The sequence below is a fragment of the Heterodontus francisci genome, unplaced genomic scaffold (genome assembly GCF_036365525.1).
Source record: "Heterodontus francisci isolate sHetFra1 unplaced genomic scaffold, sHetFra1.hap1 HAP1_SCAFFOLD_840, whole genome shotgun sequence".
Classification (NCBI taxonomy): domain Eukaryota; kingdom Metazoa; phylum Chordata; class Chondrichthyes; order Heterodontiformes; family Heterodontidae; genus Heterodontus; species Heterodontus francisci.
This window is the reverse complement of record NW_027141701.1, coordinates 119,088-191,025: the sequence shown is the minus strand read 5'-3', so window position 1 is coordinate 191,025 and position 71,938 is coordinate 119,088. Positions and strand designations below refer to the sequence as shown.

Sequence of the window (71,938 nt, the reverse complement as noted above, 5' to 3'; positions counted from 1 at the left end):
GAGAAAAAATGATGCAACTGTGACTAACGAGACTTTAAAGATTGTATTAGATTTATTTAGAGATACAGCACTGAAACAGGCCCTTTGGCCCACCGAGTCTGTGCCGACCATCAACCACCCATTTATACTAATCCGACATTAATCCCATATTCCTATTACATCCCCACCTGTCCCTATATTTCCCTACCACCTACCTATACTAGGGGAAATTTATAATGGCCAATTTACCTATCAACCTGCAAGTCTTTGGCATGTGGGAGGAAACCGGAACACCCGGAGACAACCCACACAGACACAGGGAGAACTTGCAAACTCCGCACAGGCAGTACCCAGAATTGAACCCGGGTCCCTGGAGCTGTGAATCTGCGGTGCTAACCACTGCGCCACTGTGCCGCTCAAAGGAGGGGGCTTATAAAGTTACCAAAAAGTAGAAATCCTGAGGATTTGGAGCATTTTAGAATTCAGCAAAGGAGGATTAAGATACTGATAAAGAAAGGGAGAATTCGTTGAGGAAGTGACAAAGTTGATTGATGAGGGAAGGGCTGTACATGTCATATACATTGACTTCAGTAAGGCTTTTGATAAGGTTCCCCATGGTAGGCTGATGGAGAAAGTGAAGACGCATGGGGTCCAGGGTGTACTAGCTAGATGGATAAAGAACTGGCTGGGCAACAGGAGACAGAGAGTAGTAGTGGAAGGGAGTTTCTCAAAATGGAGATGTGTGACCAGTGGTGTTCCACAGGGATCCGTGCTGGGACCACTGTTGTTTGTGATATACATAAATGATTTGGAGGAAAGTATAGGTGGTCTGTTTAGCAAGTTTGCAGACGACACTAAGATTGGTGGAGTAGCAGATAGTGAAGGGGACTGTCAGAGAATACAGCAGAATATAGATAGATTGGAGAGTTGGGCAGAGAAATGGCAGATGGAGTTCAATCCGGGCAAATGCGAGGTGATGCATTTTGGAAGATCCAATTCAAGAGTGAACTGTACAGTAAATGGAAAAGTCCTGGGGAAAATTGATGTACAGAGAGATTTGGGTGTTCAGGTCCATTGTTCCCTGAAGGTGGCAACGCAGGTCAATAGAGTGGTCAAGAAGGCATACGGCATGCTTTCCTTCATCGGACGGGGTATTGAGTACGAGAGTTGGCAGGTCATGTTACAGTTGTATAAGACTTTGGTTCGGCCACATTTGGAATACTGCATGCAGTTCTGGTCGCCACATTACCAAAAGGATGTAAGATGCTTTGGAGAGGGTGCAGAGGAGGTTCACCAGGATGTTGCCTGGTATGGAGGGAGCTAACTATGAAGAGAGGTTGAGTAGATTAGGATTATTTTCATGAGAAAGACGGAGGTTGAGGGGGACCTGATTGAGGTGTATAAAATCATGAGAGGTGTAGACAGGGTGGATAGCAAGAAGCTTTTTCCCAGAGTGGGGGATTCAATTACAAGGGGACACGAGTTCAAAGTGAGAGGGGAAATGGTTAGGGGGGATATGCGTGGAAAGTTCTTTAAGCAGAGGGTGGTGGGTGCCTGGAACGCGTTGCCAGCGGAGGTGGTAGACGCGGGCACGATAGACGTATTTTAAGATGTATCTAGACAGATACATGAATGGGCAGGAAGCAAAGAGATCCAGACCCTTAGAAAATAGGCCACAGGTTCAGATAGAGGATCTGGATAGGCACAGGCTTGGAGGGCCGAAGGGCCTGTTCCTGTGCTGTAAGTTTCTTTGTTCTTTGTTTGTAAACTGGCAAGAAGCATAAAAACAGACTGTAAAAGCTTCTATAAGTATGTAAAAAGGAAAAGATTAGCAGAGATAAATGCAGGCCCATTACAGGTAGAGACAGGAGAATTTATATTGGGAATAAGGAAATGGTAGAGAAACTAAACAAATACTTTGTAACTGTCTTCACGGAGGAAGGTACAAAAAAAAATCCTCCCAGAAATACTGGAGAACCAAGGGACTCGTGAGAATGGGAAACTGAAAGAAATTAATATTTGTAAAAAAAATAGTGCTGGAGAAAATCATCTTCTTCTTCTTTGGCCTCCTAGTCTCGAGAGACAATGGGTAAGCACCTGGAGGTGGTCAATGGTTTGTGAAGCAGCATCTGGAGTGGCTATAAAGGCCAATTCTAGAGTGACAGACACTTCACATGCCCTGCAGATAAAATTGGTTATCAGGGCTGTTACACAGTTGGCTCTCTCCTTGCGCTTCTGTCTTTTTTCCTGCCAACAGCTAAGTGTCTTCGACTTGCCAGTCTTTAGCCCCGCCTTTATGGCTGTCCACCAGCTCTGGCCATCACTGGCAACTGACTCCCACAACTTGTGGTCAATGTCACAGGATTTCATGTTGCATTTGCAGATGTCTTTAAAGTGGAGACATGGGCGGCCGATGGGTCTGATACCAGTGACGAGATCGCTGTACATTGCGTCCTTGAGGATCCTGCCATCTTCCATGCAGCTCATATGGCCAAGCCATCTTAAGGGCCGCTGGCTCATTAGGGTGTATATGCTGGGGATGTTGGCCGTCTCGAGGACTTCTGCCACCTGATGCCAAGGATTCCCCTCCGGAGGCAGTGAAGATGGAATGAATTGAGACGTCACTCTTGGCTGACATATGTTGTCCAGGCCTCGCTGCCGTAGAGAAAGGTACTGAGGACACAGGCTTGATACACTCGGCCTTTCGTGTTCCGTGTCAGTGAGCCACACCCTCTCGGCCAGTCTGGACATCGCAGCGGATGCCTTTCCCATACGCTTGTTGATTTCTGCATCTAGAGACAGGTTACTGGTGATAGTTGAGCCTAGGTAGGTGAACTCTTGAACCACTTCCAGAGCGTGGTCACCGATATTGATGGATGGAGCATTTCTGACATCCTGTCCCATGATGTTCATTTTCCTGAGGCTGATGGTAAGGCCAAATTCATTGCAGGCAGCCGCAATCCTGTCAATGAGTCTCTGCAGACACTCTTCAGTGTGAGATGTTAATGCAGCAGCGTCAGAAAGAGGAGTTCCCTGATGAGGACGTTCCGTACTTTTGTCTTCGCTCTTAGATGGGCAAGGTTGAACAACCTGCCATCTGATCTTGTGTGGAGGAAAATTCCTTCTTCTGAAGACTCGAATGCATCTGAGAGCAGCAGGGAGAAGAGGATCCCAAACGGTGTAGGTGCGAGAACACAGCCCTGTTTCACGCCATTCAGGATAGGAAAGGGGTCTGATGAGGCACCGCTATGCTGATTTGTGCCTTTCAGATTGTCTTGGAATGAGGTGATGATAGTTAGTAGCGTTGGTGGACATCCGATCTTTTCTAGTAGTCTGAAGAGACCACGTCTGCTGATGAGGTCAAAGGCTTTGGTGAGATCTATGAAAGCAACGTAGAGGGGCATCTGTTGTTCACGGCATTCCTCCTGCAGCTGGCGAAGGGAGAATAGCATGTCAATGGTAGATCTCTCTGCTCGAAAGCTGCACTGTGCCTCAGGGTAGACACGTTCAGCTAGCTTCTGGAGCCTGTTTAAAATGACACGAGCGAAGACTTTCCCCACTATGCTGAGCAGGGAGATTCCACGGTGGTTGTTGCAGTCACCGCGGTCACCCTTGTTCTTATAGAGGGTGATGATATTGGCATTGCGCATGTCCTGTGGTACTGCACCCTCGTCCCAGCACAGGCAAAGCAGTTCATGGAGTGCTGAGAGTATAGCAGGCTTGGCACTCTTGATTATTTCAGTGGTAATGCCGTCCTTCCCGGGTGCTTTTCCACTGGCTAGAGAATCATTGGCATCACTGAGTTCCGATTTTGTTGGCTGTACATCCAGCTCATCCACGACTGGCAGAGACTGGGCTGCACTGAGGGAGGTCTCGGTGACAACATTTTCCCTGGAGTACAGTTCTAGGTAGTGCTCCACCCAGCGGTCCATTTGCTTGCGTTGGTCAGTGATCATGACCCTGATTTAGATTTGAGGGGGGGGGGCGAGCTTCTTGATGGTTGGCCCAAGAGCTCTCTTAATGCCATCATACATTCCTCTGATGTTTCCGGTGTCTGAGGCCAGCTGAATATGACTGCATAGGTGTTGCCAGTAGTCATTTGTACAGCGCCTGGCTGTTCTTTGTGCAGTGCTTCTGGCTGCTTTAAGTGCTACGGATGTTTACTCGCTGGGGGCTTTCTTGTAGTTCAACAGTGCAATGCGCTTAGCGGCTATGACAGGTTCCAGCTCTTCAATGTGAGATTGAAACCAATCTGCATTCTGCTTCTCACGTTTGCCATAGGTGGTCATTGCTGAGTCATGGATGGCGTCTCTGATGTGGGCCCACTTGATCTCTGCATCCCATGTCGGAGTGTTTTTAAGGGCTTTTTCAAGTGAATTTAGAAACTTATGTAACAGCTGTGGATGAGAAATTCTGCTCGTGTTGATGCGCGGGCGGCCCTTCTGCTTGGAGTGATGCAGCTTCTTTGGTTTGAGTCTAACCTTGCTGCACACCAGGGAGTGGTCGGTGTCGCAGTCCGCACTGTGGAAGCTGCGGGTGATTTGAACGCTGTTTATAAAGGCTCGCCTTGTGATGATGAGCTCCAGCTGGTGCCAACGACGTGATCTTGGGTGCCTCCATAAAACCTGATGACAGGGTTTAGTGTGAAAGAATGAGTTGGTGATGCAGAGGTTATGATAGGTACATAACTCAAGCAGTCTCTGTCCATTCTCATTCATCCTTCCAATGCCATAGCGCCCAAGGCAGGAGGGCCATGAGTCATGGTCGGCCCCAATCCTGGTGTTAAAGTCCCCCAGCAGGAACAGATGGTAGTAAAATATAGTACTGGAGAAATTAATGGGACTGAAAGTTGTTCTGGACCTGATGATTTATATCCCAGAGTGTTGAAAGAGGTATTTGTAGAGATAATGGATGCATTGATGGTTATCTTTCAAAATGTAATAGATTCTGGAGCAGTTCCAGCAGATTGGAAGGTAGCAAATGTCACCCCACTATTTAAGAGAGGAAGGAGAGAAAACAGAAAACTACAGACCAGTTAGCCTGACATCAGATGTAGGGAAAAGGCTAGAATCTATTATAAAGGATGTGATAAATGGACACTTCGGGCTGAATTGCACTGCCATGCTGCTGCAATCTACCCTGCGGTGGCCCAACATAATATACCAGTCAGGTCTCCCCTCCCTCTCTCCACCGGTCCCCCAATCACGTGGAGGGGGTGGGCTCTCCAAGGCCCACAACAGCGACAGCTGCCTGTGCGCAGGCTCGGCGCTGTTTTTAAAGGACAGCCAGTCCTGCCAGTACATTGAAATTTTTAAAGGTCTACCCCCCCCAATTACACTGAAAAATAAACTATCGCCCCTCCCCCCACAATAATAATTAAATGTAATAGTTGTCTCTCTTCCGCACCCCCCCCCCACCCAACAACAAAACACTTACCTGTAAGTCTTGACCTTTGCCCCCCAAAGCTGATCAAAGTACAGAGGTCACCCCTTCACCCCACTCCTCTATACTACTAATGCTGATCAGACACCTCCCCCAACCCATCCCCACTGCAGTAAAAATCCGAAGTACTTCCCCACCTCGGTGGCACCAGCTTTCCCTGGACAGGAAAGTGAAGGTGCATGAGTGCTGGCCACCGCTCAGAAGATCCTGTGCAGCAGCTAAGATTGTTGTGAATTCTACTTAAATTTATTCATTTACTTAATTTAAATATGTAAAGCCAGGTCCCATCACCCAGAGGCGGGGGGCCGCCATGGAGCCGGTACAATCTTCCAGCGTCCTCCGCCACAGACTCTGACGTCGGGACCTCAACTAAATCTAACCATTAGAAAATAATGGTAGGATTGGGCAGAGTCAACATGGATTTATGAAAGGGAAATCATGTTTGACAAACTTGTTGGAGTATTTTTGAGGATGTAATTAGCAGGAAAGTTTAGTTTAGTTTAGAGATACAACACTGAAACAGGCCCTTCGGCCCATCGAGTCTGTGCTGACCATCAACCTCCCATTTATACTAATCCTACACTAATTCCATATTCCTACCACATCCCCACCTGTCCATATATTTCCCTACCACCTACCTAAACTAGGGGCAATTTATATAATGGCCAATTTACCTATCATAAGGGGGAAACAGTGGATGTGGTGTATTTGGATTTTCAGAAGGCGTTCAATAAGTTCTCAAACATGAGGTAATATACTCGTAATTTTCTTATTTATTTCATGGGCTGTGGGCATCACCGGCCAGGCCAGCATTTATTGCCCAGCCCTAATTGCCCAAGAGAAGGTGGTGGTGAACCACCTTCTTGAAAAGCCACAGTCCTAGTGTGGTAGGTACACCCACAGTGCTGTTAGGAAGGGAGTTCCAGGATTTTGACCCAGCGGCAGTGAAGGAATGGCAATATAGTTCCAAGTCAGGATGGTGTGTGACTTGGAGGGGAACTTGAAGGTTGTGGTGTTCCCACACATCTGCTGCCCTTATCTTCTAGGTTGTAGGGGTCGTGGGTTTGGAAGGTGCTGCCTGAGTGGCCTTGGTGCATTGCTGCAGTGCATCTTGCAGATGTACACACTGCTGCTACTGTGTGTCAGTAGCGGAGGGAGTGAATGTTTGTAGACGGGGTGCCAATCAAGCTGGCTGCTTTGTCCTGGATGGTGTCGAGCTTCTTGAATGTTGTTGGAGCTGCACCCATCCAGGCAAGTGGAGAGTGTTCCATCACACTTCTGACTTATGCCTTGTACATGGTGGACAGGCTTTGGGGAGTCAGGAGGTGAGCTACTTTTTTAGATTAGATTAGATTAGAGATACAGCACTGAAACAGGCCCTTCGGCCCACCGAGTCTGTGCCGAACATCAACCACCCATTTATACTAATCCTACACTAATCCCATATTCCCAACAAACATCCCCTCCTGTCCTTATATTTCCCTACCACCTACCTATACTGGTGACAATTTATAATGGCCAATTTACCTATCAACCTGCAAGTCTTTTGGCTTGTGGGAGGAAACCGGAGCACCCGGAGGAAACCCACGCAGACACAGGGAGAACTTGCAAACTCCACACAGGCAGTACCCGGAATCGAACCCGGGTCCCTGGAGCTGTGAGGCTGCGGTGCTAACCACTGCGCCACTGTGCCGCCCCTTGCTGCGGGATTCCTAGCCTCTGACCTGCTCTTGTAGCCACGGTATTTATATGGCTACTCCAGTTCAGTTTCTGGTCAAGGGTAACCCCTAGGATGTTGATAATGGGGGATTCAGCAATCGTAATGCCATCGAAAGTCGAGAGGAGATGGTTAGACTCACTCTTGTTGGAGATGGTCATTGCCTGGCACTTGTGTGGCACGAATGTTGCTTGCCACTTATCAGCCCAAGCCTGGATATTGTCCAGATCTTGCTGCATTTCTAAACAGACTGCTTCAGTATTTGAGGAGTCGCGAATGGTGCTGAACATTGTGCAATCATCAGCGAACATCCCTACTTCTAGACCTTATTTTTGAAGAAAGGTCATTGATGAAGAAGCTGAAGATGGTTAGGCCGAGGACACTACCCTGAGGAACTCCTGCAGTGATGTCCTGGAGCTCAGATGATTGACCTCCAATGACCACAACCATCTTCCATTACGCTAGGTACGATTTCAACCAGTGGAGAGTTTTCCCCCTGATTCCCATTATCTGAAGTTTTGCTCGGGCTACTTGATGCCATACTTGCTGCGGGAGAATGAATGGGAGTAGTGAGCGGAGAGAGAGAATGGGAGAGTGAGAGGAGAGAGAGAGAGAATAGGAGCAGTGAGAGGAGAGAGAGAGAATGGGAGCAGTGAGAGGAGAGAGAGAGAATGGGAGCAGTGAGAGGAGAGAGAGAGAATGGGGGCAGTGAGGGGAGAGAGAGAGAATGGGGGCAGTGAGAGGAGAGAGAGAGAGAATGGGGGCAGTGAGAGGAGAGAGAGAGAGAATGGGGGCAGTGAGAGGAGAGAGAGAGAGAATGGGGGCAGTGAGAGGAGAGAGAGAGAGAATGGGGGCAGTGAGAGGAGAGAGAGAGAGAATGGGGGCAGTGAGAGGAGAGAGAGAGAGAATGGGGGCAGTGAGAGGAGAGAGAGAGAGAATGGGGGCAGTGAGAGGAGAGAGAGAGAGAATGGGGGCAGTGAGAGGAGAGAGAGAGAGAATGGGGGCAGTGAGAGGAGAGAGAGAGAGAATGGGGGCAGTGAGAGGAGAGAGAGAGAGAATGGGGGCAGTGAGAGGAGAGAGAGAGAGAATGGGGGCAGTGAGAGGAGAGAGAGAGAGAATGGGGGCAGTGAGAGGAGAGAGAGAGAGAATGGGGGCAGTGAGAGGAGAGAGAGAGAGAATGGGGGCAGTGAGAGGAGAGAGAGAGAGAATGGGGGCAGTGAGAGGAGAGAGAGAGAGAATGGGGGCAGTGAGAGGAGAGAGAGAGAGAATGGGGGCAAAGAGGAGAGAGAGAGAGAAAGGGAGCAGTGAGAGGAGAGAGAGAGAGAATGGGAGCAGTGAGAGGAGAGAGAGAGAATGGTGGCAGTGAGAGGAGAGAGAGAGAATGGGGGCAGTGAGAGGAGAGAGAGAGAATGGGGGCAGTGAGAGGAGAGAGAGAGAATGGCAGCAGTGAGAGGAGAGGGAGAGAGAGGGAGAGAATGGGAGCAGTGAGAGAGGAGAGAGAGAATGGGAGCAGTGAGAGGAGAGAGAGAGAGTGGGAGCATTGAGAGGAGAGAGAGAGAATGGCGGCAGTGAGAGGAGAGAGAGAGAATGGGGGCAGTGAGAGGAGAGAGAGAGAGAGAATGGGAGCAGTGAGAGGAGAGAGAGAGAATGGGAGCTGTGAGACGAGAGAGAGAGAATGGGGGCAGTGAGAGGAGAGAGAGAGAGAATGGGGGCAGTGAGAAGAGAGAGAGGGAGAATGGGGGCAGTGAGAGAAGAGAGAGAGAATGGGGGCAGTGAGAGAAGAGAGAGAGAGAATGGGGGCAGTGAGAGGAGAGAGAGAGAGAATGGGGGCAGTGAGAAGAGAGAGAGAGAGAATGGGGGCAGTGAGAGGAGAGAGGGAGAGAATGGGGGCAGTGAGAGGAGAGATAGAGAATGGGGGCAGTGAGAGGAGAGAGAGAGAGAATGGGAGCAGTGAGAGGAGAGAGAGAGAGAATGGGAGCAGTGAGAGGAGAGAGAGAGAATGGGAGCAGTGAGAGGAGAGAGAGAGAATGGGGGCAGTGAGAGGAGAGAGAGAGAGAGAATGGGAGCAGTGAGAGGAGAGAGAGAGAATGGGAGCTGTGAGACGAGAGAGAGAGAATGGGGGCAGTGAGAGGAGAGAGAGAGAGAATGGGGGCAGTGAGAAGAGAGAGAGGGAGAATGGGGGCAGTGAGAGAAGAGAGAGAGAATGGGGGCAGTGAGAGAAGAGAGAGAGAGAATGGGGGCAGTGAGAGGAGAGAGAGAGAGAATGGGGGCAGTGAGAGGAGAGAGAGAGAGAATGGGGGCAGTGAGAGGAGAGAGGGAGAGAATGGGGGCAGTGAGAGGAGAGATAGAGAATGGGGGCAGTGAGAGGAGAGAGAGAGAGAATGGGAGCAGTGAGAGGAGAGAGAGAGAGAATGGGAGCAGTGAGAGGAGAGAGAGAGAATGGTGGCAGTGAGAGGAGAGAGAGAGAATGGGGGCAGTGAGAGGAGAGAGAGAGAATGGGGGCAGTGAGAGGAGAGAGAGAGAATGGCAGCAGTGAGAGGAGAGGGAGAGAGAGGGAGAGAATGGGAGCAGAGAGAGGAGAGAGAGAGAATGGGAGCAGTGAGAGGAGAGAGAGAGAGTGGGAGCATTGAGAGGAGAGAGAGAGAATGGCGGCAGTGAGAGGAGAGAGAGAGAGAATGGGGGCAGTGAGAGGAGAGAGAGAGAGAGAGAATGGGAGCAGTGAGAGGAGAGAGAGAGAATGGAAGCAGTGAGAGGAGAGAGAGAGAATGGGGGCAGTGAGAGGAGAGAGAGAGAATGGGGGCAGTGAGAGGAGAGAGAGAGAATGGCAGCAGTGAGAGGAGAGGGAGAGAGAGGGAGAGAATGGGAGCAGTGAGAGAGGAGAGAGAGAATGGGAGCAGTGAGAGGAGAGAGAGAGAGTGGGAGCATTGAGAGGAGAGAGAGAGAATGGCGGCAGTGAGAGGAGAGAGAGAGAGAATGGGAGCAGTGAGAGGAGAGAGAGAGAATGGGAGCAGTGAGAGGAGAGAGAGAGAGAATGGGGGCAGTGAGAGGAGAGAGAGAGAATGGGGGCAGTGAGAGGAGAGAGAGAGAATGGGAGCTGTGAGACGAGAGAGAGAGAATGGGAGCAGTGAGAGGAGAGAGAGAGAGAATGGGGGCAGTGAGAGGAGAGAGAGAGAATGGGGGCAGTGAGAGGAGAGAGAGAGAATGGGAGCTGTGAGACGAGAGAGAGAGAATGGGGGCAGTGAGAGGAGAGAGAGAGAGAATGGGGGCAGTGAGAGGAGAGAGAGGGAGAATGGGGGCAGTGAGAGGAGAGAGAGAGAGAATGGGGGCAGTGAGAGGAGAGAGAGAGAGAATGGGGGCAGTGAGAGGAGAGAGAGAGAATGGGGGCAGTGAGAGGAGGGAGAGAGAGAGAATGGGAGCTGTGAGAGGAGAGAGAGAGAATGGGGGCAGTGAGAGGAGAGAGAGAGAATGGGGGCAGTGAGAGGAGAGAGAGAGAGAATGGGGGCAGTGAGAGGAGAGAGAGGGAGAATGGGGGCAGTGAGAGAAGAGAGAGAGAGAATGGGGGCAGTGAGAGAAGAGAGAGAGAGAATGGGGGCAGTGAGAGAAGAGAGAGAGAGAATGGGGGCAGTGAGAGGAGAGAGAGAGAGAATGGGGGCAGTGAGAGGAGAGATAGAGAATGGGGGCAGTGAGAGGAGAGAGAGAGAATGGGGGCAGTGAGAGGAGAGAGAGAATGGGGGCAGTGAGAGGAGAGAGAGAGAATGGGGGCAGTGAGAGGAGAGAGAGAGAATGGCAGCAGTGAGAGGAGAGAGAGAGAATGGCAGCAGTGAGAGGAGAGAGAGAGAGAATGGGGGCAGTGAGAGGAGAGAGAGAGAGAATGGGGGCAGTGAGAGGAGAGAGAGAGAGAATGGGGGCAGTGAGAGGAGAGAGAGAGAGAATGGGGGCAGTGAGAGAAGAGAGAGAGAGAATGGGGGCAGTGAGAGGAGAGAGAGAGAGAATGGGGGCAGTGAGAGAAGAGAGAGAGAGAATGGGGGCAGTGAGAGGAGAGAGAGAGAGAATGGGGGCAGTGAGAGGAGAGAGAGAGAATGGGAGCAGTAAGAGGAGAGAGAGACAATGGGGGCAGTGAGAGGAGAGAGAGAGAATGGGAGCTGTGAGAGGAGAGAATGAGAATGAGACCTGTGAGAGGAGAGAGAGAGAATGGGGGCAGTTAGAGGAGAGAGAGAGAATGGGGCAGTCAGAGAAGAGAGAGAGAGAATGGGGGCAGTGAGAGGACAGAGAGAGAATGGGAGCAGTGAGAGGAGAGAGAGAGAGAATGGGAGCACTGAGAGGAGAGAGAGAGAATGGGAGCACTGAGAGGAGAGAGAGAGAATGGGAGAGTGAGAGGAGAGAGAGAGAATGGGAGCAGTGAGAGGAGAGAGAGAGAATGGGGGCAGTGAGAGGAGAGAGAGAGAATGGGGGCAGTGAGAGGAGAGAGAGAGAATGGCAGCAGTGAGAGGAGAGAGAGTGAATGGCAGCAGTGAGAGGAGAGAGAGAGAATGGGAGCAGTGAGAGGAGAGGGAGAGAGAATGGGGGCAGTGAGAGGAGAGAGATAGAATGGGAGCTGTGAGAGGAGAGAACGAGAATGGGAGCAGTGAGAGGAGAGAGAGAGAGAATGGGGGCAGTGAGAGAAGAGAGAGAGAATGGGGGCAGTGAGAGAAGAGAGAGAGAATGGGGGCAGTGAGAGAAGAGAGAGAGAATGGGGGCAGTGAGAGGAGAGAGAGAGAGAATGGGAGCAGTGAGAGGAGAGAGAGTGAGAATGGGAGCAGTGAGAGGAGAGAGAGAGAGAATGGGAGCAGTGAGAGAAGAGAGAGAGAGAATGGGAGCTGTGAGGAGAGCGAGAGAGAATGGGGGCAGTGAGAGAAGAGAGAGAGAATGGGGGCAGTGAGAGAAGAGAGAGAGAATGGGGGCAGTGAGAGAAGAGAGAGAGAATGGGGGCAGTGAGAGGAGAGAGAGAGAGAGAATGGGAGCTGTGAGAGGAGAGAACAAGAATGAGACCAGTGAGAGGAGAGAACGAGAATGAGACCTGTGAGAGGAGAGGGTGAATGGGACCATGGGACTTCAAGGAGGACAATATTCTCTCTAAGGTGCCTGTGTGCATAGCCAGATACTATCCAGAATTTGCCTTGAATTGTAATGAATAAGCTACTGACAACTTTGCTTCAGATCAGTTAATTTTAAAATGTAAATTTCCCATGGCCAATACTCAAGTGCTCAGGAGTTTCTAGTTCGCCTGTTACAGATAAAATTTACACAGAAAATTTCTGAGTACAATGAGTGATACACAGAGTCAGCAGTAGAGGAGATTGATAAAGTGAGCCTCAGAACAGTGATACTGAGACACACTGATCTATCTGTCCCTGGCGTTGCTGAGAATGTGTCTGGCCATGTTGTTGCTTAAAGCTCCATTCAGTTGGACCGTGCCGTACTATCTGTCTCTCGTGGCAACGTTTGTACAGAAAAACACCTTTGATCACTAGTCCATCAGGCAGTATTCCACACATAACATCCTTGAGGCCCTGCGGGAAAAGGAGATGGTGGACCCTGTCGGTTGGTTCTCTGTGCAGACTGTCAAATGCATTTCCAGATGGTGTCATTGCCAGAACTTCCAAACAAGCACATAGATATAGCAATCCTGGTGGTGAGAAGGGCCCTCCCTGTCAGTTCTGCATGGCCAGAGCCTGCCTGCCTGCCTCCGCACGCTGCCCTTGAGGTGACTGCGGTGGGGAAGAGACCATCACCCACCTCTTTCTGGAATGTGCCTTTACAAAGCAGCTCTGGAAAGAGATGCAGTGGTTTTCCACAAAGTTGATCCTGAGCAGCTCTGTAATACAGGACTCAGTGCTCTATAGCTGTTCCCCAGGACACATACTGAGATAAACATCAGCTGCTGCTGGAGGACCATCAACTCGCTGAAAGATGCTCTTTGGTCTGCACAAAACCTACTGGTCTTCCAGTGCAAAGAGCTGTCAATAACCGAGTGTTGCAGACTGGCACAGTCCGAGGTCCGGGCCTATGTATTGAGGGATGTATTGGGGCAGCTGCCACAAAGGCTCAATGGGAAAATGCCACTATCTAAGGCCTTCTCACTATGGTAAGCCGAGAGGCTGGAACCCGTGGAAAACCCCTTGGGCTATATGCACCAGAGAATGATATCAAATGCAAATGTACCTGTAATGGCAAGTGTTGTGAATCACCTCATATACTGTATTGAAATAAATTGGTCTGTATTGCATTTTATGCAATGTCAACTTTGACCTATATGTGTTGTACTTACAAATTTTGTGAACAGCATATTTTTGTGGTAAAAGAACCCGAAAGACACAAACCAAGGGTGATTGACAAAGGTGAGACTGAATACAGTGATACAGAGAGACACAAACAGAGAGTGATTGATAAAGGTGAGACTGAATACAGTGATACAGAGAGACACAAACCGAGGGTGATTGACAAAGGTGAGACTGAATACAGTGATACAGAGAGACACAAACAGAGAGTGATTGATAAAGGTGAGACAGAATAGAGTGATACAGAGAGACACAAATAGAGAGTGATTGATAAAGGTGAGACTTGAATACAGTGATACAGAGAGACACAAACAGAGGGTGATTGATAAAGGTGAGACTTGAATACAGTGATACAGAGAGACACAAACAGAGAGTGATTGATAAAGGTGAGACTTGAATACAGTGATACAGAGAGACACAAACAGAGAGTGATTGATAAAGGTGAGACTTGAATACAGTGATACAGAGAGACACAAACAGAGGGTGATTGATAAAGGTGAGACAGAATACAGTGATACAGAGTGAGACACAAATAGAGGAGGTTGATAAATGTGTATATATTGTAAAGTGCAGGGACATGGAATGGGTTTATTCCAGGTGACCTTGCACAGGGTAGGAAAGGAATCTGTGCTGTTTTGTGCAGAACAAATTGAGAATGAACAGGATCAGTAAAAGGAAATGATTCCACATGAGCCCAGAGTGGGACAGGCAGACACAGCCCGAATCTCACTGTATAAAGTAGTGGTCCTCAGACTGGGGCTCACTGGACCGCAGGATGTCTCTATTGCCTTTCCAGAGGGTTTGCTGCATAATCTCTGGCGTGGGACTGAGAGAGAAAAAACAGAAGGGGGAGAAAGGGAATGAACAATAAAAAGGCAAGCCGCCAGCTTTTTGTGAATTAACAGTGGTTTGTGTTAGAACCTGACATTTACTTTCAATGGGAGTGAAGGTGGGAGGCCAGCTTCTGCTGTGATTCTCGGGTGCATTTAATTTTGACTCATGCAGTTAGCAAGTGCCATTATAATGCTAAAATAAAAGCAAAATACTGCAGATGCTGAAAATCTGAAATGAAAACAAAAATTGCTGGAAATTCTCGGCAGGTCTGGCAGCATCTGTGGAGAGAGAAGCAGAGTTAACGTTTCAGGTCAGTGACCTTTCATCAGAACACATAATGCTACCTGCCTGCTGAGCATTTCCACCATTTTATCTTGATATTAATCTCTTGTTGGTTTAATTCTTATAATCATGGAAATTCTGTCAGTTGGCCGAACTAAAATCTTCCACCATATATATAAATCCCTTGCATTGTTAAATAACACTGAAACTTGGCTGGATTTGAACTGTTCTGTAAAATAATCCCAAGAATGTCACTTTCCAGTGAGTACTAGGTAATAGAATTAAGAGGGAAAGGAACTCGTCTGTTTAAAGGATGTTTAAAAAAAAAATGTAACCTGCTTTGAGTCTGTTAAACGTCTGAAATGGTGTGACTGCTGTTAATACTGATTTAGCCAACAGCTGTTTGTATTGGATATGAACTGATTGTGTGTGTAGACCATTAAGAAACAATATTTAATGACATTAAAAGCAGTTCAGTTGGCATCATTAGAATGTTAGCAGATCCGCACAGAATCACAGAATCGTTACAGCACAGAAGGAGGCCATTCGGCCCATCATGTCTGCACCAGCTCTCGGAGTGAGTAATTCGCTTAGTGCAGTTCCCACCCCCACCCCCGCCTTCTCTCCAGAACCCTGTGCATTCTTCATTTTCAGGTAACTGACTAATTCCCTATTGAATGGCTTGTTTGAACCTGCCTCCACCACGCTATCAGGCAGTGCATTCCAGATCCCAACCACTCGCTGTGTGGAAAGGTTTTTCCTCATGTCACCATTGCTTCCTATGTCAATTATCTTAAATCTGTGCCCTCCCGTTCTCGATCCTTTCATGAATTTCTCCTTCTCTATTCTGTCCAGATCCCTCATGATTTTGAATACCTCTATCAAAACTCCTCTCAGCTTTCTCTTCTCCAAAGAAAACAGTCCAAATTTCTCCAGTCTATCCTCGTAAATGAAGTTTCTTATCCTTGGAACCATTCTTGTGAATCTTTTCTGGATTCTTTCCAATCCCTTCAAGTCTTTCCTTAAATGTGGCACCCAGAACTGGATGCAATACTCCAGCTGAGGCCAAACTAGTGTCGTATAGAAGTTCAACATAACCTCCTTGCTCTTGTACTCTATGCACCTATTAATAAAACCTAGGATACTGCATACATTATTGACCGCACTCTCAACCTATCCTGCCATCTTCAATGACTTATGCACATATACTCACAGGTCCCTCTGTTCCTGCACCACCCTTTAGAATTGTACCCTTTATTTTATATTGTCTCCATGTTCTTCCTACCAAAATGAATCATTTCATATTTCTCTGCATTGAACTTCTTCTGCCACTTGTCCACCCATTCCACCAGCTTGTCTATGTGCTTTTGAAGTTCTACACTATCCCCCTCATAGTTCACAATGTTTCCAAGTTTCGTATCATCCGCAAATTTTGAAATTGTGCCCTGTACACCAAGGTCAAAGTCATTAATATAGATTAGGAAGAGCAAGGGCCCTAACACTGACCCCTGGGGAACTCCACTACAAACCTTCCTCCAGCCCGTAAAACATCCATTAATCACTACTCTCTGTTTCCTGTCACTCAGCCAATTTCGTATCCATGTTGCTACTGTCCCTTTTATTCCATGAGCTATGACTGAGCTCACAAGTCGGTTGTGTGGTACTGTATCAAATGTCTTTTGGATGTCCATGTACACCACATCAACAGCATTGCACTCATCAACCATCTCAGTTGCCCCTTCCAAAACTCCAGCAAGTTAGTTAAACATGATTTTCCCGAGACAGATCCATGCTGGCTTTTCTTAATTAACCCGCATCTGTCCATGTGACTATTAATTTTGTCCTGAATTATTGTTTCTAGAAGTTTCCCCACCACCAATAAACTGATTGGCCTGTAGTTGCTGGGCTTATCTTTACATCCTTTAACTTTGTTTTATCTAGTTATCTCATTACTGTCTATGTGTTAATTGCATATGAATTGTGTTTATTTATATGCAGGTGGAGGACATTAATTAGGATTTCACTTGAGCACATGTAAAGAGACACTTACTGAAACTGTGGTTGAGTTAGGAGCTGTGTCCATGTAATGTTTGACTCTGTAAATAAATGTGAGATTGACTAAAGATTGGCTCCAGTGCTTTCCTTCACCAACTGGCTTCCTGGAATATAATATGATAGCAGAGGATAGTTGCCTAAAGGTGAAGGTAGAAAAGCAAGAAAAAAAATGAGACAGAAGACTACAATCCTAATAGCCATTGTGAGAAATGACAGAAAGTGAGTGTAAATTATCTGGGTTTGATTACCCTCCAATGTTCTCAGAGTGAGCCATATAACCAGTGGAAGCATGAAGTGGATTGGTGGACATGGGTTATGCCCCTACCAAACAGGAAACAAGGTATGGCCTTGGCATTGTCAATTCTTACAAGAAGTAAAATTCGAAGAAAAGTATTTTGTGAGCAAAGTGCTCATCAGTTGAATACTGATGAAGGTTTGGATCTTCCATGAGAGTTCTTGGATGAAATCTACAAGAAATATCATCTATTAAATGCCTATGAGGCATGGTCAGAATTTGATAGATTTCAGAAGACAGATAGTTAGTCAATGGAAGAATATACCATGGATTCTAACAGACTGCATAAAGATTGAGGAAATTCAATTTAGAGATCCCTGGTTCAGTGCTAGCATTTAAATTGCTGGATTATACTAAGGTTGCATATGGATAGGCTCCTGGTTCGAAATGGTTTTTGGTTCTCAGAGAGAATCCTGTTGGATTAGATGTCTGCTGCCTTGAAAAAAATTCAGAGGAAACAGTCATTTGCTGCAGTCTTTGTCGAACAGATGGAATATTTTGCAGTGACACAAAGAATAGAAAACTCAATGATTGCCAGATTTGAAATGGTCCAGATATTGGATGCAGGCATACAAAGGAAGAATTACAGACAGGTGGAATGAGCATGAAAGCTATTTACATTCAATTAATGAATAAAAAATCTGGAATTGAGAGCTAGTCTCAGTAATGATGCTATGAAACTATCATTGATTATTGCAAAAACCCATCTGGTTCACATATGTCCTCTACAGAATGAAATCTGTCATCCTTACCTGGTCTGGCCTACATGTGACCCACATGAGATTTGGCTACTACAGCAGAAGACAGAATTGGAATAGCAATAATAGGTGAATCCCAGGAATGCCAAGGAACAGTTAATAAGTGTTTCAGGTGTGACTCAAAGTATTGTTATGTGATGAACTGCCCACAGCAAAGAGGCAGGGTCCTCGAAAGGGCACTTTTTTTTTATTCATTCATGGGATGTGGGCATCACTGGCAAGGCCAGCATTTGTTGCCAGTCCCTAATTGCCCTTGAACTGAATGGCTTTCGAGGCCATTTCAGAGGGCATTTTAAGAGTCAATCACATTCCTGTGTGTCACATGTAGGCTCTGCCTCTCAAGGATTGGCCTTCACAGCCATCAGCAAAGGTGCACCAAAAGAAGACACTCCACCTAAATAGATTGTTTGCTCCGTGTCCATCATGTTTGATAGATGGAGTTTCCGGCTGGAGTAAGCCACTTTATCAGTCCTGATACAATCTCCAGTGACATACCTCTGCTGCTGAATAAAGCACAAATGAAACTTGACATGGAACATAACAAGGCAGTGGATCTGGAGTTTACCCAATCAGGACATTATTGTATCCCCCTAACACAACCTAATGTTTCACATCAGAGTGTAAGACAAGAATTAATGGCATCAGGTGATAAGAATCAGAGAGGAAAACAAACAAATTGTCTTAAAGTTGCATAGACAATTTCCACACTCTACTTGTCAATGGTTAAAAATCCTGTTAAAAGATGCTGGTGTGGTTGATGAAGGTTCTATGAGGTTAATAGAAGAGATTAGTGAGAATTGTGAAATCTGTAAAAAGTATCGAAGGACACTGCCGCGGCCTATTGCCAACCTTCCATTGACAAGTGACTTTAACAAGGGAGTTGTCCTGGATCTAAAGGTGTGGGACAAAGACAGAAATATTTTTATTCTACATTTTATTGACCAGACAATTTGATTCCGTCTTTTAATAATAATTCATAGCAAGGACAAAAGGGTGATTATAGATACAATCATGGAGAAATGGATAGGGACTGGACTTGGGGCACTGACTGATAATGGAGGGGAATTTGCCAATGATGAGTTCAGACACATGTGTGAAAAGATAAACATTATGGTCATGAATTCGACTGCTGAAAGTCCTAGTCTAGAACTAGGGGTCACTGTTTTAAAATAAGGGGTCACCCATTTAAGACAAAGATGAGAATTTTTTTTTCTCTCAGAGGGTTGTGAGTCTTTGGAATTCTCCTCCTCAAAAAGCGATGGAAGCAGAGTCTTTTAATATTTTTAAGGCAGAGGTAGATAGATTCTTGATAAGCAAGGGGTGAAAGGTTATTGGGGGAAGGTGGGAATGTGGAGTTGAGCTTACAATCAGATCAGCCATGATCTTATTGAATGGCGGAGTAGGCTCAAGGAGCCAGGTGGCCTACTCCTGCTCCTAATTTGTATGTTCGTATATCCTTTCAGCAATGGACTCTGTGAAAGGAATCACACGGCAATCAATGAAATGCTGCTTAAAATCCAGATGATCAAGCAAACTGCAAGTTGGCAACTGCTCTGGCATGGGCAGTTCATGCAAAGAATCCGTGTCAGATGGTTGGGGGATATAGTCCCTCTCAATTGGTCTATGGGCGAAATCTAAAATTGCTTTCTGTGCTGTGTGATAGTCCTCCTACACGAGAAGGTACTACAGTTAGTTCCATTTTTGCTGCACACTTGACTTCTTTACATGCAGGGAGACGGGCTTTCATCAAGACTGAGTTCTCTGAGAAAATTTGAAGAGCTGTGAGGCATCAAATAAGGCCATTTTAAACAGAATTTAATTCAGGAGGTTTGGTGTATTATAAAAGAGAGGGTCATAGGAAATGGAAATGCCCTGGTAATGTAATAGATCGTGATGGTAAGACACTACTTATCAAACATTTCAATCAAACTGTTAAGCTTCATTCTTCATGATTAGTCAGAGTTGATTACAAAATCTCAGAATCTGAGCAGCTGATAGAAGGAAACAAGGCACCTTGTACCTCAAATGCTCATGTGTTTTGTGAGAAGGTCCTGAGGAACAAAATACAGTGATCAAGGGCGGATACTGGTAACATGAGTGATCATGAAACACAGGACAGAGCTATTACATCCAAAGACCAATTGTCCACAGTGGGTCCATGAGTGATGCATATTCCAGAGGTTCTGAAGAAAGGTCACTGACCTGAAACATTAACTCTACTTCTCTCTCCACAGATGCTGCCAGACCTGCTGAGTATTTCCAGTGTTTCTCGTGTTTATATTCCAGAGGAGTCTGGAAAATGAAGGGATGTGACAATTGGGAGGCATGCAGGAAAAGCTACGGCCAAGTTTAAATATTGGTTGAATGTTCAGGATGGTGGTCAAGAAGTGAGGTCCATGGACTGGCAGAATTGGGTGAATGAATGGAGAGTAAGAAAGCGCAGTGCAAGTTCTAAATGGGTTCAAAGGTGACTCTAGTCAGAAAACAGTCATATACCAGAGAAGGAGCATGCAATAGTGTGAGATAGAGATCTCACAGTAATAGTCCCAAAAAACATCAACGTGCAAGTACAAGCTATATCTTGAATAGATTACACAATGAAATGAGGGCTAGAGAACAGTCTTGAGCAGAACCAGAAGCAGAAAAAGGAATGAAACTGGACGGACCACCCGGCATCGACCGAGGCACCAGAAACGACAACGGCAAACCCAACCCTGTCGACCCTGCAAAGTCCTCCTTACTAACATCTGGGGGCTTGTGCCAAAGTTGGGAGAGCTGTCCCACAAACTAGTCAAGCAACTGCCTGGCATAGTCATACTCACGGAATCATACCTTACAGATAATGTCCCAGACACTGCAATCACTATCCCTGGGTATGTCCTGTCCCACTGGCGGAACAGACCCACCAGAGATGGTGGCACAGTGGTATACAGTTGGAAGGGAGTTGCCCTGGGAATCCTCAACATTGAATCCGGACCCCATGAAGTCTCATGGCATCAAGTCAAACATGGGCAAGGTAACCTCCTACTGATTACCACCTACCGCCCTCCCTCAGCTGATGACTCAGTACTACACCATGTTGAACACCACTTGGAGGAAGCACTGAGGGTGGCAAGGGCACAAAATGTACTCTGGGTGGGGGACTTCAATGTCCATCACCAAGCGTGGCTCGGTAGCACCACTACTGACCAAGCTGGCCGAGTCCTAAAGGACATAGCTGCTAGACTGGGTCTGTGGCAGGTGGTGGGGGAACCAACACAAGGGAAAAACCTACTTGACCTCGTCCTCAGCAATCTGCCTGCTGCAAATGCTTCTGTCCATGACTGTATTGGTAGGAGTGACCACTGCACAGTCCTTGTGGAGATGAGGTCCCGCCTTCACATTAAGGATACTGTCCATCGTGTTGTGTGGCACTATCACCGTGCTAAATGGGATAGATTTTGAACAGATCTAGCAATGCAAAACTGGGCATCCATGAGGCGCTGTGGGCCATCAGCAGCAGCAGAATTGTACTCAACCACAATCTGTAACCTCATGGCCCGGCATATCCCCCACTCTACCATGACCATCAAGCCAGAAGACCAACCCTGGTTCAATGAAGAGTGCAGGAGGGCATGCCAGGAGCAGCACCAGGCATACCTCAAAATGAGGTGTCAACCTGGTGAAGCTACAACACAGGACTATCTGCATGCCAAACTGCACAAGCAGCATGCGATAGACAGAGCTAAGCGATCCCATAACCAACGGATCAGATCTAAGCTCTGCAGTCCTGCTACATCCAGCTGTGAATGGTGGTGGACAATTAAACAACTAACTGGAGGAGGTGGCTCTTAAATATCCCCATCCTCAATGTTGGGGGAGCCCAGCACATCAGTGCGAAAGATAAGGCTGAAGCATTTGCAACAATCTTCAGCCAGAAGTGCCAATGATCCATCTCAGCCTCCTCCTGAAGTCCCCAGCATCACAGATGCCTGATTTCAGCCAATTCGATTCACTCCGCGTGATATCAAGAAACGACTGAAGACACTGGATACTGCAAAAGCTATGGGCCCTGATAAAATTCCGGCAATAGTACTGAAGATCTGTGCTCCAGAACTTGCCGCGCCCCTAGCCAAGCTGTTCCAGTACAGCTACAACACTGGCATCTACCCTGCAATGTGGAAAATTGCCCAGGTATGTCCTGTACACAAAAAGCAGGACAAATCCAACCCGGCCAATTACTGCCCCATCAGCCTACTCTCTATCATCAGTAATGTGATGGAAGGGGTCATCAACAGTGCCATCAAGCGGCACTTGCTAAGCAATAACCTGCTCAGTGACGCTCAATTTGGGTTGCGCCAGGGCCACTCAGCTCCTGACCTCATTAGAGCCTTGGTTCAAACATGGACAAAAGAGCTGAACTCAAAAGGTGAGGTGAGAGTGACTGCACCTGACATCAAGGCAGCATTTGACTGAGTATGGCATCAAGGAACCCTAGCAAAACAGAGGTCAATGGGAATCAGGGGGAAAACCCTCTGCTGGTTGGAGTCATACCTAGCGCAAAGGAAGATGGTTGTGGTTGTTGGAGGTCAATCATCTGAGCTCCAGGACATCACTGCTGGAGTTCCTCAGGGTAGTGTCCTAGGCCCAACCATCTTTAGCTGCTTCATCAATGATCTTCCTTCAATCATAAGGTCAGAAGTGGGGATGTTCGCTGATGATTACACAATGTTCAGCACCATTTGTGACTCTTCAGATACTGAAGCAGTCCGTGTAGAAATGCAGCAAGACCTGGACAATATCCAGGCTTGGGCTGATAAGTGGCAAGTAACATTTGCGAGTAACTCTCCTCCTGACTCCCCAAAGCCTGTCCACCATCTACAAGGCACAAGTCAGGAGTATGATGGAATTCTCTCCACTTGTCTGGATGGGTGCAGCTCCAACAACACTGAAGAAGCTCGACACCATCCAGGACAAAGCAGCCCGCTTGATTGGCACCCCATCTACAAACATTCACTCCCTCCACCACCGACGCACAGTGGCAGCAGTGTGTACATTCTAGAAGATGCACTGCAGCAATGCACCAAGGCTCCTTAGACAGCACCTTCCAAACCCGTGACCTCTACCACCTAGAAGGACAAGGGCAGAAAATACATAGGAACATCACCACCTGCAAGTTCGCGTCCAAGTCACACACCATCCTGACTTGGAACTATATCGCCGTTCCTTCACTATCGCTGGGCCAAAATCCTGGAACTCGCTTCCTTTCAGTGGGTGTACCTACCCCACATGGACTGCAGCGGTTGAAGAAGGCAGCTCATCACCACCTTCTCAAGGGCAATTAGGGATGGGCAATAAATGCTGGCCTGGCCAGCGTCGCCCACATCCCATGAATGAATAAAAAAAAAGAAACCCTCATGACCATCAAGTGTTAGTGGCTGCCAATAAACATTAGGATAAACTAATGAGAGGCAAAACCAAAGGAGTTCGAGAGTTGGAGAGAGTTTGGTGGTTATTCTGAGCTATCAGATAGGGGACAGCCAGCCTTGTGACATAAATGGATTTGTGCTGAAAAGGTGTTGCGGATGTGACTTATAAGGCTAAAGTGAGGCTTGTTGCTGGGTTTCTTTAAGAGGGACTGGGCAATACAGATGATGGAGTGGACTCTGCCACAGCTGGAAAAGTAATCTTAAACATCTGTTTTGAGCTCTTTTGGCCATATAGTCATTGGAGGGTCGGTCAATTGACATAAAAGCTGTATCACTTTTCAGCATGAAATGTTTCTGAAACTGACTAGAGGCAGCAGATACAGAAGGAAAACTATGGAAACTAAACAAATGCATCAATGGCCTGAATGATGCTTCCAGGGTGTGGTATCTTTCAGTGAGATCTGTTTTGCTGAAAATAGCTTCTGTTCAACTAAAAGTAGATCCGCAATGTTTTATTTGTATCCTAAAGGAAAACTTTCAGGAATCTTCATGATACGTGTTAATGATTTCTTATGGGGTGGTATTGGAGAATTTGAGAAATGTGTTCTTTCTCAGATTAGATTAGAATTTAAAATTGGGTGTCAGACCAGTGGGACTTTTAAATATATTGGTTTAGATATGAAGCAAAGTAGATCTGAAGTAACTTTAATCACAATCCTAATAGAGAGGTGTTACTCCCATCCTGGTTAATTGGTCATCAGAGAAAGATGATGTTATATCTGAAGAAGAGACAGAACAATTTCAAAGCTGATTTTTTTCCCAAAGATATGCTTTATTTATAAAATTTTTAAAAGTATACTGCAAAATTCAAATTGTATATTTCATCAAGTGCAATAAAGTTCAGTTTCTTTCAATGCGGTCCAGGAGGTGCCTCACAACTCTTGCCATACAGCCCGAGGGGTTTTACCTGGGTTCCACCCTTGTTACACTTTGACAGTAGGACCTTACATAGTGGTTTTTCCCCATTGAGCCTTTGCTGCCCCAAGCTTTAATGCATCCCTCAACACGTAGTTCTATACCTTGGAATGTGCCAGTCTGCAACACTTGGTTGTGGACAACTCTTTGCACTGGAAGACCAGCAAGTTTTGGGCAGATCAAAGTGAGTCTTTCATCTGGTTGATGATTATCTCAGTGTGCGTCCCTGGTAACAGCCTGTAGAGCACAGAGTCTTGCATTATGGAGCTGCTCGGGATGAACCTCGACAAAATCCATTGCATCTCTTTACAGACCTGCCTTGCAAATGCACATTCCAGAAGGAGGTGGGTGACAGTCTCTCCCCCACCACAGCCACCTCGAGGGCAGTGTGCAGAGGTGGTGAGACTCTGGCTATGCAGGAAGGATCTGATGGGGAGGGCCCTTGTCACCGCCAGCCAAGCTATGTCTTGGTGCTTGTTTGAATGTTCTGGCAATGAGGCATTCTGCCAAATGACTCTGACAGTCTGCTCGGGGAACCATCCGACAGGATCCACCATCTCCTTTTCCCGCAGGGCCTTGAGGACGTTCTGTGCGGACCAATGCCTGATGGACTTATGGTCAAAGATGTTTTTCAGTACAAACATTTCCACAAGGGAGAGGTGATACTGGACAATCCAACTGAATGGAGCATTCCACGGTAACGTAGCCAGACCCATCCTTCACAACACTGAGGACAGACAGATCAACAGCACATAGTGACAGCTTGTGTCTGCATACCCGAGGTCTACGTACAGCTTGATGAAGCCACAGACAAAGGTGGCCATCAGGATGAGGGTGATAGGGTGATGTTGGGTACGTTTCCCCTCCCCCCCTTTATCTAGAGGTTTGAACATCATGTCCCTGCGGACATGGTCCATTTTCAATCTCCAGGTAAAGTAGAAGAAAGCTCTGGTGACCGCCATGACGCAGAAGTGGATATGGGCTGTCCTGTGCCATGTACAGCAACACTGAGAGCGCCTCACACCTGATGACCAGGTTCTTAGCCACAATATAGAGGGAGTGCCACTCCCACATGACCAGTTTCTGTTTCCCCATGGCTACTCACTCCTTCCGGTTTTTGTCCCCAGCCCCAGTCCCTCCGAGCCATATCCCCAGCACTTTCAGACAGTCTGACCTGACAGTGAAGGAGACAAAGGATCGATTGGCACAATTCCCAAAGAACTTGGCCTCTTTCTTGCCACAATTTACTTTGGCTCTAGAGGCCAGTTCAAAGTGGTCACAGATGCTCATCAGTGTGCGAACTGACAGCGGATCTGAGCAGAAGACGGCAACATCATCCATGCAAAGCTTGATCGGTCACTTGAACTGGTTGTGCACTCAGACTAGACCAGATTCTAGTTTTGATATGTTGGTGTTACGTTCTATGATGAAACACCATAAAGTCAAAAAGGTTTGAAGGGCAAATAAAATGTTGAAAAAATAAATCTGGAGAAATGTGTACTTAAGTTCCCAACTTAGGTGACCCAAAGAACATGCAATAGTTATTTTTAGTGAGGCTTCACCTGCTAATCTTCCTGATAGGTATTAGAGTGCAGCTGGTTTCATGTTATTTCTAATGGGTGAAAATGGGAAATGTTGTCCTTTAGTTAGGGAGGCTAAGAAAATAAAGCAGGCCTATTAAAAGTACTTTAGTGCAGAAACACTGGCTTTTGTGAGGCAGTGGGATTCTATTTGACAAACATTTTAAGTAGGATTCTATACAATGGACATACTGGGAGATAGTATACCCATTGAATGCCATGTAGATAATCGTTCCTTTTGGGATAATGTACACTCTATGAAACATGTGAGTGAGAAAAGGATATGGATTGACTTTACTGGCTTAAAACAAATGTTGGAGAGAAATGAAATCTCTAAAATTAAATGGGTAGCTGCAAGTCACCAACAATCTGAATTGTTTTACAAAAAGAAATGCTTGTACAAAGAACTTGTTAGGGGTCTTTGGGCCGAAGGGCCTGTTTCGGTGCTGTATCTCTCTCTCTCTCTCTTTGACTCTCCATGTCCTCGAGGAGGAGCATCTGGCAATATAACGCTCTGTACTGAATATGGAAATTGTTTCTGATTTTCTTTTGAAATGTTATTTGTGCATATTAACTCTTAAGATTTATTTAAAAAGAAAGAAGGGAATCTGTTAATTGTATATCAATTGTGTTTATTTATATGCAGGTGAAGGGCATTAATTGGAGTTTTATTTTAGCACACATAAAGTGACACTTACTGAAACTGTGTGGTCAAGTTAGGAGGTATATGCTTGTAATGTTTCACACTGTAAAGACTGAGTAAAGTTTGGGTCCCATATCATCCTTCATCAGTTGGTTTTCTGCAATAGAACAAGAGAGACAGACACTGCATTAAGATTGTACAGTAAGCACCAGTTATAAAGTTCCAGTTGAAGGCCATTGAATGATCTGTTTTTTTTTAAATTCATTCATGAGGTGTGACAGTCACTGGCAAGGCCACAGCATTTATTTCCCATCCCTTATTGCCCATGAGAAGGTAGTAATGAGCTGCCTTCTTGAACCGCTGCTGTCCGTGTGGTGTAGGTACACCCACAGTGCTGTTAGGGAGGGAAACCAGGATTTTGTCCCAGCGACAGTGAAAGAGCAGTGATATACTTTCAAGTCGCATGATGTGTGACTTGGAGGGGAATTTACAGGTGATGGTGTTCCCATATGTCTGCTGTCCTTGTCCTTGTAGGTGGTAAAGGTTGAGGATTTGGAGAATGCTGTTGAAGGAGGCTTGGTAAGTTGTTGCAATGGATCTTGTAGATGGTACACACTGCTACACTGTGCACTGGTGGTGGATGGGTGCAGATCAAGAGGTTGATTTTTCCTGGATGGTGTCGAGCTTCTTGAATGTTGTTGGAGCTGCACTCATCCAGGCAAGTGGAGAGTATTTCATCACACACCTGACTTAAGCTTTCCAAATATTGAGCAGAATTTGGGGAATTATTCACATCAGAATTCCCAGATGCTGACCTGCTCTTGTAGGTACAGTATATAGCTGCTTAAGCTAATTTTCTGGTCAATGGTAAACCCCACTGCCTTCCTCCAAATGTTGAACGTGGTATTTCAGTGACGGTAATGTTGTTGAATGTCAAAGGGAGATGGTTAGATTCTCTCTTGTTGGAGATGGTCATTGCCTGGCATTGTGTGGCATGAATATTACTTACCACTTATCAGCATAAGCCTGAAGGTTAAATGTTGTCCAGATCTTGCTACAGGTGGGCATGGACTGCTTCAGTATCTGAGGAGTGGCACACGGTACTGAACACTGTGCCATCCTCAGTGAATATGCAATATCCTTGGGAGAGATGATTGGCCTCCTAACCACAACCATCTTCCCTTTGTGCTGGGTATGATTCCAACCAGTGGAGAGTTTTCCCCCGATTCCCATTGACTTCCAATTTTGTGAGTGCTCCTTGATGTCATACTCGGTCAAAGGCTGCCTTGATGTCAAGGGCAGTCACTCTCACCTCACTTCTTGAATTCATTTCTTTTGTCCAAGTTTGATCCAAGCTGTAGTGAGGTCTGGAGCCGAGTGCCCTGGTGGAACCCAAACTGAGCATTGGTTAGCAGGTTGCTGCTGAGTAAGTGCCGCTTGACAGCGCTGTCGACAACACCTTCTCTCACTTTGCTGATGATTAGAGTAGACTGATGGGGTGGTAATTGTCTGGATTGAATTGGGCTGCTATATGTGGACAGGACACACCTGGGCAATGTTCCACATTGTCGAGTAGATGCCAGTGTTGTAGCTGTACTGGAACTGCTTGGCGAGGGGTGCAGCTAGTTCTGGAGCACGAATTTTCAGTACTACAACTTGGATGTTTTCAGGGCCCATAGCCTTTGCTGTATCCACAGTGCGCTGCTATTTCTCAGAGTCATAGAGTTAAACAGCACAGAAACAGGCCCTTTGGCCCACTGTGGTCTGCGCCGGCCATCAAGCCTATCTATTCTAATCCCATTTTCCAGCACTTGGCCCGTAGCCTTGTATGCTATGGCATTTCAAGTGCACATCTAAATACTTCTTAAATGTTGTGAGGGTTCCTGCCTCTACCACCCCTTCAGGCAGTGTGTTCCAGATTCCAACCACCTGCTGGGTGAAATTTCTTTTCCTCAAATCCCCTCTAAACCTCCTCCCCTTAAATCTATGCCCCTTGGTTATTGACCCCTCTGCTAAGGGAAAAAGTTTCTTCCTATCTACCCAATCTATGCCCCTCATAATTTTGTATTCCTCTATCAGATCTCCCGTCAGCCTTCTCTGCTCTAAGGAAAACAATCCTAGCCTATCCAGTCTCTCTTCATAGCTGAAATGCTCCAGCCCAGGCAATTTCCTCTGCACCCTCTGCAGTGCAATCACATCCTTCCTATAATGTGGCGACCAGAACTGTACACAGTACTCCAGCTGTGGCCTAACTAGCATTTTATACAGCTCCATCATAACCTCCCTGCTCTTATATTCTATGCCTTGGCTAATAAATGCAAGTATCTCATATACCTTCCTCGCCACCTTATCTACCTATCTTGATATCATGTGGAGTGAAACTGGCTGAAGACTGGCATCTATGATGCTGGGGTCCTCAGTAGGAGGCCAAGATGGATCATGCACTCCACACATATGGCTGGAGATGGTTGAAAATATTTCAAACTTGTCTTTTGCACTGACATCCTGGGCTCCCCCATCATTGAGGATGGGGTTGTTTGTGAAGCCTCCTCCTCCTGTTAGTTGTTTAATTGTTCTCCGCCATTCCTGACTGGATGTGACAGGACTGCAGAGCCTGGATCTGATTCGTTGGTTGTGGGATCGATTAGCTCTCTCTATCCCATGCTGCTTCTTCTGCTTATCATACATGTAGTCCTGTGTTGTAGCTTCACCAGGTTGGCACCTCATTTTTAGGTATGCCTGGTGCTGCTCCTGGCATGCTCTCCTGCACTCCTCATAGAACCAGGATAGGTCCTCTGGCTTGATGCTAATGGTAGAGTGGAGGATATGAAAGGCCATGAGGTTACAGATTGTGGTTGAATATAATTCTGCTGCTGCTGATGGCCCACAGTGTCTCATGGATTCCCAGCTTTGAGCTGCCACACCTGTTTTGAATCTATCCCATTTATCATGGTGATAGTGCCATGCAACATGATGGAGGGTCTCCTCAGTGTGAAGATGGGACTTCATCTGCTCAAGAACTATGTGTAGCCACTCCTACCAAGACTGACATGGGCAGTTGGTGAGGTAAAGTATGTTTTTCCCTCTTGTTGGTTCTCTCATCACCTGCTGCAGGCCCAGTCTGGCAGATATGCCCTTCAGGACTTGGGCAGCTTGGTCAGTAATGGTGCTGCCAAACTGCTGTTGGTGATGGACATTGAAGTCCCCTACCCAGAGTACATTCTGTACCCTTGCTGCCCTCAGTGCTTCTTCCAAGTGATGTTTATCATGGATGAGTGATTCAACAGCTGAGGGGGAGCTGTAGGTGGTATTCAGCAGGAGGTTTCCTTGTTTATTTTTGACCTGATGACATAAGACATCATGGGGTCTGGAGTCGATGTTGAGGACTTCCAGGACAACTACCTCCCAACTGTATACCACTGTGCTGCCACCAATGGTGGTTCTGTCCTGTCGGTGGGACAGGACATACCCAGGGATGGTGATGGAGGAGTCTAGGACATTGGCTGTAAGGTATGATTCTGTGAGTATGACTATGTCAGGCTCTTGTTTGACTGGTCTGTGGCACAGCTCTCCCAATTTCGGCACAAGTCCCCAGATGTTAGCGACGAGAGCTTTGCAGGGTCGACTGGGCAGGGTGGAGCCTTTGTTTTTTTCGCTGTCTAGGTCAATGCCGGGTGGTCTGTCTATTTTTATTCTTTGACTTTTCTGTCATGGTTTGATACAATTGAGTGGCTTGCTAGGCCATTTCAGAGGGCAGTTAAGAGTCAACCAAATTACAGTCAGTCTGAAGTCACATGTAGGTCAGATCAGGTAAGGACAGCAGTGAACCAGATGGGTTTTTATGACAATCTGGTAACTTGATGATTCCAATTTCTGAGACATACTTTTTATTTTATTTTATTTATGAAATAATTGAATTTAAACTGCACCAGCTTTAATTGAGGGATTTGAACTCATGCCTATGGAGTATTAGTCTGAGCTTCTGGATTAGTTGTCCTGTAACATTACTACTATACTATTGATCCGTTGAGACAGAAGATGAGCCATGATCATAGTGAATGGTGGGGAAGGTTCGATGGGCCTTATCATCGACTCCTCCTATTTCTTCTGTGCTTAGAATCCTATTTTTACAACATATCTGCAAATGAGTCAGTAAAACAAATATGAATAAATTAATCCATGATAATCTTATTCAACATCAGGAATAACAACTTTTTCCACATTACGTGACATTTAAAAGAATATAAGAAATAGGAGCAGCAGTAGACCATACGGTTCGTCAAGCCTGCTCCACTTTTCAATTTGATCATGGCTGATCTTCTGCCTCAATTCCACTTTCCATCCCATTCCCCATATCCCTTGATTCCCTGAGTGACCTGTCTCTCTCAGCCTTAAATATATTCAACGATGGAGCATCCACAACCCTCTGGGGTAGAGAATTCCAAAGATTCACAACACTTGGAGTGAAGTAATTTCTCCTCATCTCATTCCTAAATGATCGGTCCTGTATCCTGACACTGTGCCCCCAGATTCTAGATTCCCTGATCAGTGGAAACAATCTCTCAGTATCTACCCTATCCAGCATCTTCAGAATGCTATATGTTTCAATGAGATCACCTCTCATTCTTCTAAACTCCAGAGAACATGAACCCAATTTACTCAGCCTCTTATCATAGGACAATTCTCTCATCCTAGGAACCAATCTAGTGAACCTTTAAAGTACAGCCTCCAATGCAAATAGATCTTTCCTTCAGTATAGTGATTGGAATTGCACAAAGCATTCCAGATGTGGTCTCACCAAAGCCCTGTACAATTGTGGCAAGATTTCCTTATTCCTGGACTCCAATTCCCTTGCATTTGCCTTCCTAATTGCTTGCTGTACCTACATGTTAACTTTCTATGAGTACACCTAAGCACTGCTGAACACCAATGTTTGGAAGTTTCACACCTTTTAAAAAATAATCTGCTTTTCTATTTTTTCACACTAGGTCACAACAGGATGCATCTGTCCTGAGCTCAGCATTTCAAGGCATCAACAGTTTAGCTAATATTTACATATCCTTTCACACCTTATGTGACAATTTGCATACTGCAATTTATTCTTACACATCTTGTTAAATACTTGTTATTAAAAATGGAGAAGAGAAAGTTTATCCCATGTATACTCTTCACCTTGAAGAGAAGGAATCCTATCCAACTCCTCACATTTAGACAATTAGTTTTTAATTAATGCAGCCAATTTAAAACTCAAATATTTTGTCAAACATTTCATTAAGCATCACAAATAACATACATCATGATTATTAGTACAGTGATTACAATTCTCTGAGCACAAATTATAATCATAGACCAAATCCCTCTCCATGGGTGCTGACTGACATTATACCCTACTTTGCACCATTTATTATTGCCTAACATTACTGTGCCCCTTTCCATGGTAGTTTATATGACAGTGACTACAAACATCAGTTATATTACAGCTTGGTGGCATAGTGACATTCAGACACATTTTATCTGTCTCACTCTAGACAAGGACAAACTGTACCGATTAACTAATGGTACAAGGACTAGGGGACACAGATTGAAGGTTTTGGGCAAGAGAAGCGTGGGAATATGAGAAAGAACTTGTTACACAGCGGGTGGTAATGATCTGGAACTCGCTGCCCTCAAGGGTGGTGGAATCGGAGGCAATCAATGACTTCAAAAGGAAATTAGATGGCCAGTTGAAGGAAATATATCTTCAGGAGATTGAGTGGGGGAGTAGGACTGATTAGGGAGCTCCGTGGAGAACTGGCATGGACTTGATGGGCCGAATGGCCTCCTTCTGTGCTGGATATGACTCTATGACTCTCCATACGATCTCTGTAGTAGTAGGTAGCCTCTCAAGGTAGGTAACCAGACCTAGAACAATTAATACTCTAAGAAACACATTCCACCTGCCGGCAAGGTGTAGTATTTATTCCTTGACAGTTTTGAGCTGATTAATGTGATACTATTTGATATAACTCAGACATTTCTTACTTAAAAACTGAACTATATACATGGCAGGACTGGCCTGATCAGTGATAGGGTATAGTCCTGCCGTTTTTGTTCTAACAAAATGGTCCTTTTTACCATAATTTAGGACCATTACAGAGTCTCCAATTTGATACTCAAATGGATGATCCTATTTGTCAAAGTACTTTTAGACCTGATTCTTGGATTCTCCCAAATTCCATGCTACGAATTGATTCGTCTGATCGATGTAATGGATCATCTGCTTCAACCACTCAGTGGTACAACTGCTTTAAAGCAAAGGACCTGCTGTGGGCACCAGTAGGTGTCCAGGCATACACATCAGACATCCTGTCATTACCCGATAGGGGTAAGTTCATGTAGTACGACACTGTCTAGATCACATCACCAGTAAATACATTGGTAACATGCTCACCCATTGAAAGGGGTGATCTGCACAGAACTTTTTAAACATTGTTTGAAGTCCTATTCTCTCTTTCCACTACTCCAGATCATTGAGGATGGTGACATATGGGCAATTTGTATTTAATCCTCATCAATTTCTGTCGTTCAGTAAAAACGTTTCCTGTAAGATGTGATCCTTGATCACTAGCTACCTGTATGTGCACTCCCCACCTGCAGATCACCTCAATCAATGGTATTTTAGCCTCAACCAAAGCACGATTATTATGGTAAGGAAAAGCCTCTGTCCATTTGATCAACTTGTCTAATATAAGTAGCACATGTTACTGGTTAACTGGAGGAGTTGGCAATGAACTGATAACATCGAGCTGAAGGTGCATCCAGGGTCCTGCAGGAGGTCATAGAGTCATTACAACACAGATTGAAGCCATTTGGCCCATTGTGTCCATGCCAGCTCCCTATACAGAGTCAGTCCCATTCCCTCGCCCTACCCCCGTAGGCCGGAAAGTTTCTTTCTCTCAAGTGTCGATCCAATTTCCTTTTGAAATCATTGATCGGCCCTGCTTCCATCACCCTCGTAGGCAGCGAGTTACAGGTCATTACCACTCGCTACATATAAAAATTCTTCTTCATATTTCCCCTGCATCTTTTGTCCAAAACCTTAAATCTGTGTCCCCTCGTCCTTGCACCATCAGCCAATGGGAACAGATTTTCTTTGTCTACCTTATCTAAATCTGACATAAATGTGTACCTCTCTGGTAAATCTCCCCTCAACTTCCTTTGCTCCAAGAAGAATAACCCCAGTTTCTCCAACCTAACCATGTAACTAAAATCCTGCAGCTGGAATTTTACACCCCCTGCAGGAGCGGTCTGGAGGTGGAGGAGGGAGGTTGTAAAACTGAGTGGGAGGTGGGGGGGTGCCGTTCCCGTCGCCTTCCAGCACTCGCTGCAGTTTCACGTGCGGTGGTGGCGGCAAGAAACGGCCCACCCGCCTCAGGCCAATTAAAGCCCTTAAGTAGCCAATTAACAGCCACTTCAGGGCCTCCTCCCATCACTGCCAGTCCATTACCAGCAGCATGTGGGCAGCTCAAGACCTTAAGAGGCCACTCGGCAAAACCTAGCAGCCACCACTGCAGCACATTCCTCCCCTCCGCCCCCACAACTGACTCCGCTTGCCTTGACAGGGCCCGGCCGATTGTCCCCGGTGAGGCCCTGCACACTTAGCTTCATTCTAAGGCCAGCATCCATGCTGCACCTCTCGCCGGGTGCAGTGCCAGTCGTGCCACCGCTCCTGGTGGCACTGCTGGGACTGAGAGCTGACAGCCCGCTGATTGGCAGCTCCTGGAGGTTGGAGTTCCTGCCTCAGAGGGGTTGAACTCCTGCCCGAGGACAATTAACGGCCAGGGGCCCGTAAAATCTCTGCATGGCTTCCAGGTGGGATGGAGGCGGGCTCACCCCCGAATTCTTGGCCATTGGGTGGGGCCTCCAGCCCAACGTACGATTCCAGCCTGCATCCCTGGAACCATTCTGGTAAATCTCCTCTGCACCCTCTCAAAGACTCTCACAACCTTCCTAAAGTGTGATGTTCAGAACTGGATGCAATACTTTAGTTGTGGCCTAACCAGAGCTTCAAAATGGTAAAGCATAATTTCTATTCAATTATTTATCTATTTATGCAGTACAAGTTCCCACATGCTCTGCTAATTATTCTCTCAACATGTTCTGCCACCTTCAAAGGTCTACGCACATGAATACCCTGGTCCCTCTGTTCCTGCAAACTGTGTTGTTAAGTCTCTATTGCTTCTTCCTATTTCTTCTGCCAAAATGCAACATCTCACATTGCTCTGTAGTAAATTCCATCTGCTACTTGTACAGGAAAGTGCAGTTGGTGTTTGTAGGAGGATTGTACTGTGCTTACAGGTAATGTTACTTGTCTTATCTGGCTCCCATACAGTTTGAGCTATTTTCTGGACAGTTAATATCCACAAAGAAATGTGCTCCCAGGACGACTGTGAAACAGCTCAAAGAGCTCCTCCCCCACCCCTCTTCTCACATCATATCACATTCATTTCTCATCAGTTCAGACCAGGATGCACCTGTCCTGAGCTTTGCATTTTGTAGGCATCAACAGTTTAGCTTTATATTTGACACAGATCCTTTTGCACCTCGCATGACCATTTGCATACTGTAATTTATTTTTACACACGTATTATTGCTGCATACTTGTAATTAAAAATCGAGAAGAGAAAGCTTATTCCGTGCCCTTACAGTGCCTCATCTCCAGGCCGATCCTCCAATGTCATCCAACCATCTGTGCTCAGACTGTTTCAACTGGAACAAAGGAGACAAGAGGAGATTTCATTGAGGGATTTTCAAATGATGAAGGGTTTTGATCAAGTGAATCGGGAAATACGATTTCCTCTGTTTTAGGGGCCATTGAAGAGGGGGCAATAATTTAAAATGCTCATTGAGTGAGGAGAGAGGATAGGAGACATTCCTTCTGAGTTGTTTGGAACATGGAATGCCCTACAAACAGGGAGTGGGTGATGGAAAGAGCTTTGCATCTTTTAAAGGGAAATTGGATCAATATTTGAAGGAGTGAAAGAGACTGGTTGGTCAGATTGCAGAGCTCACAGAGGCTGTCTATAGTGTGTGAGTCAGAGTTTGGAGAGTAAGGTCACTGAGTCTGTCATCCCTACCACTTCCACCTTCGGGATTCTGACATTGATTTCTATTGTTAAATATATAAATTGACCCCGTCTCCCCTTGTGCTGGACCTCCACATCCAGCCATCCTGTCCCCACATCAGCATCAAGCAGCAAACCTGCTCCAGCTCCAACTCCACTTCACCATTGCTTGGGGTTAATGACACTGAAACTGGTTAGTGCCAAGTCCATACAGTCATCTCCCACTGATGTCAGCTGTGGGTTCACCTTGGGACTGAACAGGACAGGCTCAGGATGGGGAGGCTCCTGTTGTCTTGATGGTTCAGAGTGGGACAGGATGCTTATGGCCACTCACCAACCTGTCCCTTATATCCCAGTCCACACCATCAGGTGAAGCCCTGTTAACAGCTTCTATTGAGACCTCCCAGGATGAAGACAAATGGTCCTCTTTGGGCACCAGCGTCTCTGAGGTGTCTGTGCACAGACACAATGGGCTGAATGGCCTCCTTCTGTGCTGTAATTGTTCTGTGGGTCTATGGTGCCAGAGTCAGGCTGGTTCACCCAGGCAGCACCAGCTACTGTCGGTGAGTCCATCACCCGAGGCATCTGCCATCCCCTCTGGTGCCACTAACCCAGCCCTGGGACATTGGTCTCCAGTTGGCACTGGCTCATTTGGGGACATCACCCTCTGAGGACTCAACCATGCTGAGGATCGTCGATGTTGTGGGTGATTTCCACCTTGGTGAGGGCAGTCGCAGGTCTCTGTTCACTTTTTATAGATCAGTGTCTCCCCCCACCATCACTGTGGAGCCACCTTCAACCTCTCCCTCTAACTGCTGAGGGACAGCCAGATTGCGAGGGCACCCTCTCCCAAGGAGGGTACATGTGTCTCAGTGCCACTTCCCCCAAGTGGCAGGGGTTCACATCTCGAAGGTTTAACCAATGACTTGTATTCATCAGTTTATAGCTGCCTTGATCCCTGCTCCCAGGACTCCCTATCAACCTTCCCTGTCGGCTCAGCCTGTGGAAGCTTCCTGGAATTGGGAGCCAGAGTTGGAACACAACCAGCATCTGTTGAGGCCTTTTCATGAGAGAGAGAGAGAGTCAGAGACCAGGAGCAGGTTGGTATCTGCCATCCCACACTGCTGCCACAGAGGGATTGGGCCAGTAGTTAACAGGGACGTCTCCAAAGGCCATTCCTAATTTACTGCTGGGTTGGAGAGAGCTCTTGGCTGTGGCTTTCTGTTCCTTCAAGGAATATTATACCTACATTCCCTCCGTTCAGGGGTAGTGCCAGGAGCCAGTGGACAGTCAGTTCCTCAGGGAGCCAGTAATTGTCCAGTCTTTGGTTGGCAGGGTAATTGAGAACACTGTCCGGTCAATGCAAATACAGGCAAACGGCAGACTGTGGTAGTGGGGCTAAGCTGCTCGTGATGGAGGTGGAATGAAAGATGGTCTGTCCAAAGACACAGGGAACTGTCTCAAACTGTTCATAGTGTAACCAGTCCACTGGCCTACTCTAAATAGTAGAGCAGGAGGGACAGGCAAGATTTCCCTGAGAGGCAGCAGAGAGGGAAGGAGGGTAATGGGAAAGCAGTAACTGAGCTCTGGATAGACATGGAACTTTCATCCAGGTAGGATGGTGAAGGCCAGTGAGAATTACTGGCTGCTCTGGGAATTCCCTGTCTGGTATTGTACTGGTCATGGGGCAGGGGGAGGGGATGGTCAGGGTGATGGTTTCAAAGTCAACCCTGATCAAATGATTCTTAGTGATCCTGGTTCTTTGTGTCAGGGTCTGGGACTGGACAGAGTGAACACACAGATACAGTTTGTGGAACAAGTGTTTTTATTATTCAATAGGTACAAATGTAAACTTTAATCCAGTACGTAGAGTGGTACAGAGTGCAATCCCAAACATTTTACATTCCCCACCCTCGGTTCATACAACAGGCCAGTGACAGACTGGGTTCAGGGAAGTGAAGCTGTTCATTTCATTTAATAAACCACATTCCCGGGAAACACAGGATCCAACCTCAGGCACCAATGAAGACGGACAGTTAAAAAACAGAAACTTAAACTGATCAGAGAATTAAAACGTCGAACCTCCCAGAGGGAAGAGATAGAAACATAGTCAGTGATCTGTGATTGGTCAATGGCCTGTCGATCCCTCCCTATAATCAGTGATTTGTGATTGGTCAGTGGCCTGTCGATCCCTCCCTATGCTCAGTGATTTGTGATTGGTCAGTGGCCTGTCGATCCCTCCCTGTGCTCAGTGATTTGTGATTGGTCAGTGGCCTGTCGATCCCTCCCTGTGCTCAGTGATCTGTGACCGGTCACTGGTCTGTCGATCCCTCCCTGTGTTCAGTGATCTGTGACCGGTCACTGGCCTGTTGATCCCACCCTGTGCTCAGTGATCTGTGATTGGTCACCGGCCTGTCGATCCCTCCCTGTGCTCAGTGATCTGTGATTGGTCAGTGGCCTGTCGATCCCTCCCTGTGCTCAGTGATCTGTGATTGGTCAGTGGCCTGTCGATCCCTCCCTGTGCTCAGTAATCTGTGATTGGTCACCGGCCTGTCGATCCCTCCCTATAATCAATGATCTGTGATTGGTCACCGGCCTGTCGATCCCTCCCTATAATCAGAGATCTGTGATTGGTCACCGGTCTGTCGATCCCTCCCTGTGCTCAGTGATCTATGATTGGTCACCGGCCTGTCGATCCCTCCCTATAATCAGAGATCTGTGATTGGTCACCGGCCTGTCGATCCCTCCCTATAATCAGTGATCTGTGATTGGTCACCGGCCTGTTGATCCCTCCCTGTGCTCAGTGATCTATGATTGGTCACCGGCCTGTCGATCCCTCCCTATAATCAGAGATCTGTGATTGGTCACCGGCCTGTCGATCCCTCCCTATAATCAATGATCTGTGATTGGTCACCGGCCTGTCGATCCCTCCCTATAATCAGAGATCTATGATTGGTCACCGGCCTGTCAATCACTCCCTGTGCTCAGTGATCTATGATTGGTTACCGGCCTGTCGATCCCTCCCTATAATCAGTGATCTGTGATTGGTCACCGGCCTGTCGATCCCTCCCTATAATCAGAGATCTATGATTGGTCACCGGCCTGTCAATCACTCCCTGTGCTCAGTGATCTATGATTGGTCACCGGCCTGTCGATCCCTCCCTATAATCAGAGATCTATGATTGGTCACCGGCCTGTCGATCCCTCCCTATAATCAGTGATCTATGATTGGTCACCGGCCTGTCGATCCCTCCCTGTGCTCAGTGATCTTTGATTGGTCAGTGGCCTGTCGATCCCTCCCTATAATCAGAGATCTGTGATTGGTCACTGGCCTGTTGATCCCTCCCTGTGCTCAGTGATCTCTGGTCAGTGGCCTGTCGATCCCTCCCTGTGCTCAATGATCTGTGATTGGTCACCGGCCTGTCGATCCCTCCCTATAATCAGAGATCTGTGATTGGTCACTGGCCTGTTGATCCCTCCCTGTGCTCAGTGATCTATGATTGTTCACCGGCCTGTCAATCCCTCCCTGTGCTCAGTGATCTATGATTGGTCACGGCCTGTCGATCCCTCCCTGTGCTCAGTGATTGGTCACCAGCCTGTCGATCCCTCCCTGTGCTCAGTGATCTGTGATTGGTCATGGCCTGTCGATCCCTCCCTGTGCTCAGTGATCTGTGATTGGTCACCTGCCTGTCGATCCCTCCCTGTGCTCAGTGATCTGTGATTGGTCACCTGCCTGTCGATCCCTCCCTGTGCTCAGTGATCTGTGATTGGTCACGGCCTGTCTATCCCTCCCTGTGCTCAGTGATCTGTGATTGGTCACCTGCCTGTCGATCCCTCCCTGTGCTCAGTGATCTGTGATTGGTCACGGCCTGTCAATCCCTCCCTGTGCTCAGTGATCTGTGATTGGTCACGGCCTGTCGATCCCTCCCTGTGCTCAGTGGTCTGTGATTGGTCAGTGGCCTGTCGATCCCTCCCTGTGCTCAGTGATCTGTGATTGGTCACGGCCTGTCAATCCCTCCCTGTGCTCAGTGATCTGTGATTGGTCACGGCCTGTCGATCCCTCCCTGTGCTCAGTGGTCTGTGATTGGTCAGTGGCCTGTCGATCCCTCCCTGTGCTCAGTGATCTGTGATTGGTCACGGTCTGTCGATCCCTCCCCTTTACTGGTTTAAATGAACATTTCTCAGATGCAGGAATGCAAGCAACAACAGCAATTAGAAACATCTCAATATTAAACTCCAAAATATTCAACTGGAGATTTCTACCAAATTACCAAGCAGAAAATAAACTCAGAATTCCAATAAATGATAGATGTATTGTTTCACTATATAAAACACAGCCAAATAAAGATAAAACATCCAGATTGTTTCTAAATGAATCCTCCCAGTGACACAGCCAGTCCAATCTCTAGTTCAAGTAATCTTCAATTCGGAATCAACCTGGCAAATGAGAGATGGACAGAATCACATGGAGGCTTCACACCCAGTACAGGAGTTGGAACCCAGAAAGATCAATGTGGAAACTCTGTTCCTTAGACACTTACTCCATCCCTCTCCCTGGTCACTGTCAGACTGAACCAGATTGTTCACAACCTCAGTGTCCTATTTATTCCTGAGCTGAGCTTCCAACACCATAACCTCTCCATCACCAAGATCCCCTCTTGATCCAGCGCAGTAACACTAACCTACTCCATCTCTGCCTCAGCTCATCTGCTGCTGAAACTCTCATCAATACCTTCATTACCCCCAGACACTGCTGACCAACCTCTCATATTTCATCCTCCATAAACTTCAGGTCATCCAAAACTCTGCTGCCCGAATCCTAACTCACACCAAGTCCCATTCACCATCACCCCTGCGTTCTCTATCCTACATAGGTTCCTGGTCCGGTAATGTCTCAATTGATTTTAAGGTTCTCATCCTCATTGTCAAATCCCTCCATATCTTCATAACCTCTGTAGCCCCCCAACTCAGAGATCTCTACGCACCTCCAATTCTGACCCCTTTCTTCCCCCCCTCCCCCCCAATCCCACTCCCTTTAACACATCATTGGCAGCTGTTCCAGGTGTCATGGGACAGGTTCCCTACAGTCACAGGTAAAGAGTGCAGTGATATGACTGAACCCAGACTGACCAGCCTGAACCCACAATCCATCCCCTGAAACTTCTCCAGGAGCACCATATCTCAGTGAAGATCGAGTGTCCCAGCACAGGATCACCAGGCTCACTGCACAATCTATCAGTCTAAGACCCAGGCTCCAAAATGAAGTCTAATCTCTGTCCCCACGTACACAGCACAACTATCTCCCCCTCTCCAGGTGACAGATCCCATCCTCCAGTATATTAAACAGCTGCAGTGTCTCACTAAACAGCTGACAGCATCCGGAAGTTTGTTGCTCACCAGCCCAGCTTTAGAAAGTTCCAGTTCTCCGTGTGATTCATGTCTTTGCTGCCTGGAATATTAACCTGCACAATCCAGTCACACTCCTGGAATCACCTGCTCCCTTCCCAACATATTGACCTCCCATTGGTCCAAAACAGTTGTACGTTTAATTCATTGGCTCAAGGGAACTGGATGCAGGTCAGGCACATTTAACAGAACAAGAGAATCCCAGGAGGTTCATGTTACACCATCAGTGCAGGACCAGGGGTACAAAGTAACAAGACAAGTTCAGAACAAGTCAGCAGTACTTAGACTGGTCTCTGGATAGAGACGTGGACAGCAGTTAGACATGGGGGAGTGTGAGGAATCATCGCAGTCTGAGCAAGGAGGAGCCAGAGAGGCTGAATGGCCTCCCTGTGGTTTGTAATATACAAGTATATCTTTGTGATGGGGAAGAGCAGCAATGAATGGTGAGGAGCAGTAGGAGAATGAAAGGAGGTGACTCGAGGTTAAATTGAGGAGGACAGCTTCACTCTACCTGACCAGACCTGGACCTGCTCAATACTGATGGTGGGTTAAAAAAACTGCTCCTTGTCACAAAACCAGCTGATATTGATGGAACTCCTGTGTATTAAACCAGAGTTGATCAATGGTAGGCCACGACTATCAGAGTTAGTCACTTTACCATTGGAGCTTGTGTCTCTTACAGACTGGCTCATGAAACTCAACTTACACTTTATTTATTTATTTTTATTTCTATTTAGAGATACAGCACTATGTGAGAAATTTATGTAAACAAGTGAAAACACTGCGAGCCAGTGGTGAAACTCAGTAAAGTCCCTTCCGATACCCTGAGCTCACAGTTACTGCTGTTTATAAACTGCTTTGATGCTAGTTTAGCTGCTGTTAAACTCCAGTGAGTGATTCATACCTCAGGCCAGGGCTGATGAGTTCGAGGATGATTCCACTCCTCTTACAGCTGTGAAAAAGAAAGATTTCAGTCACACAGTCACTTTACAACATGGTGAATGTTCCATAGAGAGACAGAGACAGAGAGAGAGAGAGAGACAGAGAGAGAGAGAGAGACAGAGAGAGAGACAGAGACAGAGAGAGACAGAGACAGAGAGAGACAGAGATAGAGAGAGACACAGAGAGAGACACAGAGAGAGACAGAGAGAGAGACAGAGAGAGAGAAACAGAGAGGTAAACACACACAGAGACAAAGTAATGGAGCTATACTGTCTTAACAGACCAGAAATGGCTGTTCAGCCAATCGAGTCCATGCCAGAAAGTTCTGCCTCGAAGACAAGGCAGCTAACAACTGAACCAGACTATTGTAATATTTGCACACTTACGATTTGCTGAGCTGTAACTGTGTTTATATTCTCCTCCTACAAAGATCAGAAACAGAACTTCAGTTAACAAAAGCTCCCCCACCCACCCCTCACCCACACAAACTTACTGTAGTCATGGGGGGAATGACCAGCTTAACCTGAGCTCGCTTACAGGAGACTCTGCTCCTCACTCAACCCTTTACTCTGCATTCAGCCCAGTCCCTTCATCCCCTGTACAGGCCCCCCAGTCCCCTCACTCCCTGTAGGGGACCTCAGTCCCCTGACTCCCCATATGGGCCCTCAGTCACCTCACACCCTGTACGGGACCTCAGTCCCCTCACTCCCTGTACGGGATCTCAGTCCCCTCACTCCCTGTACAGGCCCCCAGTCCCCTCACTCCCTGTAGGGGACCTCAGTCCCCTGACTCCCTATATGGGCCCTCAGTCACCTCACACCCTGTACGGGACCTCGGTCACCTCACTCCCTGTACGGGATCTCAGTCCCCTCACTCCCTGTACGGGACCTCAGTCCTCTCACTCCCTGTACGGGACCTCAGTCACCTCACTCCATGTAAGGGTCCCTCAGTCCCCTGACTCCCCATATAGGCCCTCAGTCACCTCACTCCCTGTACGGGACCTCAGTCCCCTAACTCCCGATATGGGCCCTCAGTCACCTCACTCCCTGTACAGGCCCACAGTCCCCTCACTCCCTGTACAGGCCCTCAGTCACCTCACTCACTGTACAGGCCCCCAGTCCCCTCACTCCATGTACGGGACCCCCAGTCCCCTCACTCCGTGTAAGAGTCCCTCAGTCCCAGCTCCCCATATGGGCCCTCGGTCCTCTCACATCCTGTTCCTCAGCCCCCTCACGCTCTGTACATCACTGGACTGTGTGTGCATTTCCCACATGTGTAGGAAAGTCTCTAATGCTTTGATATTTGTGCTTTAACATTTTAAAACTGCTGATACCAGAGAGTGACAGACCCTGCCCTCACTTCCTACCTCTCCTTTTCAACGCAACTGCACCGATGACAACAGCAATCAGAGCGATGGCAGCAACAACAATTCCAACAATCAGTCTGATATTTGTTCCCTCTGAAGATCCTACAGTCACTGGGAGCATCCTGGCTGTGGGGGGGGGGGAGGGGGGAAATGAGGAGGAGATCAATGAATAACCACAATCGCTGCTCATTCAGAAGCAAGTGTACCAAAGCGGGGCCTGAGTTTGAATGAGATTCAATTCTGTGATGTAATGGGCAGTCTGAGCAGAGCATGTTGTAGGTTAGAAAGGTTCAGCATGACTTGGATTACACTCCTGTGAAGCACTTTGGGATGTTTATCTACATTAAAGGAGATAAATAAATGCAGACATTGGAATTCCACATCATTCCAAAGACACTTCCAGTCACCCAAACAAGTGATTAATTCCCACATCAATCTCAGAATAGGCTTGTTGCAGCATAGTGATGGGAGGTAGGGAGTTTCTAGGGAAAGGAAAGAGGGGGTGCCATATTGATCAAAGATACTGTTACAGCACTGGAAAGGGGTGACATGCTGGAGGATTCAATGTCAGAATCTATTTGGGTAGAGTTAAGGAACAATAGAGGAGCTATTTCATTGCTGGGTGTAAACTATTGGTCACCCCAAATATAGGGAAGGAGGTCGAGAAGCAAATCTGCAGGTAGATTGCAGAAAGATGTAAGAACTTTAGAATGGTGATAATGGGGGAGTTCAATCATCCTAATATAGACTGGGATAGTAACAATGTAAAGGCAAAGGTCAGAAAGGAATTCCTGAAATGTATACAAGAGAACTTTATTGATCATTGTGTTTCCAGTTCAATGTGGAAGGAGGCAGTGTTGGATCTAGTTCTGGGGAATGAAGTAGGGCAAGTGGAGCATGTTTTAATTGGGGTGCATTTGGGAAACAGTGATCACAATATCATCAGGTTTACAGTAGTTATGGAAAATGACATGGAACAATTGAACATGAAATTACTCAACTGGAGGAGGGCTAATTTCAGTGAGTTGAAAAGCAGTCGATTGGTTTGATAAACATCACTAAAGAGGGTGCTGCTAATTTCACAGTAGAGGAAGAGGTAGTAGAGAAACTGAATAGAATAAAAATTGATAAAGAGGAGGTAGTTAAAAGGTTGGCAATGCTGAAAGTAGAAAAGTCACTGAGATTACTGAGGGAATTAAAGGTGGAGATATCGGAGGCTGTGGTCACAATCTTGCAATCCTCCTTCGGTAGTGGGATGGTGCCAGAGGACTGGAGAGGTGCAAATGTCAAATGTTACACACACACACACACACACACACACACACACACACACACACACACACACACACACACACACACACACACACACACACACACACACACACACACACACACACCTGGGCAACTACTGTTAGCCTGACTTCAGTGGTGCGAGAATGTTGAGACAACAGGAATAGGAGTAGACCATTCAATCCTTAGAGCCTGTTCTGCCATTCAGTGATATTGAGGGTGATCTGTGTCCTAACTCCATATACCTCAATAGATTAGCTAGCAAAAAAATCTATTGACCTCAGATCTGAATTTAATTGAGCTAGCATTTACTGCTTTTTATGGAACAGAGTTACACACTTCTCCCACCATCTGTTTGAAGAAACGCTTCCTAACTTCTCTCCTGAATGGTCTGGGTCTGATTTCAATGTTATATCCCCTTTGTCCGAGACTCCACCACCAGCAGAAAAGTTTCTTTCCATCTACCTTACCCTCAATTCCTTCCAAAATCCTGAAAACCTCAATCGTCCTTTAACCTTCTCTATCCCAGGGAACACAAGCCTAGTCTGTGTAATCTCTCCTCATAATTAAACCTTTGTAGCCAAGTAACATTCTGTTGAATCTGTGCTGCACTCCTTCCAAGGCCAGTATATTTATACCTTTCTAAAGATGAGGTGCCCAGAACTGTACACAGTTCTCCAGGTCTGGTCCGAGACAAGGCTTTCCACCATTTAGAAAATACGCTGATCTACCCTTATTTCATCCAAAATGGATGACTTCACGTTTGCCTGCACGGAAATACATCTGCCACAATTTTGCCCACCCAAACAATCAATGTCTCTTGTAATTTTATGCTCCTGTCTACTCTGCTTGCTATGCCACTGAACCTGGTGTCATCAGTAAACTTGGATATGTGTCGCTCTATTGTGCTTTTTAAGACTTTAAATACTGAATGGTTGAGGCCCCAGCACAGATCCCCGTGAGATAACACTGGTCATTTCCTTCCAATTCATACATACCCATTATCCCTACAGTCTGTCTACTGCCAAATCAATTTCCTAATCAGCTCAATAATATGCTTTCAATTCCAAGAGCTTTAAGAAATCTCTTATGTGGAACCTTATCGAAAGTCTTCAGCAAGTCCACATAAACTATATCCATAGACATTCCCCTATCCACTACTTTAGTTACTTCCTCAAAAAAATTCAATTTGTTTCATTAGACATGACCTCCCCCTTACAAATCCACATTGGCTCTCTTCAATCAGCTCAAATTTCTCTAAGTACTCAGTCACTCTGTCTTAATGATAGATTCCATAACCTTCCCCACAACAGATGTTAGACTAACAGATTTATAATTTCTTGGTTTCTCTCTCACCTTTCTTTAATAATGAAGTTATGTATACAATTTTCCAATCGATAGGAATAATTCCTGCATCGAGGGAGCTTTGGAAGATTATGGCGAAATTATCTACAATTTCCTCACCTACTTTCTTTAAAACCCAGGGGTGAAACCAACAGGTCCTGGGCATTTCTCAGTCTCTACAGTCATTTTTCTAAATACTATTTTCCAGCTTACATTGTCATTGGTTCATTATTTGTTTCCCTGCAATGTCAGGTATATTATCCTTTCCCATTCCTATGAAGATTGAAGCCTGGAAAAAGTAAAGCAGTAACAGAGCAATGGAGAACATTCGGGAAGAGATAGTTCAGACAGAAACATATAAACTAGATATGTTCCTTTGAAGGGGAAAGGGCAGAGCATCCAAAGCTAATGTGCCCTGGATGACAAAGGAAGTAAAAGTTAAACTAAAGCAGAGGAAAAAGGAGGCTATGACAGATGTCACTAGCAAGATTCAGTTAATAACCAGGAAGATTATGAAAAGTACAGGAATGTACAAATACACCAATCACTACAGGTTAGCAAGGCTTTCTTTCTAGAGGAATAGAATTGAAAAGTACTGAAATTATGTTAAACCTGTATCAAACCGCGCGACGTCCCAGTTGCCATATTATAAAAAAAGAGATAGAAGCACTCAAGAGAGTGAAAGAAGATTTACAAGGACAATACAGGAAATACATGGGTATACATATCAGGAAAGGATGAACAGCTGGGTCTCTTTTCTCTTTAAAAACAAGGATGAATTGTGACTGAAAAGAGGTCTTTAAAATTTGACAGGATTTCACAGAGTGGATAGAGAGAGAAATTTTCCACTTGTTGGGAAGACCATAACAGGAGGAGATCAATAACAGATAGCTACCATGTGAACACAGAATTCGCTATCACAGGGAGTGATTGAAGCAAATAGTATCGATCTATTTAAGGAGAAACTAGACAAGCATATGAGGGAGAAGGGAATACAGAGTTACGATGATAGATTTTTTTTAGTTTAGAGATACAGCACTGAAACAGGCCCTTCGGCCCACCGAGTCTGTGCTGACCATCAACCACTCATTTATACTAATCCAACACTAATTCCATTTTCCTACCACATCCCCACCTGTCCCTATATTTCCCTCCCTATACTAGGAGCAATTGCTAATGGCCAATTCACCTGTCAACCTGCAAGTCTTTGGCATGTGGGAGGAAACCGGAGCACCCGGAGGAAACCCACGCAGACACAGGGAGAACTTGCAAACTCCACAGAGGCAGTACCCAGAATTGAACCCGGGCCGCTGGAGCTGTGAGGCTGCGGTGCTAACCACTGCGCCACTGTGCCGTCCTTTAAATGAGGAAAGATGGGAGGAGGCTTGAGTGGTGCATAAACACCAACATGGACTGGTTGGGCCAAATGGCCAGTTTCTCTACTATTTATCCTATGTAATCTTTCAATCTTCATTGGATATAGGAGCGCTATTGGAGAACTGGAGGGTTGCTAATGTTATACCACTATTAAAGAAAGGGGAGAGGGATAAACCAGGAAATCACAGGCCAGTCAGCTGATAATTGGTAGTGGGGAAGTTATTCAAATCCAGTATCAAGGACAAAATTAACTTTCAATTGGAAAGGCATGGGTTAATCAAGAAGAGCCAGCATGGGTTTGTTAAAGGCAAATTGTGTCTGACCAACTTGATTGAATTCTTTGATGAGGTAACGAAGAAGATTGATCAACATAGTTCAATAGATATAAAAACAAGAAATGCTGGAACCACTCAGTAGGTCTGGCAGCATCTGTGAAAAGAGAAGCAGAGTTAATGTTTCGGATCAGTGACCCGTCTTTGGAACTGACAAATAGTTCAATAGATGTTGCACATATGGACTTTTGGAAGGTGTTCAGTAAAATGCTGCACAGGAGGCTTATTAAGGAGATGTCAGCCCATGGAACCAAGGGGATATGAAACTGGCTCAGTGACTGGAAGCAAAGGATGTTGGTAGATGTTTTTCAGATTGGGAAGTGGGGGGCAGTGTTGTTTCCCAAGGGTCAGTTTTGGGTCCATTACTCTTGGCAACTTTTATAAATGGCTTAGGCTTAGGTGTAGGGAACAGCATTATAAAGTTTGCAAATGATAAAACTTTTGGCAAAGTAGTATGGAGTAATGAGGATAGGACGAACATGGAGAGACAATATAGAATAAAGGGTACAATTCAGAAGGGGGTGCAGGAGCAGAGGGACCTATGTGTATATGTGCAAAAGTCATTGAAGGTGGCAGGACAGGTTGAAAGAGAGGTTAATAAAGCATACAGTATCCTGTGCTTTATTAGTAGGGGGATAGAGTACAAGAGCAAGGAAGTTATGTTGAATTTATATAAGACACTAGTTTGGCCTCAGCTGGAGCATTGCATCCAGTTCTGGTGGCCGCACTTTAGGAAAGATGTGAAGGCATTGGAGAGATTACAGAAAGGGTTCACGAGAATGGTTCAGTTATGAAGATAGATTGGAGAAGTTAAGACTGTTTTCCTTGGAGAAGAGAAGGCTGAGAGGTGATTTGATAGAGGTATTCAAAATCATGAGGGGTCTGAACAGAGTAGAGAGAGAGAAACTGTTCCCACTCGTGAAAGGATCGAGAATGAGAGGGCACAGATTTCAAGTATTTGGTAAAGTTAAGCAAAAGTGACATGAGGAAAAGCTGTTTCATGCAGCGAGTGGTTATGGTTTAGAATGCACTGCCTGAGAACGTGGTGGAGGCAGGTTCAATTGAAGCATTCAAAAGGGAATTAGACAGTTATATGAAAAGGAAGAATGTGCAGGGTTACAGGGAGAAGGCAGCTGAATGGAACTGAGGAAATTGCTCTTTCAGAGAGCCAGTGTAGACAAGATGGACCAAATGGCCTTCTCCTGCACGGTAATGATTCTGTGATTCAATCATTCTAGGCTTCAGGGTGACAGGATGGTGAAATGGACAAAGACGTGGCAGGTGAAGTTCAATGTAGGGAAGTGTGAAGTGATGCACTTTGGAAGGACTAATGTTGAAAGAATGTAGACGATATTTTGAAAAGTGTAGATGAATAAAGAGACCTTGGTTTCCATATGCACAAATCCTTAAAGATGGCACAGCAAGTTGATAAGGTGGTTGTAAAAGTATATGGGTTACATGGATTTATAAATCGAGGTACAGAATATAAAAGTAAAGTGATCATGCTAGAACTTTATAAATCACTGGTTAGGCCTCGGTTGGAGTATTGTGGACAATTCCGGGCACCACACTTCCGAAAAGATGTAAAGGCCTTAGAAAGGGCACAGAGGAGGTTTATCAGGATGTTAACAGAGATAACAGACTATAGTTATGAGGAGAGGTTGGAAAAGTTAGGACTGTTCCCCTTGGAATCGAGAAGGTTAAGAGGTGACCTAATAGATTTTTTTCAAGATGATGAGCAGTTTTGCTAAGGTAGAGAGAGGAAAGTTATTCCCTCCGGTGAGTGGGTCAATAACCAGAGGTTATAGATTTAAAATCATTGGTAAAAGATAGAGAGGGGAAATGAGGATTTTATTTTACTCAGCTGTCGGGATCTGGAATGTTCTACCTGAAAAGAAGTGGAAGCTGATTCCAGAAACAATTTTAAACAGGGTGTTGTACAGATATTTGAGGATGATGAGCTGACACATTTAGGGACAAAAAGCAGACACATGGGACTAAGAATGACTACTCATCCCAAGAGCCAGCATAGGCTCTATGGGCCAAATGGCCTCCTACTGTGCTGTAGGGTTCTATGATTCAATGACACGAAGTTCCAACAAAATAAAACACTGCAGATGCTGGAAATCTGAAATAAAAACATAACATTCTAGAAATACTCAGCAGGTCAGGCAGCATCTATGACGTGAGCAACAGAGTTAATGTTTCAGGTCAATACCACTTTGTCAGAATGGAGGTCACTGATCTGAAAGGTTAACATTATTGCTCTCTGTACAGATGCTACCTGACCTGCTGAGTATTTCCAACATTGTCTGTTTTTATTGTATTATTCTAAAAGTCCTACCCTTTCCTTATTCACATTTGCAGTATGACCGCAATGATTTTTAAAGGGCCACATGGGCCTTTTTCTTCTGACATAATTGTAAAAGCTTTGTGTTAATCTTGATACCCTCATAAATGTCTGTTGATATTTCTGCTCTTACTGTATGTTCTTTCGCTCTCTCCCAGTCCCCTCGATCTATACTATGCTTTGCTTTATCCTTTAGTTTTAGGTTACCTTTCACTTCTTCTCGAGTAGACCTCTCGGCCCTTCTCGTTTCTGTATTAAGCTAAATTCTTTTCTGAACACCTCCCACTGTTCATCTGTAGTTTTACCCAATAACAGTTTTGTTCAGTTTGCGGTCATCAGTCTCTGTCTCATCCTATTAAAAGTTAGCCTTACCAAATTCGAGGATCTTCATAACAGTATTATGTTTTTCCTTTTCAAACATGTCAGGCTCGCAGTTAAGTAAATGTTCCCTTACCGTTAGATTAACTATGTCTGGCTCACTACTAGAGCTAGTGTGGCCTGCCTGTTTGTTGGTTCCAGAAAACTATGTTGAATGCAGTCAAGAAATTCACAAGCTTTCTGACTTGAGCTACTCTGTTCTTCCCAATCTATATGGGAATTAAAGTCTCCCATTAAAACATCTCTTCATTTACTACAAGTCTCTTTGATCTCTGAATTAACAGCTATGCAGTGGAAGAATGTATTATCAGGAAGCCTGTAGCCAACTCCCATTACAATTCTTATCACAGTCTCCATTGATTGCTTTCACTTACCTCGATCCTCTCTTGTTCATGTTGTAACAATCTGGGACAAACTTAATGTCAGGTTGAAAAACATGGGTTAATAAATTGAAAGCGAGCACAGAATTGTCAAAGGCAAACTTGTCAAACTTGATCAAGTTCTCTGATGAATAGACGGACAGTGTTGATGAGGGTAGTGTGCTGTATGTTGTGTATATGGGCTTTCAGAAGGCATTTGATAAAGTGCCACAAAATAGACTTACTAGTAAAATTGAAGCCAATGGGATTAGAGGGACAGTGTCAGAGTGGATATGGAATTGGATCAGGGACAGAAATCAGAGAGGAATGGTGAATGATTATTTTTCAGACTGGAAGGAAGTAGAAAGTGAAGGATTGGTATGAGGATCACATCTCTTTTTGATATATATTAATAATCTGGACTTGGGTATAAGGGCATAAATTCAAGGTGTGCAATGACACAAAACTCAGAAATGCAGTAACCAATGAAGAGGATTAGAACAGATTTCAGGAGGACATAGACAGACTGGTGAAATGGGCAGACATGTGACAAATGCAGTTTAATGCAGAGAAGTGTTAGGTGATTGATTTTGGAAGGCAGAATGAGGAGAGGTGATTCTAAACAGTCACTGTTCCTCTTACCCCAGTCTAGGATCTCCATTCCTTCTTTTTCGCTTTGCTCATACTGACAGGAATAGTTGGCACCATTCTCAGGTGCGATCTGAACCCATCTCCTGAGCTGGTAGGTGCCATCGTGGTTGGGTAGGATGCCAGTGGAACATGTGTCTGCAATCGGTGCGCCATTTCTCAAGAGGGTGACTTCGATATCGCGAGGGTAAAATCCTGTGACGAGGCAGCAGAGTTGTGTCGGTTTAGCAGCTGATGCCTTGTCCGCGGAAAGAAACACTTGAGGAGCAACTGAGAGTAAAACAGATCAGAGGCAGGTCAGTGTGAGAGACAGGGAATGGCAAATATCCCTTTAAATTGGGGATTAGACCCCTGACCCCAGGGAAAGGTACATACCCCTTTAAACTGGGGTTTAGACACCCTGACTCTCAGTCACCTCTTCTGACTCACCGACTCTCAGTCACCTCTTCTGACTCACCGACTCTCAGTCCCCCCTTTACTCACCAACACTCAGTCCCTTCCCCCTCACTCACCGACTCTCAGTCCCTCCTCCCTCGCTCACCGACTCTCAGTCCCCCTCACTCACCAACTCTCAGTCCCCCCTCACTCGCTGAGTCTCAGTCCCCCCCTCACTCGCTGAGTCTCAGTCCCACCTTACTCGCTGACTCTCAGTCCCCCCTCACTCGCTGACTCTCAGTCCCCCCTCACTCGCTGACTCTCAGTCCCCCCCCCCCACTAACTAACTCTCAGACCCCCCTCACTCACTGACTCTCAGTCCCACCTCATTCACTGACTCTCCCCCCTCCCCCCACCCCCATCCACTCACTCACCGTGTCTCAGTTCCTTTTCTCCAAGTTTCAGGTACTTCTTCAGCCATTCGATGCAGGTCCCCTCCAGGTAACCCTTCCTCTGCTGATTCCTGGCCTTGTCCTGGTCCCACTTGTTCTTGGTAATCAGTCCCCAGCTTACCGGTGTTACCCACACCATGTTATCCTTATCAAAGCTGATGTAATCCCGCCCGTCCCAGCCTTCCTGATGGAACCCGCTGGTGCTCCCGTCATCCCGCAGCTCACAGCCATACATCACCTGTACTGTGTGGATCCCTGTCAATCAAACACACACAGCCAATCAGAGTCAAATAACAGAGAGCCAACAGTTCTGACTGCCTTCCACAACTGTCAGTGAAACACACACAGCCAAACAGATCCAGGAGCAGAGTGAAGGGGAGGTGGGGGAAAGCCGGGAATGATTGGGAGTTGGTAAAGAGCTGGTCCTGTCTTTCAGCCCCACAACAAAGTGCATCACTCTACCCAATTCCCGGCTTCTGTTTACTATATAGTGGAGAGACCATTACGGTTGGAACGTCTGAAACAAAAATTGTGTTTGGAAAATATGTTTGAGATTTTTGAAGAAGTAACTGATAAGATGAATAAGGGGTACCAATGGATGTAGTGTATTTGAATTTTCAAAAAGCATTCAATGAGGTGCCATCCAAGAGCTTTTTTCCACTAAATTAGGACTCAAGGCTTTGAGGATTAGTTAAAGGACAGAAAACAGAGAGTAGGAATAAACGGGTCATCTCCGGGATGGCAGGCTGTAATGAGTTGGGTACCACAGGGATCAGTACTTGGGTCTCAGCTATTTAGGCCCAAGACACAAAAAGTTCCACAGAGGGATAGGGCAGGTTAGGGCCCTAGGGGACTGATTACCAAGAGTAGGCAAGAACATGTCAGATGAAATACAATGTGGTAGGGTGGCCATTTGGTCTGCATCCATTACTTTGGAAATGTCCAGCCTCTCGTCTTCATTGGCTAATATCAGTGTCATTTAAAATCAGAATTCTATTGGTCCTGTGAGTACCCGCAAAGATCCTATTGGACCTAACCATGTGCCTGTCTTTTAGACGCCCGAACGCTATATCTGTTGCTTGTACTGTGATGAAAGTGGAGCCATTGTCTTGTTCATCAAAATGCTCAAGCAAAAGACATTGTTCAACGCAGTATGGTCAAAAGAAAGTGATTTCATAGCAAAAAAAAAATCAGGAAGGGAGAGGATCAAACACTCTGCATTTTGTACCAAGGTGATACCAATGTCAGCCACCAAGGAAAGGGAGATGTGGATCAACACATTTTGTTGGAAAAACACAAAGTGAGCACCCAATTTGCAAGTACATCATCATTGAGGTCTTTTTTTCAAATCATCTGCATCACCTCAAAACAATAAAGTAACTGCTGCTGAACTACAAATGTCTGCCACGCGGTGAAGAATCACCAGTCTTATAGAAATATCGACTGCAGTACAAGGTGACAAAGAAATCTCCTTCATACCAAGAGACCTGACATGTGGGGAAACAAAGGCAAAAACACTGAGCGAGAAGCTTCATGCAGAAGTACTTGGATTGCATTAAAGCAGATGATCTTTTTATTTTCTTTGACAATTGATGCGTCAAACAAGGGTGAAACAAAATGTTTCCCCTTCGGTTTGGGATATTTTAATTTTGAGAAGGGGATCCCGCATTTACTGTTGGATTTTTATACTGATAGCCAGGAAACCTGGGAAGCAATCGCAACAGAAAAATGATCCAAACTCAGTGCCTTTGATCTCATCCCATGAAGACTTTCCGTGTATTTGGCTGACAACACAAGTGTTAATTCTGAAAAGCACAACAGTATTTACCAAGAAGTAAAAGGCTCTCAAACGGACATAGTTGCAGCCAACTGTTTGGCTCATATTTTGCATAATACAACAAGGTACATCATCTGAAACCTCGCTGTTGATACAAAAAACCATCATTCTCAAGGTATACGGTCACTTCCACACTTCTGCAATCAGAACAGAGCATTTAAGGGAGTTTTGTGACTTTGTTGGCATGGAGGAGTGCAATCTGTTGAAGCACGTTGTGATCAGGTGGCTTTTTCTACTGCTGGCTATTGACAGATTGTGGAAATGCTGGAAAACTCGAACAAGATCATTTCAGAGTTTAGGTGAGCAAGAATGCCCCAAAATACGATGGAAATGCTTCAGGGATGAGGAGGTTGCTAATGACGTGGCTGAGCTTTACTTTCTCTTTCTCAGCATTGCTCAAACTATTCACTTTATCAAAGCTTTAGAGGCCAAGTCGTTCAGCATCCTCTTGGTGTATGAGCTGATTTAATTAAATTAAATCAATCAGATTAGAGAACATAGGAAATTGGAGCGAGTAGGCCATTCAGCCCCTTGAGCCTACTCCACCATTTAACTAGATCATGGCTGATTTTCTACCCTAAGGGCATCCTCCTGCACTATCCCCATATTCATTGATATCTTCAATATCTAGAGAACTATCAATCTCTCTCTTGAACACACTCAATGACTGAGCCTCCACAGCCCGCTGGGTTAGAGAATTCCTAAGATTTACTACCCTCTGAGTGAAGAAATTCATCCTCATCTCAGTCCTAAATGGCCTAATCCTTAATCTGAGACTGTGGCCGCTGGTTTGAGACTCCCCAGCCAGGGGAAACCTCCATCCTGCATCAACCTTGTCGAGACTTCGAAGAATTTTGTATGCTTCAATGAGATCATTCTTCCAAACTCAGGAGCATACAGGCCCAGTCTCCTCAATCTCTCCTCATAGGACAATCCCACCATCCCAGGAATCAGTTTGGTGAACCTTCGTTGCACTCCCTCTATGGCAAGTATATCCTTCCGGAGGCAAGGAGACCAAAACTATACTCGACACTCCAGGTACGGTCTCACCAAGGCTCTATAAAATTGCAGCAAGACATCTTCACTCCTGTACTCAAATCCTCTTGCAATATAGGCCAACATACCATTTGCCTTCCTAATTGCTTGCTGTACCTAGAGTCATAGAGTTCTACAGCACAGAAATAGGCCCTTTGGCCCATCGTGTTCGTACTAGCCATCAAGCACCTAACTATTCTAATCCCATTTTCCAGCACTTGGCCCATCGCCTTGTATACTGTGGCGTTTTTTTTTTAAACACCTGCATGTTACTTTTTAGTGACTGATGAACAAGGAGACCCAGGTCCCTTTGGACATCAACACTTCCCATTCTCTCACCATTTAAGAAATACTCTGGATCCACATTATATTCCACCTGTCATGTTCTTGTCCATTCACTTAGCCTATCTAAATCCCCTTGAAGCCTCTTTGTATGCTCCTCACAACTCACATTGCCTCCTAGTTTTGTGTCATCAGCATAATTGGAAATATTACATTTGGTCCCTATATCCAAATCATTGATATAGATTGTGAATAGCTGGGATCCAAGCACTGATTCCTGCCATACCCCAGTAGTCACAGCCTGCCAACCTGAAAATGGCCCATTTATTCCTACTCCATGTTTTCTGGTCATTAACCAATTCTCAGTCCATGCCAGTATATTACCCCCAATCCCATGTGCTCTAATTTTGCTTACTTACTCTTGTGTGGGACCTTATCGAATGCCTTCTGACAATCCAAATACACCACATCCTCCGGTTCCGCCTCATCTATCCTGCTAATTACATCCTCAAAATATTCCAACAGGTTTGTCAAACATAATTTTCCTTTCATAAATCCATGGTGACTCTGCCCAATCCTACCATTATTTTCTAAGTGACCAGTTATCACATCCTTTATAATAGATTCTAGCATTTCCCCTACTAATGTCGGGCTAACATGTCTGTAGTTACCTATTTTCTCTCTCCCTCCTTTCTTAAATAGTGAGTTTACTTTTTCTACCTTCGATATGATAACTACAATTACACAGGGTATAGTTGAGGTCACACCTGGAATATTGTGTGCAGTTTAAGGAAAGAACGTACTTGCCCGAGATGGAGTATAACAAAGGTTCTCTAGACTGATTGCAGTTAATTGGCCTATAAGAAGAAATTGAGTATGGTAGACCTATATTCCCTGGAATTTAGAAGAATGGGAAGTGATCTAATTGGAATATACAAGATTCTGAAGGGGCTTGACAGAGTAGACACTGAGAGGTTGATTCCCCTGTTCGGGGAATCTAGAATACGGGGTCACAGTCTCAGAATAAGGAGTTGGTCATTGTAGATTGAGTTGAAAAAAAAATGTCTTCATGCAGAAGGTTGTGAATCTTTGGAATTCTCCACCCTAAAGAACTGTGGATGCTCACTCATTGAGTAGATTCAAGACAAAGGTTGATAGATTTTTGGGTGCAAAGGGAATGAAGGGAGGGGAGGACGGTGCAGGAAGGTGGAATTGAGATAGAAGATCAGCCATGATCTTTTAAATGTTGGAAAAGGCTCAATAGTCTATTCTTGCTCCTATTTCTTAAGTTCTTTTGAGACACAGCAGGGGTAGGGGAACAGAGAGAGACGAGTTGGGGGAGTAGAGAGACACAGGGGGCTGAAATTTATAGTCCTGTCACCATAATCGGCGGTGGGCGAAAGCAGGGCGGGCTGCACATTGCACAGCCCCCGCGATATTAAGTGCGGCGGCTCATTTAAATAGCCGATTCGGACCGCCCACCACGATGACATGGAGAGGGCGGCTGTCCGTCCCCGGCAACAGCGTCAGCTACTTTTGTGCAGGCGCTGAGGCCATTTTTAAAGGGCTTCCAACCCTAGATTTCAATTTAAATATTTAAAGAGCGATTGATTTTTAAAAATTAAATAAATTGATCTTGCCCCTCTCCCACCAACCCCCCCCAATAACCATCGATTAAATTACCAGCCCTCTCCCCCTACAAAACAGTTACCTTGCGCACCTGACCTTCCCCCCACAATGTGCATCAACTTTACACTTCACCCCTTCCCCCCCATCCCCTGCACCAATGAGATAACTGTGACCCAACTCCCTCCTCTCCACACAGAGAAACACACCTGCTCCGCCCTCTCCACCAGTGTTCCGCCTTTAATCCCTGGACGGGGATCCGAAGGTGTGGGATTGCCGGCCACTGACACAAATATCACACCAGGACAGACGGCGGGAGTGTAAAGGGAATTTCTTTGTTTATTTAAATTAATTTATGTATTTAAATTGGGCTCCCGACGCCAAGCGGTGGGAGTGCCGCCATGAGGCCTCGTCACCGCCGGCAATATCGGGCCAGGCCTTCCCGGCATCATGGTCTGTGGTGAGCCTGTCCCTCAGGCATTTTCCGGACTCCCCACACCACAACCCCTGATGTCAGGGGGTCTGTAAAATTCTCCCCAGGGGAACAGAAAGGCATGAGGAGTGAAGAGAGAGAGAGAGAGAGAAACAGGGTGTGGGAAGAAGAGAAAAACTAGGGAGGGTGGGGGAACAGTTAGAAATGGGATGGGAAATAGATATGGAGGGGAATAGTGAGACACAGGAGCGGAATAGATCGAGAGACATAGGAGGGGAAAAGATAGAGAGACACAGGAGGGGAATAGATAGAGAGACACAGGAGGGGAAAAGAGAGACACAGGAGGGGAAAAGAGGGACATGGGGAGGGTTCAGAGAGAGACGGTGGGGGGGGGGGGGGTGTGCGTGGTGGGATAGTGACACGGGAGTTGAGAAAAACCAGGGGAGTTGGGGGAATAGAAACATACATAGAAACATAGAAAATTGGAGCAGGAGTAGGACATTCGGCCCTTCGAGCCTGCTCCACCATTCATTATGATCATAGCTGATCGCTGTGGTTAGCACCGCAGCCTCACAGCTCCAGCGACCTGGGTTCAATTCTGGGTACTGCCTGTGTGAAGTTTGCAAGTTCTCCCTGTGTCTGCGTGGGTTTTCTCCGGGTGCTCCGGTTTCCTCCCACAGCCAATAGACTTGCAGGTTGATAGGTAAATTGGCCATTATAAATTGCCCCTAGTATAGGTAGGTGGTAGGGAAATATAGAGACAGGTGGGGGATGTAGTAGAAATATGTATAGGATTAGTATAAATGGGTGGTTAATGGTCGGCACAGACTCGGTGGGCCGAAGGGCCTGTTTCAGTGCTGTATCTCTAAATCTAAATCTAAATCCAACTCAGTAACCTGGTCCCGCTTTCGCCCCATACCCTTTGATCCCTTTAGACCCAAGAGCTATATCTAACTCCTTCTTGAAAACATACAATGTTTTGGCCTCAACTGCTTTCTGTGGTAGTGAATTCCACAGGCTCACCATTCTCTGGGTAAAGAAAGTTCTCCACATCTCAGTCCTGAAAGGTTCAAGCCCTGTTAGAATTTTATAGGTTTGTATGAGATTCTCCCTCACTCTTCTGAACTCCAGCGAATATAATCCTTAGCGACTTAATCTTTCCTCATACCTCAGTCCCGCCATCCCAGGAATCAGTCTGTTAAACCTTTGCTGCACTCCCTCTATAGCAAGAACATCCTTCCTCAGATAAGGAGACCAAAACTGCTCACAATATTTCAGGTGTGGCCTCACCAAGGCCCTGTATAATTGCAACAAGACATCCCTGCTTCTGTACTCGAATCCTCTCACTATGAAGGCATGGAGTGTCAAATAGATATGTGGGGGGAATAGAGAGATACGGGAGGGAGGAATAGAGAGACATGGGGGTAGAATAAAGACAGATGGAGGAATAGAGAGACATGGGAGGGGATATAGAGAGTTACTGGGGTGAAAATAGAGCAGCAAAGGGGTGAAATACAGAGACACGGGGGGCATAGAGAGAGAGAGAGACGGATGGGTGTATAGAGAAACATTGTGGGGGAGGCAGTTGAGAGACTGGGGTCTAATAGAAAGACACCGTAGTGGAACAGTGAGACTTGGAGGGAATAGAGAGACATGATGGGGTTTGGGGGGCGGGGGGGGGAGGGGTTGGGGGTTGGGAATAGAGAGACACTGGGGTGGAGTAGAGAGGCACAGAGTGGTGTAGAGAGAGATGTGGGGGAGGAGGCAATTGAGAGATGGGGGTCCAATAGGAAGACACCTTGGTGGAAAAGAGAGACTTGGAGGGGAATAGAGAGAGATGGGGGAATAGAGAGACACGGAGAGAGGAATAGAGAGACAGGGTGGTGGAATAGACAAATATGGGAGGGGGAAATAGACACAACGGTGGGGAATAGAGAGACACGGTGAGGCTTGAATTTAGGAATATGAGACAGTAAATAGACATGAGGAAAATGTAGAGAGAAACAGTGGTGCGGGAATAGAGAGCATTGTGGGAGGGCAAGGTCTCACCACCCGTCTGGTTGGTCCGGTTTAAGGCGGTCTGAATATTGGTCTGTCCAATGTGCTCCGAACTCCGCAGGATCTGTGTCTGCTGTTCCCAGTACTCAGGGCCCTGACTCTCCGCCATCCACTGCTGCCGAGAGATTACTTCCTGAAGATTGCTGTCGTAGTAATCAATCGTAGCATCGTCCACATAACCGACGGCCACAAACTCTGGCAGACCAGGAATCGGGGTCATTGCCGTGTAGAAATACCGGAGAGAGTGAGATCCTGAAACACAGAAAGACATCAGGCATGAACCCCAAAACACCAACCCAACAGAGAGAAAGAGAGAGAGAGAGACATCAGGGCATCAACTCCAAATCACCAACCCCACAGAGCGAGTGAGACATCAGAGCATGAACCCCAAAACACAAACCCAACAGAGAGAGAGAGAGAGAGACATCAGAGCATGAACCCCAAAACACCAACCCAACAGAGAGAAAGAGAGAGAGACATCAGGGCATGAACACGAAAACATCAACACCACAGAGAGAGAGAGAGAGAGAGACATCAGGGCATCAACCCCAAATCACCAACCCCACAGAGCGAGTGAGACATCAGAGCATGAACCCCAAAACACAAACCCAACAGAGAGAGAGAGAGAGAGACATCAGGGCATGAACCCCAAAACATCAACCCCACAGAGAGAGAGAGAGAGAGAGAGAGAGAGACATCAGAGCATGAACCCCAAATCACCAACCCCACAGAGCGAGAGAGAGACATCAGGGCATGAACCCCAAAACACCAACCCCACAGAGCGAGTGAGACATCAGAGCATGAACCCCAAAACACAAACCCAACAGAGAGAGAGAGAGAGAGAGAGAGAGACATCAGGGCATGAACCCCAAATCACCAACCCCACAGAGCGAGTGAGACATCAGAGCATGAACCCCAAAACACAAACCCAACAGAGAGAGAGAGAGAGAGAGAGACATCAGGGCATCAACCCCAAAACATCAACCCCACAGAGATAGAAAGACATCAGGGCATCAACGCTAAAACACCAACTGCACAGAGAGAGAGCTCAGGGCATGAACCCCAAATCAACAGCCCCACAGAGAGAGAGACATCAGGGCATGAACCCCAAAACACAAACCCAACAGAGAGAGAGAGAGAGACATCAGGGCATCAACCTCAAATCATCAACACCACAGAGAGAGACATCAGGGCATAAACCCCAAAACACAAACCCAACAGAGAGAGAAAGAGAGAGACATCAGGGCATAAACCCCAAAACACAAACCCAACAGAGAGAGAGAGAGAGAGACATCAGGGCATGAACCCCAAAACACCAACCTCACAGAGAGAGAGAGAGAGAGAGAGAGACATCAGGGCATCAACCTCAAAACATCAACACCACAGAGAGAGACATCAGGGCATGAACCCCAAAACACAACCCCACAGAGCGAGAGAGAGAGAGAGAGACATCAGGGCATGAACCCCAAAACACAAACCCAACAGAGAGAGAGAGAGAGAGACATCAGGGCATGAACCCCAAAACACCAACCTCACAGAGAGAGACATCAGGGCATGAACCCCAAATCATCAACACCACACAGAGTGAGAGAGAGAGAGAGAGACATCAGGGCATGAACCCCAAAACATCAACCCCACAGAGAGAAAGAGAGAGAGACATCAGGGCATGAACCCTAAAACACCAACCCCACAGAGAGAGAAAGAGAGACATCAGGGCATGAACCCCAAAACATCAACCCCACAGAGAGAGAAAGACATCAGGGCATGAACCCCAAAATACCAACCCCACAGAGAAAGAGAGACATCAGGGCATGAACCCCAAATCACCAACCCCACAGAGAGAGAGAGAGAAAGACATCAGGGCATGAACCCCAAAACATCAACCGCACAGAGAGACACATCAGGGCATGAACCCCAAAACACCAACCCCACAAAGAGAGAGAGAGAAAGACATCAGGGCATGAACCCCAAAATACCAACCCCACAGAGAAAGAGAGACATCAGGGCATGAACCCCAAATCACCAACCCCACAGAGAGAGAGAGACAGCAGGGCATGAACCCCAAAACATCAACCCCACAGAGAAAGAGAGACATCAGGGCATGAACCCCAAAACAACAACCCCACAGAGAGAGAGACATCAGGGCATGAACCCCAAAACATCAACCCCACAGAGAGAGAGAGAGAGACATCAGGGCATGAACCCCAAAACACCAACCCCACAGAGAGAGAGAGACATCAGGGCATGAACCCCAAAACACCAACCCCACAGAGAAAGAGAGACATCAGGGCATGAACCCCAAAACATCAACCCCACAGAGAGAGAGACATCAGGGCATGAACCCCAAAACAACAACCCCACAGAGAGAGAGAGAGAGAGAGAGAGACATCAGGGCATGAACCCCAAATCAACAACCCCACAGAGAGAGAAAGACATCAGGGCATGAACGCTGAAACACCAAACGCACAAAGAGAGAGAGAGAAAGACATCAGGGCATGAACCCCAAAACATCAACCCCACAGAGAGAGAGAGAGAGAGAGATCAGGGCATGAACCCCAAAACATCAACCCCACAGAGAGAGAGAGAGAGACATCAGGGCATGAACCCCAAAACACCAACCCCAGAGAGAGAGAGAGAGACATCAGGGCATGAACCCCAAAACAACAACCCCACAGAGAGAGAGAGAGACATCAGGGCATGAACCCCAAAACATCAACCCCACAGAGAGAGAGAGAGACATCAGGGCATGAACCCCAAAACACCAACCCCAGAGAGAGAGAGAGAGACATCAGGGCATGAACCCCAAAACAACAACCCCAGAGAGAGAGAGAGAGAGAGAGACATCAGGGCATGAACCCCAAAACACCAACCCCAGAGAGAGAGAGAGAGAGAGAGAGAGAGATCAGGGCATGAACCCCAAAACACCAACTCCAGAGAGAGAAAGAGAGAGAGAGAGAGACATCAGGGCATGAACCCCAAAACACCAACACCACAGAGAGAGAGAGAGAGAGAGAGAGACATCAGGGCATGAACCCCAAAACACCAACCCCAGAGAGAGAGAGAGAGAGAGACATCAGGGCATGAACCCCAAAACATCAACCCCAGAGAGAGAGAGAGAGAGAGAGACATCAGGGCATGAACCCCAAAACACCAACACCACAGAGAGAGAGAGAGAGAGAGACATCAGGGCATGAACCCCAAAACATCAAGGCCACAGAGAGCGACAGAGGGACATCAGGAGATGAACCCCAAATCCTCAACTGCGCGCTCACACAGACACCCCATCTCCCACAGATATCAGAGCATAAAGCCTAAAACAGCAATGCCATACATATATAGAGAGTGACATCAGGGCAAGAAGCCCAAACACAAAACCCACAGTGACAGTATATGAACCCAAAGATGCATCCAAGCAACACAAAATAGAGCCCATATGAATAAACACCAACACAACACAGAGCCCCTGTAAATAAACCCCAACACAACACAGAGCCCCTGGAAATAAACACCGACACAACACAACATAGAGGCCCTGTAAATAAACCCCAACACAACACAGAGCCCCTGGAAATAAACACCCACACAACACAACATAGAGCCCCTGTAAATAAACACCAACACAACACAGAGCCCCTGGAAATAAACACCAACACAACACAGAGCCCCTATAAATAAACACCAACACAACACAGAGCCCCTGTAAATAAACACCAACACAACACAGAGCCCCTGTAAATAAACACCAACACAACACAGAGCCCCTGTAAATAAATACAACACAACACAGAGCCCCTGGAAATTAACATCAATACAACACAGAGCCCCTATAAATAAACACCAACACAACACAGAGCCCCTGTAAATAAACACCAACACAACACAGAGCCCCTGTAAATAAACACCAACACAACACAGAGCCCCTGTAAATAAACCCCAATAAAACACAGAGCCCCTATAAATAAACCCCAACATAACACAGAGCCCCTGGAAATTAACATCAATACAACACAGAGCCCCTGTAAATAAACACCAACACAACACAGAGCCCCTGTAAATAAATCCCAATAAAACACAGAGCCCCTATAAATAAACACCAACACAAAACAGAGCTCCTGGAAATAAACCCCAACACAACACAGAGCCCCTATAAATAAACCCCAGCACAACACAGAGCCCCTGTAATTATACCCCAACACAACACAGAGCCCCTATAAATAAACCCCAACATAACACATAGCCCCTGGAAATTAACACCAATGCAACACAGAGCCCCTGTAAATAAACACCAACACAACACAGAGCCCCTGGAAATAAACCCCAATAAAACACAGAGCCCCTATAAATAAACACCAACACAAAACAGAGCCCCTGGAAATAAACCCCAACACAACACAGAGCCCTTATAAATAAACCCCAGCACAACACAGAGCCCCTATAAATAAACCCCAACATAACACAGAGCCCCTGGAAATTAACACCAATACAACACAGAGCCCCTGGAAATAAACCCCAACACAACACAGAGCCCTTATAAATAAACCCCAGCACAACACAGAGCCCCTATAAATAAACCCCAACATAACACAGAGCCCCTGGAAATTAATACCAATACAACACAGAGCCCCTATAAATAAACACCAACACAACACAGAGCCCCTGTAAATAAACACAACACAACACAGAGCCCCTGTAAATAAACACAACACAACACAGAGCCCCTGAAAATAAACACCAACACAACACGGAGCCCCTGTAAATAAACCCCAGCACAACACAGAGCCCCTATAAATAAACACCAACACAACACAGAGCCCCTGTAAATAAACCCCAGCACAACACAGAGCCCCTGTAAATAAACCCCAATAAAACACAGAGCCCCTGGAAATTAACACCAATACAACACAGAGCCCCTGTAAATAAACACCAACACAACACAGAGCCCCTGTAAATAAACACAACACAACACAGAGCCCCTGTAAATAAACACAACACAACACAGAGCCCCTGTAAATAAACACCAACACAACACAGAGCCCCTGTAAATAAACCCCAGCACAACACAGAGCCCCTATAAATAAACACCAACACAACACAGAGCCCCTGGAAATAAACCCCAGCACAACACAGAGCCCCTGTAAATAAACCCCAGCACAACACAGAGCCCCTGTAAATAAACCCCAACACAACACAGAGCCCCTGGAAATAAACACCAACACAACACATGGTCCCTGTAACTAAACCTCAACACAACAGAGCATCCTGTAAATAAAACCCAACATAACTCAGAGCCTCTGTAAATAAACCAGTACACATCACAGAGGGCCTGTAAATAAACCCCAACATAACACAACACAATACAGAGCCCCTGTTATCCATAGGGGTGGATTTATGCTCCAGCTGAACAGAGCTTTGGCTAGAGCACATCTGGAGAGCTGTGTTTAGTTCTGAACACTGCACCTCTGGAATGATCTATTGGGCTTGGAGTGGGTACAGGGCAGATTGATTGGGTTCAGGACAAATTGCTTAGATATGGCTCATATTCTCTCGTGTTTAGAAGATTAAAGGGTGAATTATTGAAGTGATTAAAATGTTACAAGAATTTGATAGAATAGATACAGCAAAACTACTTCCTGATTGGGGGAATGACGAATATGGGGATATAGTCTTCACATTGGAGCTATGCCGTTCAGGGGTGATGTCAAGAAAGACTTCTTCACACAAAGGCCAGTGGAAATTTGGAAATCGCTCGATCAAAAGGCTCTGGATGCTGGGGATCAATTGGAGTTTTCAAAATGAGAGATATTTGTTCACTAAGGGTATCAAGGGATAATGGAGCAAAGCTGGGAAACAACAAGAACTTGTATTTATATAGTGCCTGTGACATTACACAATATCCCAAAGTGCTTCACAGGGGCATTACAAAACAAAATATGACAGAGTGCCACATAAGGAGATATTAGAACAGTGGATCAAAAGCTTGGTTAAAGAGGTAGGTTTTCAGGTGTGTCTTAAAGGAGGAAAGTGAGTTAGAGAGGTGGAGAGGTGTAGGGAGGGAATTCCAGAGCCTGAGGCCTTGTCAATCAAAGGTAAGGGCACCAATGGTGGAACGTTTAAAATCAGGGATGTTCCAGAGGCCAGAATTAGAGCAGTACAGATATCTCAGAGGGTTGTGGAACCGGAGGGTGTTACAGAGGTTGGAAGGGACGAAGCCATGGAGGGATTTGAAAATATGGATGAGAATTTTCAAATTGATATTTGTTTAACTGGGTGCGAGTGTAGGTCAGTGAGCACAGGGGTGATGGGTGAATGGGATTTGGTGCAAGTTAGGAAATGGGCAGCAAGGTTTTGGATGACCGCAAGGTTACAGAGGGTAGAATGTGAGAGGCAAGTCAGGAATGTGTTAGAATAGTGACGTCTGAAAGTAACAAAGACATGGATGAGGTTTCAGCAGCAGAAGAGCTGAGAGAGGGTGATATTACAGAGGTGGAAATGGTAAATGAAGTTGAGGTACAAATCAATTATGATCAAATACAAATGCTGTTGCTATCGTTCTCTCTCTCTATCTCCATTCTGCAGTCCCATGTCCCTCACTCCCCCTAAAGTCTCTCTCCATTCTCCAGTCCCAGTGCCCAGTCTAGCACTGAAACCCTCTCAGAGCCCATTACCCACTGACCAAGGGTTAATGCCCCAGTACCCAGCCTGGCACTGAGTCCTCTCAGAGCCCATTACCCACTGACCAAGGGTTAATGCCCCAGTACCCAGCCTGGCACTGAGACCCTCTCAGTCCCCATTACTCACCTGCAGAGACTCCTCCACACAGGAGGACCAGTTCTATCACTCCAATCATTGTTGCTTCCCTCAACAGTCTGGGATGAACAGTTTGTGGGGAATCCTTTTCCCAAATACTGTCTCGGGCTCTGAGCTGTGTCCAGTTCAGACTGTGTGATTCCTCTGCCCCGTGTTCTGGGTCTGTGAGCTGTGTCCAGTTCAGACTGTGTGATTCCTCTGCCCCGTGTTCTGGGTCTGTGAGCTGTGCCCAGTTCAGACTGTGTGATTTCTCTGCCCCGTGTTCTGGGTCTGTGAGCTGTGTCCAGTTCAGACTGTGTGATTCCTCTGCCCCGTGTTCTGGGTCTGTGAGCTGTGCCCAGTGCTGATTGCATTAAATCAGAAGATGTTGTTGGTTATTCAGACTGCTGCATACTGATTGGTTCGTTGGCATATTTGTGTCCAATCAGAATAAAACTACAGTAGTCTCTGGGCGAAAAAGATTTAGAAACCAGGAGCTGTGAATTGAAAAAGGGAAAGGTTTGCAGAGTGAGTCTACCTCCAAGGAAGACCAGTGACACTCCAATGTCAATAAGCAGGATGGCAAATCAGTGTGGAGGGGATATTGGAAACTGTAAGATAAACAATGGGTTAAGGGAGAAGGTAGCTGTAAAAGTAACCTAAAGGATACACAGGCAACATTAAAGGCTGCACCACAGACCAAGTCAACCCCAGATACAGGAAACCACAAATAGTGTCAACAGGAACTCGTGTTTGCTCAGGTTTAAAGTAGACATGTAAAAGTGTGGTGGAACGGCGAATGGTCCAGGAGGGGCTGGAAGATGCAACTGATTGAGATGTTCCTGCTGACAAGGGCAATACTGACTATCTTAGGGATGGACCCTGCCTAACTATTAGCACAGGCGGGTGGAGTAAGACAAGGAGCCCTGAAACATTCTAGAGCATCTTTAACATTTATATCTTGGGAGTAGGGGTGACAGGAGGAGAAGGGAAGTGAGCACCAGCCATGACAGACCCCAGATTTAAATCCTTATTCCTTGTTTGATTATCTCCCATTCTAAAGGAGAAGGTGGGAGTGTCGGTCCACACAGGATTGGACTGGGAACAAGCTAGATAAGAGGTGACACCAGGTTGGGATCATCCAGCAGGTGAGTGAGTTTGAGCAGCGGAGACTCAGAAAAGGCAGGTCTCAGCTGTGGACGAGCCTTGTCCCACTAGGGACAGAGACTGGGACTGAGCCAGTCCACAAGCGAGCCACACACAGTCTGAACTACTCGAACTGTGATAAACCAGGTCATGTGGACAGGAATTGGAGATCTGGGAGAGAAAGGGGGTCCACACTTTGGACGAGCTCCCTAGGGAGGAGATGGAGGAGAAAGTGATCACATTCACTGCTTTGGACAACAGATTGAGCGATTAGAAACTCTGCTGAACATGGAGAAGATTACTGAGAGAGTGGCTGCAGCAAGCTGAGGGCCTCCCATTACCCTACAGTCAAGATCAACAGAAGGAGGCATGGCCAACAGAGAATCCCAATAGAGAAGGAGAGGCCTCCTCATAGTCAGGAGTGAGGGTCCAATGTGATGGGTTAGGGAGGAGGGAGTGGTCTCCCCACAGTTGAGAGTGAGGGTCCAATGCGATAGGTTAGGGAGGAGGGAGTGGGCTCCCCACAGTTGAGAGTGAGGGTCCGATGTGATAGGTTAGGGAGGAGGGAGTGGTCTCCCCATAGTTGAGAGTGAGGGTCCAATGTGATGGGTTAGGGAGGAGGGAGTGGTCTCCCCACAGTTGAGAGTGAGGGTCCAATGTGATGGGTTAGGGAGGAGGGAGTGGGCTCCCTACAGTTGGAGTGAGGGTCCGATGTGATAGGTTAGGGAGGAGGGAGTGGGCTCCCCACAGTTGAGTGAGGGTCCGATGTGATAGGTTAGGGAGGAGGGAGTGGGCTCCCCACAGTTGGAGTGAGTGTCCGATGTGATCGGTTAGGGAGGAGGGAGTGGTCTCCCCACAGTTGAGAGTGAGGGTCCGATGTGATAGGTTAGGGAGGAGGGAGTGGGCTCCTCACAGTTGAGTGAGGGTCCGATGTGATGAGTTAGGGAGGAGGGAGTGGGCTCCCCACAGTTGAGAGTGAGGGTCCGATGTGATAGGTTAGGGAGGAGGGAGTGGTCTCCCCATAGTTGAGAGTGAGGGTCCGATGTGATAGGTTAGGGAGGAGGGAGTGGTCTCTCTACAGTTGGAGTGAGTGTCCAATGTGATGGGTTAGAGAGGAGGGAGTGGGCTCCCCACAGTTGGAGTGAGTGTCCGATGTGATCGGTTAGGGAGGAGGGAGTGGTCTCCCCACAGTTGGAGTGAGTGTCCGATGTGATCGGTTAGGGAGGAGGGAGTGGTCTCCCCACAGTTGGAGTGAGGGTCCGATGCGATAGGTTAGGGAGGAGGGAGTGGTCTCCCCACAGTTGGAGTGAGTGTCCGATGTGATCGGTTAGGGAGGAGGGAGTGGTCTCCCCACAGTTGGAGTGAGTGTCCGATGTGATCGGTTAGGGAGGAGGGAGTGGTCTCCCCACAGTTGGAGTGAGGGTCCAATGTGATGGGTTAGGGAGGAGGGAGTGGTCTCCCCACAGTTGGAGTGAGGGTCCAATGTGATGGGTTAGGGAGGAGGGAGTGGTCTCCCCACAGTTGGAGTGAGTGTCCGATGTGATCGGTTAGGGAGGAGGGAGTGGTCTCCCCACAGTTGGAGTGAGGGTCCAATGTGATGGGTTAGGGAGGAGGGAGTGGTCTCCCCACAGTTGGAGTGAGGGTCCGATGTGATCGGTTAGGGAGGAGGGAGTGGTCTCCCCACAGTTGGAGTGAGGGTCCAATCTGATGGAGGATTGAGGGAGGAGGGAGTGGTCTCCCCACAGTTGGAGTGAGAGTCCAATGTGATGGGTTAGGGAGGAGGGAGTGGGCTCCCCACAGTTGAGAGTGAGGGTCCGATGTGATAGGTTAGGGAGGAGGGAGTGGTCTCCCCACAGTTGAGAGTGAGGGTCCAATGTGATGGGTTAGGGAGGAGGGAGTGGGCTCCCTACGGTTGGAGTGAGGGTCCAATGTGATGGGTTAGGGAGGAGGGAGTGGGCTCCCCACAGTTGGAGTGAGGGTCCGATGTGATAGGTTAGGGAGGAGGGAGTGGGCTCCCCATAGTTGAGAGTGAGGGTCCAATGTGATGGGTTAGGGAGGAGGGAGTGGTCTCCCCACAGTTGAGAGTGAGGGTCCAATGTGATGGGTTAGGGAGGAGGGAGTGGGCTCCCTACAGTTGGAGTGAGGGTCCGATGTGATAGGTTAGGGAGGAGGGAGTGGGCTCCCCACAGTTGAGTGAGGGTCCGATGTGATAGGTTAGGGAGGAGGGAGTGGGCTCCCCACAGTTGGAGTGAGTGTCCGATGTGATCGGTTAGGGAGGAGGGAGTGGTCTCCCCACAGTTGAGAGTGAGGGTCCGATGTGATAGGTTAGGGAGGAGGGAGTGGGCTCCCCACAGTTGAGTGAGGGTCCGATGTGATGAGTTAGGGAGGAGGGAGTGGGCTCCCCACAGTTGAGAGTGAGGGTCCGATGTGATAGGTTAGGGAGGAGGGAGTGGTCTCCCCATAGTTGAGAGTGAGGGTCCGATGTGATAGGTTAGGGAGGAGGGAGTGGTCTCTCTACAGTTGGAGTGAGTGTCCAATGTGATGGGTTAGAGAGGAGGGAGTGGGCTCCCCACAGTTGGAGTGAGTGTCCGATGTGATCGGTTAGGGAGGAGGGAGTGGTCTCCCCACAGTTGGAGTGAGTGTCCGATGTGATCGGTTAGGGAGGAGGGAGTGGTCTCCCCACAGTTGGAGTGAGGGTCCGATGTGATAGGTTAGGGAGGAGGGAGTGGTCTCCCCACAGTTGGAGTGAGTGTCCGATGTGATCGGTTAGGGAGGAGGGAGTGGTCTCCCCACAGTTGGAGTGAGTGTCCGATGTGATCGGTTAGGGAGGAGGGAGTGGTCTCCCCACAGTTGGAGTGAGGGTCCAATGTGATGGGTTAGGGAGGAGGGAGTGGTCTCCCCACAGTTGGAGTGAGGGTCCAATGTGATGGGTTAGGGAGGAGGGAGTGGTCTCCCCACAGTTGGAGTGAGTGTCCGATGTGATCGGTTAGGGAGGAGGGAGTGGTCTCCCCACAGTTGGAGTGAGGGTCCAATGTGATGGGTTAGGGAGGAGGGAGTGGTCTCCCCACAGTTGGAGTGAGGGTCCGATGTGATCGGTTAGGGAGGAGGGAGTGGTCTCCCCACAGTTGGAGTGAGGGTCCAATCTGATGGAGGATTGAGGGAGGAGGGAGTGGTCTCCCCACAGTTGGAGTGAGAGTCCAATGTGATGGGTTAGGGAGGAGGGAGTGGGCTCCCCACAGTTGAGAGTGAGGGTCCGATGTGATAGGTTAGGGAGGAGGGAGTGGTCTCCCCACAGTTGAGAGTGAGGGTCCAATGTGATGGGTTAGGGAGGAGGGAGTGGGCTCCCTACGGTTGGAGTGAGGGTCCAATGTGATGGGTTAGGGAGGAGGGAGTGGGCTCCCCACAGTTGGAGTGAGGGTCCGATGTGATAGGTTAGGGAGGAGGGAGTGGGCTCCCTACAGTTGGAGTGAGTGTCCGATGTGATCGGTTATGGAGGAGGGAGTGGTCTCCCCACAGTTGGAGTGAGGGTCCGATGTGATAGGTTAGGGTGGAGGGAGTGGTCTCCCCACAGTTAGAGTGAGTGTCCGATGTAATCGGTTAGGGAGGAGGGAGTGGTCTCCCCACAGTTGGAGTGAGGGTCCGATGTGATAGGTTAGGGTGGAGGGAGTGGTCTCTCTACAGTTGGAGTGAGTGTCCAATGTGATGGGTTAGAGAGGAGGGAGTGGGCTCCCCACAGTTGGAGTGAGTGTCCGATGTGATCGGTTAGGGAGGAGGGAGTGGTCTCCCCACAGTTGGAGTGAGTGTCCGATGTGATCGGTTAGGGAGGAGGGAGTGGTCTCCCCACAGTTGGAGTGAGGGTCCGATGTGATAGGTTAGGGAGGAGGGAGTGGTCTCCCCACAGTTGGAGTGAGTGTCCGATGTGATCGGTTAGGGAGGAGGGAGTGGTCTCCCCACAGTTGGAGTGAGTGTCCGATGTGATCGGTTAGGGAGGAGGGAGTGGTCTCCCCACAGTTGGAGTGAGGGTCCAATGTGATGGGTTAGGGAGGAGGGAGTGGTCTCCCCACAGTTGGAGTGAGGGTCCAATGTGATGGGTTAGGGAGGAGGGAGTGGTCTCCCCACAGTTGGAGTGAGTGTCCGATGTGATCGGTTAGGGAGGAGGGAGTGGTCTCCCCACAGTTGGAGTGAGGGTCCAATGTGATGGGTTAGGGAGGAGGGAGTGGTCTCCCCACAGTTGGAGTGAGGGTCCGATGTGATCGGTTAGGGAGGAGGGAGTGGTCTCCCCACAGTTGGAGTGAGGGTCCAATCTGATGGAGGATTGAGGGAGGAGGGAGTGGTCTCCCCACAGTTGGAGTGAGAGTCCAATGTGATGGGTTAGGGAGGAGGGAGTGGGCTCCCCACAGTTGAGAGTGAGGGTCCGATGTGATAGGTTAGGGAGGAGGGAGTGGTCTCCCCACAGTTGAGAGTGAGGGTCCAATGTGATGGGTTAGGGAGGAGGGAGTGGGCTCCCTACGGTTGGAGTGAGGGTCCAATGTGATGGGTTAGGGAGGAGGGAGTGGGCTCCCCACAGTTGGAGTGAGGGTCCGATGTGATAGGTTAGGGAGGAGGGAGTGGGCTCCCTACAGTTGGAGTGAGTGTCCGATGTGATCGGTTATGGAGGAGGGAGTGGTCTCCCCACAGTTGGAGTGAGGGTCCGATGTGATAGGTTAGGGTGGAGGGAGTGGTCTCCC

The 71,938-nt window shown here is 47.0% G+C and overlaps 1 protein-coding gene across 14 annotated transcripts; it reads right to left on the bottom strand.

Annotated features, from left to right (window-relative positions):
* Positions 1 to 26,340: 26,340 nt before the first annotated feature.
* Positions 26,341 to 66,430, bottom strand: LOC137364437 (class I histocompatibility antigen, F10 alpha chain-like). 14 transcript variants are annotated; one of them, XM_068027664.1, is made up of 9 exons: positions 66,078 to 66,430; positions 59,271 to 59,531; positions 51,991 to 52,263; positions 51,176 to 51,451; positions 43,104 to 43,229; positions 42,124 to 42,159; positions 41,700 to 41,747; positions 34,971 to 35,033; positions 26,341 to 26,442 (listed from the first exon to the last, which is right to left on the bottom strand). In XM_068027664.1, exons 1-7 carry the CDS (start codon positions 66,124 to 66,126, stop codon positions 41,701 to 41,703), a joined length of 1,068 nt encoding a protein of 355 aa, XP_067883765.1. In that variant the 5' UTR covers positions 66,127 to 66,430; the 3' UTR covers positions 26,341 to 26,442; positions 34,971 to 35,033; position 41,700. The 14 variants fall into 14 exon arrangements, with proteins under 14 accessions (XP_067883765.1, XP_067883757.1, XP_067883752.1 ...); XM_068027656.1 differs by lacking the exons at positions 42,124 to 42,159; positions 43,104 to 43,229 and adding an exon at positions 47,442 to 47,543 and having other exon boundaries at positions 66,078 to 66,219; XM_068027651.1 differs by lacking the exon at positions 34,971 to 35,033 and having other exon boundaries at positions 66,078 to 66,219.
* Between the last annotated feature and the right edge of the window lie 5,508 nt (positions 66,431 to 71,938).

Excerpts from the sequence above, each read along its gene's own strand:
- LOC137364437 (XM_068027664.1), bottom strand. The coding sequence starts at position 66,126 with ATGATTGGAGTGATAGAACTGGTCCTCCTGTGTGGAGGAGTCTCTGCA. Across the intron at positions 51,452-51,990 it reads AGAAAAGGAACTGAGACACG|TTGCTCCTCAAGTGTTTCTT; the intron begins GTGAGTGAGTGG and ends TTTTACTCTCAG. Across the intron at positions 41,748-42,123 it reads CAGTTACAGCTCAGCAAATC|CTGTAAGAGGAGTGGAATCA; the intron begins GTAAGTGTGCAA and ends TCTTTTTCACAG.